Genomic DNA, 72,089 nt, shown 5'->3' with positions numbered 1-72,089 from the left:
CTGATGAAAGAATATTAAGAATATGAAGCATTCATTCAACAACCATTTAGAAAGCACTTTGAGGGAAATGATTATAATAACCAATTATGGAGGAGATCCAGGCTTTTTCCCTGTCTTATTTCCTTCTTCAAAGCCCAGCCTTTGAAGCTCATTACTGACCTCTACCAAAAATTTACCCTACCCAGACCATCAATCATGAATTCCTGCCCACTATGTTCCACTCAAGCAAGTTTGTGTGGAGGTAGATTCTTTGTCTAGATTGCCCAAAGGTGGGGGTGATCTGGGTGCAGAGGTGGTCTCTTTGTCCAAGAGGGACATGATGTCACTCTCCGAGTCCTTCACTGGAATGAGCCCACTTCTCTTTGCAAAGTCTACCTCCCATTAATTGTTATCCAATCAGAGTTGATCACCACCCCCAGGAACACTTACTTTTAAAGGGTATATGAGCTGTGAGCCCATCGCCCTGAGGACCTTTGGCATTCAAGAGTGTCACTGACCTTTTTATTAATAATCTGCTAACATTATCAATAAAATGATTAATTACCTAGAAATCATGTCTCTTGAGCTTCTTAAATGTCACAATTTACTATTGCCAAAAACTGTGCAATGTACTAGACATACAGAGATTTTTTAAAAAGTAGTCCTTACCCTCATAGAGCTGGCATTCTGGGGTGGGGGAGGACAATGTGTACATGCACAAATAAACACAATGTATATGCAAAGTAATTTAGGTGAAAGTAGGGTTCTGGCAACTGGGAAAAATCAGCAAAGGCCTTTTCTAGAAAGTAGCATCTGAACAGATCTTTGAATGAAGTTAGGGTTTCCGAGAGGTGAAGATAAGAAGAAAATGCATCCCAAGAATGAAGAACAGACTATGCAAAGTCATGGAGATGAAAAATGGAAAGTCCTATGAACGGAGCACAAGGGAGAAAGTAAGACTGGATCCTAGAGTACATCCAGAGGAATGTTATGTAATGGGCCTGGAAAGACAGACTCAATGAAGACTGTGAAGGTCCTTAAATACCAAACAAAGAAATTTAGGTTTTATTCAAGAAGAAACAGTAAGATACTACTAGAATTTCCTTGAGCAGGGAGTAATGTGGTCAGATCTACTTCAAAACAGTGAGACCTCCTATATACATGTCCCCTTGTCTACACCTCCTTTCATGACTTCAGTGCCCCAAGCAAGCATCTTGTAAACAATACTCTTTTTGTCATTTTTATCAACAATTTTTTGGCCAACTTATTGGCTAGTGCTCCCACTTACACTGTTTAAGATGCAACCAGGCCCTTATGGGACCCTAGTTAGTTCCCTATTTTTGTTGCCCAGAGAAAAGGGAAAACTAGAATTGGTTTCCCATCTGGACAAAACACCAAGACCCTAAGGATATGAACAAATAGTCTCAAAAGAAGAACTGAAAACTATTGACAACTAAATGAAAGAACGATACAAATCACTAATAATAAAAGGAAAACACCTCATATGCAGCAAACTGCCAAAGTTGACAAAATATGGGAATAGCTAATTTTGGAGGGATTGTAAAAAGATGGGCACAATGACTCATTGATGGCAGAGCTCTAAACTGATTCAATCATTCTGCAAAGGAATTTCAATCTATGGGAAGAAAGGGACTTAAATATTCATAACCCAGAGGTTCCACTGCTAAGCATGAACCCCAAGGAGGTCAATAACAAAAAGAAAAGCCTCGTATATGCTAAAATAATTATAACAGTATTTTGTAGTAGCAAAGAACTAAAAATAAAATAGATAGCCATCAATTGGAGACTGGCTAAATAGTCATACATGACTGTAATGGAATATTACTGTGCTGCAAGAAATAATGACCATGACGAACACAAAGAAGCATGGGAATGGTTATATGAACTGATATAAAGTAAAATATGGACAATAAAGTAAACAATATACACAGTGATTACAACAGTATAAAATGAAAGAACAGCAAGGGTAAAACAGTAAAAACTGAATGTTGTAAGATCTCTCTCTCTCTCACACACATACACACACACACACACACACACACACACACACACACACACCTAGGCTATAAGCTTCTTGAAGGCTGGAACTACCTCTTCCCAAAACCTTGTAATGTCCCCAGAGATTGACACATACTCAAATAAAGTGGCATTTGTATGAAGGGCTTTGCAAACCTTAAAGCACCATATAAGTGCTAGTTATTACTGCTGTTGGCATTACTCTATACATAACAAATACTTAGTAAACATTCGCTGAATTAAAATGAATTGAAAGGGATTCTAATGTATGTCTTTGTACTTCATCCCTATCACTCTGATGACATACATTGTCCCATACAGCAGTTATTTGTGTTCATGTCTCATCTCTCCTACTAGACTATAAGATTTTGAGGACAAGGGCAATTTTCTATACTTGTAATATTAATTAAGGTGGGACCTTTTTACTGTCTTCTCTTTTAGCACTTATTTAATCAAGTGCCCTTGATGAGTCCAGTCTTTGTTTCTTTGATTAAATCAGGAGTCTTTGATGAGCTCCTTGCCTCAAGGGAAAGCCTAGGTTTAAGATGCATGTTTGTGACACTTTTAGGTCATGTGGGTGAGTCGCATGTTGTTGACGTACTTTGACCCTGAACAGAATATATAAACAGAATATATAAACTGGCATCTTCCCTTGAGGCTCTCAGTCACTGGAAGAGTGGTGCGGGACTCTGGGCAGCTGCTTTAAGAGCCCCCAGCTTGTAAACCCAGATGTTTAAGCTTTCATGGTAGCTATTTATTATGATCTGGTCTGTCTATGTTGTGTATGCTTGTAATTTATTTGTATTTGCTCTGAAGTTCAGGGTGCTAGCTTTTCCCCCTGAACTAAGTGAATGATATTCGTATGTTGGATTAAAGTGATCTTGTTAACCCCTTAACATTACTCTCCTTAGTAAAGCAGATCAAAGAACCTGTGTGAGTGGCCTTCTGTGTGCTGGTTGTTGGTGGTTTTACACAGTCACAGTAGCTGCTAGCAAAATCGTTACTGCAATACTATATCCTCAAAGTACCTTGGATGATGCTTTGCATATAACAGATACTTTTTTTAAAAAAATCTTTATTGAAAGAATGAGGAGAAACTGAGGCACAGAAGTGATAACTGACTTGTCTCAGTTAATAGGAGGAAAAAATTCCTAATGATTAGAACTGTTCCAACACTGAATAAGCTGCCTTGGGAAGTAGCCCTGTAACCCTCATAAGGTCAATGTCTTTGTTTCCTCTATCAATTATTTCCAATTTTTATTGTCTATATCATGTCTGTACATAATTGTTTTCACGTTGTCTCCCTCGTTAGACTGTGAGGTCCTTGAGAAAGGAAGGCCTTTTGCCTTTCTCGCTTACCCAGAGCTTAGCACAGTGCCTGGCACATAGTAGATGCTTAATAAGTGATTATTGGCCAACAGACTGGCTGATTCAGCAAAGAATATAAGATCACTTCCCAGGTTTGTCACGGAGATGACTCTTGTTTCAGGTATGGGTTGTATTAGAAGGCCTATAAGGCCCCTTCCAATTCTCAGACACTGTAGATGGAGTGGTAGAAGGATCAGAAAACTTAAGTGCAACTTCCACTTCTAATGATTACTAGCTGTGTGAACTTGGACAAGTTATTTAAGACCCCTGGGTCTCAGTTTTATCATCTATAAAATGGGGGGGGGGGGGGAGGGTGGATTCAGTGGTTACTTTTAGCTTTAGATCTTTGCTCCAGCAAATGGTTAACTACTATTTTAAAAGAAATATTTCTTTTCCTTCCCTCTCAAAAGCTATACTCTAGTGATCCTATATAATAATTTCTAGCCTCCCATTTCCACCCAAGAATAACCCCAGCGCCTTCCATTTTGCTGAAGTAAATTGAGAGGTCACAACCTGTGGCTTTGGCACAGAAACCATAATCCTGTCTCTCCATCAGAGCAGGGTTGGAACGATGAAAATGTGGGCTAATCCTCCACACCTTCCCCCTCCCTCAACACCACACACAATCAGAAAAGGAAATGCAAAGGTTGGCCATGGCAAGCCACTGTGAGGCTCATTTACAAACAGTGCCTGATGTCTAAAAGACCTCTGTCACAGTCAGAAGTCAGAGCCACTCACTTGCAGCGATCAATCTGTGCTGACAGCTAATCTAGCAAGAGCCATTTGTCTAATCATAGCCAATATTAACCCTGTTTACCGGGGTGTTACAAAGTGATTGGAGATCAAAAATACTGATCAATTATTAATATGCTGCTTCTTTAAAAAATAAAACAAGAAAAACACAGCAGCAGCACCAGCAACATTTTGGCTCCATGTATTCCAGGTGATTTTTCTCCTTCACATTTTTTAGTGTAATTAAGGAGCAAGCCATGTTGGAAAGATTTATTTAAAAACTTAAGTCAGAACCTTGGCTTGCTGCTTCCCTGAGGGAACAAATCATAGGATTTAAAACTAAGAGGGTCCTTGGAGAACATCTAGTCCAAAGCTTCTTAACTTTTTCTGTGTCACAGACCCCTTTGGTAGTCTGGGGAAGCAAAGGGACCCCTTCTCAGAATAAGGCTTTTAAATGCATAAAACAAAATACAAAAGACTACAAAGGAACCAATTATATTCAAATACAGTCATCAAAATATTTTTTAAAAGGGTGCAGATTCTAAACTCTTCATTTGTCAGATGAGGAAACTGATGCCCAGAGTGGGAAAGCAATTTGTTCAAGATCATACTTGTAGTAAATATCAGAGGCAGGATATGAACCTAGGTCATGTAACTATAGAGCCAGAGCTCTTTCCACTGCACCAGAGTAGCCTCAGAGATGCTGAGGAGTCATGACCCAAAGACTTTGGAATGCCCCTACAATCCCTGAAATGTCCCCCTGCCATCCCCCTTAAAGAAGGTCTGAGGCAAAGAAGCTGAAGACAACACCCTAGCAAAATCCAAGGCCCTCCAGGAAAGTCAATTTCTAGGGCCAATCACTCATACCAAGGCTGGAGTTGACCTGCAAGATCTCTACCACCCTCTTAAATAACTCCACTTTACAGTGAGATGCCAGATGACCCAGCTGAGCTCAGCTCTTTCTCCACATCTAATGCTGGTGCTGCCTTAGAATTTTCCCTGCCTAATACCTAACTTGTCCATCTGGCCTTGATAACTCCCCTTCCCTTACTATTGTTCTAGGGACCTGGTCTTCACTTGGATTTCTAAACAAGTAATCAATCAGGAAACATCTATTGATCATCTGTTATGTGCTAAGCATTGTGCTAGGATTTGGGGACACAAAAACAAAAAAAAAACAACTACTGGCCTCAAGGAGCTAGTAATCTATAGATTGAAGCAGATAGATAAGTAGATAGATACATAGATAGATGGTAGATGGAAAGAGATAATAGATAAAATGTAAATAGATGATAAATCTTATAGACAAATGAGAGGTAGAAATGATAGACAGAGAGACACAGATAGGTAGGTAGATAGTTTATGATTGAAAAGGTTAGAGAGATACAGTTTCTGAGTAATTCAGTCATTTTATTAATAAGGTCAGAAGGTTATTAATAAAAGGATGGTAATTTGGCTATCTCTCTCAGACCAAAGGCATTCATGGCAGCAGACTCACAGTTTATATACCCTTCAAAAGAGTAGGTCGTCAATGAGGGGCTGACCTTTGGATGAAGATATGATCACTACTGTCTCCACCCAAGCATGAGTAGCACACCATGGGCTTCCCTACCTTAGATTAAATTCCTGGTCTGATCAAGATTGAGGAGAGTTTATGCAATCTCATTGTCAGTAATGTCTTTCAAGAGACATTAAAATCAGGACCTTGAAAGAAAGGGAGAGCTCTGAATCTCCCCAAGATATTGGTTATTAATAATCATTTTTCTCAATAAATAGATACAGAACCTATGATTTTATTAAAAAGGAAATTATATGTGTGTGTGTATATCTATATGTGTTGACATAGATTTAGAAATAGGCATATAGCTATGAATATAAATAGATATAGTTGTGTAGTCACAGATACAGATATAGACTAGATGTAGATAAAAATAAAGATATAGATATATAAGTAAATACAAATGCAAAATAAATAAAAGGTAATGGGGGGAAGACACTAGCACCAAGGATGTTCAGAAATGGCATGTGCCCATTTGTTCTTGTCACCGAAACTTTTCATTTTAATCTGCAATTCAGTATCACGAAATTGCCAAGCATCCAATAGCCAGCCACCCCCTCTCCTGTCCTCTGGCCCCTTCCACATTCCCAGGCATGTATATTCCAATGAGCAGCACCCCCTGCAACTGCCCCCTTCCCCATCTTTTCAGGTTTAAAGTGATTCCAGGAAGTACTTATCTTAGAAGAACCAAGATGTTAAATTCAACTCCAAGCTGCTACCCAACTATCTCCACTATACTCCAGTACCACAAGACCACCCCAGTTCTGTCTTTTAAAAATATGGTATCTAAACTACTGCAATAGCCTCTGATCTGACTTCCCTGCCTCTAAATTCTTTGCCCTTCCAAATCCTCCTATATTGCCAATAGAGTAATCATAAGATAGAGCTCTGATAACAGCATTCGAGCTCAAAAACCTTCAATGATTCCCCATTACCTACAAAATAAGGTCCTAAGTCTCTAACCTAATATTTAGAATGGAATTTCAATCCATATTTCTAGCCTTTCCTCACCTCATTCTGCAATTAAATCTCTATGCTTTGGCCAATTTGTGGTATTTGATATTCTTGGAACAAGGATCACATTTCCCACCTCCGAGATATTGCTCATGCAGTTCTCTCCATCTGCAATGCTTTTTTCTTGTATCTCTTCCCCTGTCCCAGTCTTTACATATCAAAATCCTACACATCCTTCAATGTCAATTATCCTTCAATTACAAGCTCAAATGTCATTTGCATTCTGGCCCATGGAACCTTTTAGGAAAAAGTGAAAGATTTGTGTCATCCTCATTTAGTTATGCACTTAACGTTTATCTAGGAAAAGACTATCATGGAACAAGGCAATGTTCATTTCGTGAAGCCTTGCCTGATCACCCCAGCTAAAAGTAATGCTCCTATGTAGCACTTATTTTACATTATTCACATGATACTTAATGTTTGTAATTTGTCCTATTCTTCTATTCAATTGAGGTTTTTAACCGTTTTTGTGTCACAGACCCCCTTGACAGGCTGGGGAAGCCTAGGGAACCCTTCTCAGAATAATTCATTTAAATGCATAAAATAAAATACAAAGGATTTCAAAGGAAACCAATTATAATGAAATGTAGTTATCAAAATATTATTTAAAACAAGTTCTTGGACACAGGTTAAAGATTTGTGTACTAGATTATAACCTCTTCACTAGATTATAATCTCCTAAAGGGCAAGAACCACACTTTGTTTAGCTCTGTATTTGCCAAAATATTTGGATGATATCTTAGGATATTATGTACTTGGGGAAAGAAGGGGAGGGGAGGGGAGAAGAAGGGAAGGAAAGAGAGGGAAGGGGAATTGAGGAGAGGAAAGAAAAGGGAAGGAGGAGAGAGGGAGGAGACAGGAAGGGAGGAAAGGTGCGATGGAAGCATTTTCCTAAGGCTGGGGCCCATGGAGATTGGGTTAGTTTCTCTTTAAAAGTGTTTAAACTGTGACAAGAACTAGCAGAAAAACTGAAAAGTAGACTGACAGAAATTAGGCTTAGGCCAACATTTTATACCATATTAAAGAACATAACACTCAAAAATTTAAAAAGAAACAGATGATATATCTTTCAGAGCCACGCATAGTAGATAAATTCTTAGCCAAACAAGGGATAGATGCAATTAAAAAAGATCACTTTTATTACACAAAATTACAAAGCCTTTGCACAAACAAACAAAAAATAATTTATCTAGACAAAAAGAGATGTGGTCTGCTGGGAGGAAAATCTTTGTATACAGTATCTCTGTTAGGGGTTTGGTATCCAAGATATATTGACAACTAAGAGAAAAGTCTAAGACCAAAAATCATTCCCCAATAGACAACTGGTCAAAGAATATAAACAAACACGTCTCAAAAGAATTGCAAGCTATTAATTATGTGAACGAATGTTCCAAATCACTAATAATGAGACATGCAAATCAAAACAGTCTTGGGGTTTCAGTTCATACCAAGTGTATGAAAAGATGAAAAAAGATGGGAACAGTCAATTTGGATTGTAAAGAAAAACAACTTGGAAAGGCGCAATATTCTTCTAAGAGAGAAGTGATGAATACAAGATGATGTCGAATTATATGTGTGTGCATGTATATATATGTATATATATGTATATGTATGTAGGGGCATGGCTGATGCAAGAATTTATTTTCCTTGGTGATATACATATACACATACATATATGCTCACATATATATGTACACATTATGTATATACACACATATATGTGTGTGTCTTTGCTACAAAGGTTTTGGTTTTCTTTACTTTTTTTTTCCAATGAGGGGTGGGTGGGAAGGAGAGAAAATAAATACTTGTAAATTGAAAAAAATAATTTTTTTAAAATTGCCAATGTTAGAGGGATGATGGGAAAATAGGCACACTGATGCTTTGCAGGTAGAGCTGAAAATTAGTACAACTGTTCTGGAAAGCAATTTGGAATCATTTTTTTTAAAACGGCTAAAATATTCATACCCTTCAAACAAGAAGTTGCAATGGTAGGCTTATACCCTAAAGAAGTTATTGATTAAAAAAAACTCTATATACACCAAAATATTTAAAACAGCACTTTTGTGGCAGTAAAGAATGAGAAACAAAGTGTGTCCTCACCAACTGGAGAATAGCAAAAACAATCAAGATACACTAAATGCAATGAAATTACTATGCCATAAGAGATGATGAAAACAACGAATGTAGAGAAGCGTGGAAAGACTTACATGAACTGATTAAAGTGAAGTAAGCAGAGCCAGAAAATAACATAGACGAAGACTACAACAATGCAAATAGGAAGAGCAACAACAAAAAACATTGAAAATGAATGTTCTGAAATTAGGAAGAACACTCTTGGCCCCAAAGAAGAGATATGAGAAGACATGTCCTCCCACTCCTTTGGGAGGTTGGAGGGGCAAGAAGGAGTCCAAGGGTATAAAATGTTGCCTATATTGTCGGAATTTTTTAATATATTGATTGGTTCTGCTCTCTTTTTCTTTTAAAAAATTATTTGTTATAAATGATGGTTGGGAGTGGGGGCAAGTATTGGGGAAAATCTAAGCAACATGAAGATAAAAGATATCACTAAAAATTTATTTTTAAAAAATTATTGGAATTGTCTTCAAAATTTAATTGACTAAGGGATTAAGAATGGTGCTGTTGATATAACTCTATGAATATTTTTAATGGATGGTATGAGTAGTTCCAGTTACCCTGCCAACCCCAGGCTGCTTTGAGCTACAACAAAGGCCAGACTAAGGCATGACCAACGCCAGAGGATCAACACTAGGAAGCTTCGTTGAGCTGAATTAACTTGATTCTCAGTGAATATCCTTTCTCTGCTCAGAAGGTTTTAATCCTGCCTTAGTCACTTACTTGCTGCGTGAACCTAAACAAATCATTTCTCCTCTCTCAGCCTCAGTTTCCTCATCTGTAAAGGGGGGATGATAACTGTATCTACCTCACAGGGTTGTTGTGAGGATCAAATAAGAAAACATGAGCACCTTGCTAACCTTAAAGCATTATATAAATGCTAGCTATTATTATCATTATTAGTATCATATATAAAACTCCTCTTACTAACTGTTTGATGACCACCAAGTATTAGTTTCACAATCTCAAACATGAACCACTAGCCTGGCCTGGTTGCTACAGAATGAAAGAGAAGAAGGAATATGGGAAAGGAAAGAGGAAGGTAAAAGGGCATGTAAATATTCTGATGGCTCCAAAATTTCCTTTGGAAGTACTAAAATGAGGAAGTAAAAAGAATAGAATCCAGCTCTCTGTGAGAAGGGCCATCTGAGCTGGGCTTACTCAATTAAGAAAGCCAATCAAGACCAACACAAATTAGGGCAAGCCAAGTAAACCCAGCTATGACTGTGGTATCTCAGCACATTTGATTAAGGCTGCAGGAATCTGCCCACTCGAATTTAGATTTTAATGAATGTCCAAAACTTGCTGACATAGGTCTTACAGAGAAAACAAAGTGGAAGCCCACAGGTCAGATCTGTCTCTCATGATGAGCTAATGTCATATGCTATTAAGAGTTTCAGGCATAGCGTTCTTACACTGTTGTCATTGCTTGGAGAGGTACAAAGTGTGAAAAAGGAGACAACACCTAAGATTCCTACCTAACCACTAATTGCACGGGCAGAAAAGCCCCCTGATCTTGTTCAATCATCACATACCTATGTAACCTAAGTTACTGTCATAACAGCCGGGTCCTTCCAGCTCCCTGCAACCTCAACAGACTATGCCGTGGATACTGACGATTCCCCTTGTCAGTTTCTCACAGCTCAATCCAATAAGCACTTATTAAATACCTACTATGTGCCTCCTATTAAGTACCTACTAAGTTCCTTACCCTATGACAGAAGCTGGGAATACAGAGGCAAAATCGGGTCTCAAAAAGATAAAAAACAGATTCTGCTGGAGGTAGGGAGGTGAGACACATGGAAACATAAGTGTGTAAAAGATCATTGAAAAGAGAAAGCCTGAACAACTAGGAAATTAGTTAACTCTTCCAACCCCAGGCTGCTTTGAGCTACAACAAAGGCTCAGCATCCCACACCAGTGCTTCCCACTTCCAAAGCCTTAGTTCCAACTATTCTTTCACTTAGGAATGAGACATTCTTTCCATGATAACTCTCAGATATTTACACATGTACAATTCCCTTGTCCCTTCCCTTTCCAATTAGGTACTTAATACAGCTCGGATCCTTTTGCCACCACATAATAATTTACACAGAACACTTAATTAGCTTCTTAGATAAAAATAACATGTAATTTGTTTGGTAATTATATGTTTCTGAAACTGCTGAAAGCAACTCATTACAGGAATTTGGTGCACTTAGAATAGATTACCTTAATTCTATTTTCTGTTTATCCAATTATATCTGTCGGTCTTAATTGTATTGTAAATTGTGTCGAGCTAGAAGGTGACTATAAAACCCTCATTCCTTTGAATTTCATGGGTGATTCACATCTGTGATATATCCCTTCTAGGCACAGAATCAGTGTGGTGAAAACCAGGATTGAGGATATTATGGCGAACCATGTTGGAAAGCAAGGTGACCAAGCCAGTGAGGAAGATTTTAGGTATGAAGCCTCCTCCAGTTCAGGACATGGTCCATGGTCCAACAATCTAAGCCAAAGAAGCAATCCTGCAAAATCTATAGTCCTTTAAAATCTCTCTATAATTCCAGTCAAACTATCTTCTAGGGGAAAAAATAGATTATATAACCTTCTAGTAAATCCTCCCTTTGCCGTGTAAACTACGACCAGTATCATTCTCTCAAACAAGTATTTGTTGAGGAAAGGGGTGCAAGACCACAGAATTTATGAAGTAGAAGATGTGGTCCCCTCCCTCAAGGGCCTTACAAACTTGAGGGGATAAAACTAGGAAGCATGAAGGAGAACAATGGAGTCACTGTGTGATACGAACATGAGCAAAAGGACTTCACTCACAGAAATAAATCAGAAATTATTAACTAAAATAACTAAAGAAAGCTCCACATAAAAAAGAAAAGGTAAAGCCTAAGCCATGCAAAGAAAGGTGAGGTATTGTATAATCAAAGAAGAATATGGATGGTGTTCTAGGAGAGATTAGCTGCATAGGCAAAGGTCTGGAGGCAGGAATGATTCAGAAATGAAGAAGGGAAGGTCTTGATCAAGCAAGAAGGTTCACCTTAGGGAACAGGAGGAAAATAAATTTAAAGTGGTAAATGAAAGCTAAAGAAGGCCTGAAAAATAGGCAGAACTATTTGGATTTGATTCAACAGGCAACAGGAAGCCACTGTTTATTCTTACAGGGTGGAGTATCATCGAAAAGGAGTTTTATGAGTTTTTTTGTTTTCAGATTGGGATTTTGGGTTTGTTTGTTTTGGTCTGTGTTTTCTTTTATAATATGGCTAATATGTAAATATGTTTTGTTTGACTTCACATGTATAATCCACATCAAACTGCTTGCGTTCTCAAGGAAGGCAGAAGGGAGGGAAGGAGGGAGAGAATATAGAACTCAATTTTTTTTAAATGTTAAAAAAATTACATGTAATTGAGAAAAATAAAATTAAAAAATAAGAGTACATTAGATGGGAAAAAAAAGAAAAGTTTTTGGAAAACTGTCCTGGCAGCAGGGTGCACAGGTACCCAAATAACTTAATCAGAAGAGTATTGGATTTCTAAATTGAGGAGCTCTGGTTCAAATCACTTTTCTGATGGATGCCATTTTTGAAGGTAAAAAGGGAAATGAATTAGGAGACAGCAGACCTTGATTCTATTTCAAGCTCTTCCACCAAATAACTGCATGGTGTTAGGGAGTCACTTTTCCTTCCTAAGCCTTAGCTGTGTAACCCAGATCTCCAGCCAAGCCTGGAATATTTTGCACTAAACTGTCCTGATTGTGGAGAGAATTCTGAAGCAACACGGAATATCTGCATGAACGATGGGGTTTAAATGAGAACTTGGAAGAGGAAAGAGACATTCTTCCTCCCATCTCTGAGAGAGATGCTCTGGACGTAGCCTCTCTTTGGGACCAGTTCCAGGGAGAAGGAAGCGAAAGATTCTCTTGTAGACATGTAGATGAAACTGGTTCCTCAAAATGTACCTGATTTCAAGCTTGTCTACCTAGTAACTTCGGAGAATTTCCTCTTGGATGAACTTGCTGTCTCTCCCTTTGTTGAATGACATCTTATCTTATTCCCATCCAGAGAGTTTTTCATTCTTGTGTATTTACTAATATTTGCTAACATGTAGAACATCTCTAATTTCTGTTTGCCATCTGCTTGGATGAATGGATTTACTCACTTTTTATTATTTGTGATGTGGTCTTGTGTAACCAGAGTATGATGGGAAGCTGGTGGTTGAAATTTAGAGTACCCTCCCTCCTTAAGAGATAGTGTCCAGGAAAATGTCTTTTTGGTTCGAAACAATTGTATCCTAGACTAAGAAGGAAGGAAGCAAGTATTTGGGGCAACTAGGTGGTGCATGGAATAGAGCGACAAGCTGCATTCAGGAAGCCCTGAGTTCAAAAGTGTCCTCAGACACTTACTAGCTGTGTGACCTTGTGCAAGTCACTTAACCCAGTTTGCCTCAGTTTCCTCTTCTGTAAAATGACTGGAGAAGGGAAATGGTATCTAGTATCTTTGCTAAGAAAACCCCAAATGGGGTTGTGAAGAGTCAGACATACCTGAACAACAAAAACAAGCAAGTATTTAAGCATTTAAAAATATTCTTTGCAATAACCCTGGTAAGTAGGTATTAAGGCTATCAGACTTTTCCCTGTTCTTCCCTTTTGGGATGCTAAGACTATCAAGTCTCCCTTTTGTTTGAATGGGTGGGAAACCTTTTTGCTGTCTTTGTTTTGGAATATTTCTCTGCTATTTCTCAGCATTAAGACAATCAGGAGTCATTGACTTGTATATGATGTGATTCTGTGGATGGGAAACTTTCACACACTCAGCCTGGGTGAGGTCAGAGTTCTGACAGGGCTCTGAACAGGATATAATTGAGGGGAGCTTGGCGGTTGACTTTTGGGGCACACTCATGGAAGGAGTGTTGAGACTCTGGGCAAGCTGTAACTGCCTCCAGGCTTTGCTAACCCAGACCCATTGGTTCTTCTCTGGTAACTATGTATTGTGATTTGAATCAGACAAGGTCTGTCTGTTGATGCTTGTAATTTGTCTGTATTTGCTCTGAAGTTCAGGTTGCTGGCTTTTTCTCCTGAACTAAGCGATTACTATTTGTATGTTGGATTAAAATGAGATTGTTAACCCCTCAAAGTTACTTTCCTTAGTAAAGCATATCAAAAGAACCTGTTAGCAGCTTTCTGTGTGCTGGTTGTTGTTGGTTTTACCCAGCCACAGCAGCTGCTAACAAGATTGTTGCTACAGTAGGTTCTATTACTATCTTCATTTTACGCATAAAAAAAAAAACTGAGACAGACAAAGATTAAGTGTCTTGCTCAGGGTCACAGCTAGTAAGTGTCTGAGGCTGGATTTGAACTCAAGTCTTCCTTTACTCCTGGCCCAGAGCTCTATCCGCTTCACTCACCTACCCAAATATTCAGGAGAGGCAGATAGATATAATTCTAGTCCAATATCCCTCTCTATAGAGAACATAGCCGGCAACCTCATGACCCCTCCTCCTGTCTCCCTCAAGGCAGGAAATATATCCACCTTCGGAGAGAGATGAGCAAGATTCTAGAGATACCTATCAATGCTTCCTTATGAACTGTCAGCCCGTAAATTTAGACATTTCATTTGGATATACATAACCTACAGAACACATCTTACAGCTATGAAATGAAGGCAATGGATTAGATGACTTGAGGGGCAACATGATGTAGTAGACAGAACACCAAATTTGAGGTTAGAAAACTTAGATCCAAATGCCCATTTCTGCTACTTAGTGACTTTGGGGCAGGACCCTTTCTGGGCCTCAGTTTCTTCATTTGTAAAATGAGTGAGTTTCAACTAGATGACTTCTAAGAGGCCTTTCTACTCTATGTAGACTAGAGCCTGTGTGTGTGTGTGTGTGTGTGTGTGTGTGTGTGGTGTGTAGACACTGCACTACATAGCAGACTTTCTTGTGGATGAGACATCCATTCAAAACCAAAGGAATATAAATGCTGATGGTTCAGGCCCAGGCTTTTGCTGACTTAGCACCATGTCTATAGTGATCTTCAACTTGTCATTCAAACCCAAGGAAAAAAACCACAGTGTAGCCAGATGAGCCAACCAGGGCCCAGCCCACTGAGAAATCCTCTCTCCTTCAGTGTCTGCTGAGGAAGTCTGGATGAGGGGATGGCAACATGGGACGTTCCTACTCTGACATAGGCTTTCTCAGTTTTAGATCACTGCCAGCGAATCAAGAAAACTAGCATTTCCAAATATAGATTCATAGATTGGTAGAGCTGAAAGGGACCTTCGAGATTATCTAGTCTAACGTCATCTGTCATTTTCCAGAAGGAATTAAGCTTAAAAAATGTCAAATGATTTTACTGAGGTCACACAGCTGGGACTTGAATCTTGGTTTCCTAATGCCTGGTCCAGAGTTCTACATCATAGCACCACAAAATTAATGGTAAGATCGGCTATAATTAGATCTATCTACCTCAGTCTGGGCAAATTGTAATTTGCTTCATTTGGTATTGATCACTGTTCCTCAGACACCAGAGTAACATCCTTGGAAAGAAAAAGCAGAAGCCCTTTCATAAATTATCTATCCTACCTTCCCTTCCCCCACCCCAAACCCCTTGCACTAGGACTAAGATCTGGTTATGTGCCTTATGCTGTATCTTTATGAGAGGCCCCACAGCATCCAACCTAAAGTAAGTCCAGACTGAGAGACTTTTTGGTAGCAAAAATCTCTTGAAAGTGCCACAAATTTTTTCAAGCATTTCTGGATCTGCTTGGGCAACATATGCATAATTTTCATTAAAACCATGTAATTTTAGATGTTTAAAGAATGTCAGATATAATGTGAATGCCTTACTCCTGCATTTTATAAATCATAGAGCTAGAATCACAAAATTACAAATTCGAAAAGTTGAAAAAGACCTCAGAAGCCATCTAGTCCAAAATACAGCTAAATAAGAATCCCCTCTAAGGCATATGGGAAAAGTGGTCATCCAGCCCTGGTGGGAATATCTCCAGAGGTGGCGATATTCCCACCAGGGCTGGATGACCACTTTTCCCATATGAATGTATATGTATACATACATATAAATACATACATACATATAAATATATATGAGTATGTATGTATATGCACGTGTGCATATGTATCTATGCGTGTGTATATGAATATGTATGTATATATGTATAAATGTATGAATGTATATATGTGTTGTTGTCCAGTCTTTTTAGTCATATCTGATTCTCTGGGACCCCATTTGGCATTTTCTTAGCAAAGATACTGGAGTAGTTCGTCATTTCCTTCTCTGGCTCATTTTACAAATGAGGAAACCAAGGCAAACAAGGTTAAGTGACTTGGCCAGAGTCATACACATAGTCAGTGTCTGAGGCCAGATGAGTTCTCCTGAATCCAGACCTGGCATTCTATTCACTGTACTACCTAGCTGCCCTGTCTATCCATCTATCCATCTCTCTATCTATCCATCTATCTCTCTATCCATCCATCTCTCTATCTATCCATCTATCTCTCTATCGATCCATCTCTCTATCTACCCGTCTATCTGTCTATCTGTCTGTCTGTCTGTCTGTCTGTCCATCTGTATGTATGTGTGTCTATATGCATACATAAACAAGTTATATGTAATTTTATATATAATGTTTTAATATATTTTATATATTTAATAAAAATAAAATATTTATATATGTACACATATGATATTTTATATATGAATTTAGTTTGTATAAATTTATAATACACAATATAAATTATATATACATACATACACACACATAAATATATATGTACACACACAACTTGATAGTTGTATTTCAACATAATTGGCTTCTTTTGTAATACAACATATTTTACTTTATGCACTTGAAAACATTATTCTGAGAAGGGCTCTATAGGCTTCCCCAGATTGCAAAGATGTTAAACCTCTGTTTGAAGATGTAAGACCACCTTTATTCTGATCGACTTTTGCCTTACTAAATTTAGGCCATCTTTTTATCCCATTCAGATTCTAAAGAGTCAGCATGGTGCAGAGCACTGGATTTGAAATTAAGAACCCGGAGATCGGACCCCAGCTATGCCACTATGTCCCATTTGTGATCCTAGATTATTTACTTGATCCTTCTGACCTTCAGATTCCTAATCTTTAAAACAATGGATTTGAATTAGATGAGTTCCAGGGTCTAGAGATCTAGACTCAGAAGGGACCTCAGAGGCCAGCTAGTTGAACCCTCTCATCTAACAGATGGGGATAGTCATATCTAGCTCATGGAGAATTTAGAAATGGAACTCAATTAAATGATTCATTTGTGAAAGGCATTGTCCTGTCGTGGAGAAATCAAAGACTGGTACAACAGTTTCTTCTATTAAAGAATTTACCATCTAATGGTAAAAAAAAATTTAAAAAGGCATATACGCTATTGACTATAATCCCCTCAAGTGGATTGCATTGACTTCCAAATAAAATGTAATCTCCTGGTCCTGGCATTCAAGGCCACTCCACTAACCTGCTTTTCCAGCCTTATCTCGCAAAATTCCCTTCACATTCTACTCTCAGACAAACTCAACTACTTCTTTGTGTCCAGCAGTCCAAAGACTTAGGAAAAGCCATCTGGAAGAGGAGAAATGGACTCAGTGACATTTGAGGATCTCTGTTAGCCCTAAAACTACAAGGCAGAAGAGGGAGACAACCCAAAGTCAAAGCTCCTTCCAACTGTCCTTTTAGATAAAGCAGAACATATGAATTCTTTTATCATAAGGTAAAAGACCTCATGGAGTATTGATGAAGATCTGACCTTAAAGCCAGGAAGACCTAGGTTCCATATAGGCCTTGTACACATACTGGCCATGTGACTTGTGGTCAAAACATCTAACTCCTCTTCCCCAGGCAGTTCTCTGGCATTATTAATTGAAAGTATATAAATTTAAAAATGGAAAAGAAATTGCGAATCTGTGTTGGTAGAAGGTATCTTCACCAGAAACTCCTTATAATGATGATTTCACAGGTCTAGTCAAACATAAGCACATGCACACATATACACATCAGAGGTCTGAAGAGATAGGGGAGATAATATTTATCCTTAGGTAAAGGAAGGATTGGTTTGGCCAACCCCATATGAGGTTTACTCTGGACAAACAAATTTTCCGTTCCTCACTCCTTCTCCAGCCCCTACTCTTGATCGCATGATCTAATACTGACTCTCTTGTGTACTTTTTCCAGGCTCCTAACAACCAGTAGAAGCTCTAGTTCTTCACTCTTTCTGTCCCTTTCCCTTTATTCTGTCTGGTGTTTATTTCTCCCACATGTTTATTTCTCCCACAGGAAAACTAGGTCAATTCAAGTGAATGAGAAAGAAAAATTAAATGAAAGTAAACAACATTGTCCCTTACATAAAGTGATTTCTTTTTTCATTTGTTTGTGCTAGTTTATTTATTTTTAGTTTTTAACATTCACTTCTGTAAGTTTTAAATTTTCTCCACCTCCATTCCTTCCCCCTCCCCAAGATGGCCTGCAATCCAATATAGGTAAGGTGATTTTTTTTAAAGTTTGTTTTCAGCTAAAGGCTATAATGAAAGAAGTAAGTACATCAGTACTTGGATTCTCTTTCACTGACTTTTTTGACTTTAAATTATCCTCTACATAGTTGACAAATCAGTATTCCTAAAGCATAAGTTTGACCGTTATTTCTCCCCTACTCAAGATCCTGCAGTGGCTCCCTATTGCCTTTAGGATGCAAGCACATCAGAAGTATAAAACCCTTCACAAGCTCACTGCAGTCTGCCTTTCCAGGCTTATTTTGAATTACTCCCCTTCATACACTCTACTGTCTAGACAAATAGCTCTATGTCCCTTGCACAAGATTTTCAGTCTTTTGGTATATTCTACAGGCACCAAATGCCTAAAATGCTCTACCTCTTCATCTCTGGGTTCCTACAAGGCTCAGCTTGAGTGCTGCCTTGTACATGAAGCTGATCCTGATCCCTCCAGTTGGTAGTGCCCTGTAACTAGTGAAATGACATTGTGTTTACTTTGGGTTTTTTGGGTTTACTATTTTGGGCTCATACTGTCCCACACCTCTGCTTCACCATACAATAAAAGCTCCTTGAAGGCCAGAACTGTTTTATTTTTCCTCTATTTTTTTAACTATGTGCCAATGCCTGGCACATAGTAAGCACTTAGCAAATTCTCACTGAATAAATAAACGGCTACATCAGTTCAGACTCAAAACCATCATTTCTTCTGAACGCTGGCTATGTCTCAATTTCTTTTTAATGCTTCTGTAGGCATACATTTAAGTTGACCCTATAAACTTCCATTATTCCCATATTAAAATATAAGCTTCTTACATTCAGGTTTCCATAGTGCTTTATGCAATGAAGAGCTTCAAAGAGGCTGGAAACAAGAGAACTGTGGAAGTGAGCGAACTTTAAATCTTTCATTTCAGATTGGTCAGCAACTCAATGGGGAGGGGAGGGAAAAGCAAATAAAAAGTTTCCTAGACTTTTGAGTCTCTTCTTGTCCCTATAAATATTCTCTAATCCTTAGCCACTCTGTAACAATAAGAAATAAAAAGGTCTAACTATCTCGAAAGAATTTCTGAGGAGTCAGTGCTTCCCCCTTCCTTCTATTTCTCCCATTAGATCAGATTCAGTCAGGCAGCCAACAGCCAAGTCTTCACAGTCACAATGTACAAAAATGGCATGGAAACCTTGTACCTCATCAAGGCATGGAGATGACTGAGCCCTTGAAAGCTACGCAGTGGGGCTTAAGCCCTGTGTTAGTACTGCTAGTACTAACTTGGTCTGATCAGCCACAGTCAGACACACTGTACCTTAACTCCAACACAGTGATGTCATTTTGGTCCTCTTTGATAATCAAGGATGGCAACCAAGTACTGTTAGTAGAGAAGCTAATACCACCATGACTAGAGGAAGCAGTTTAGTGTAGTGGCCAGCTCCATCAACCCTATGACAAAGTGCAGGGGTGGCATTATCTTAGATTTTTAGGAAGGGGGAAAAGGATGTTACTGGTTGCTAATAGATAACCAGACTGGCCAACTTTTGTGCATTTAACTAGGTAGGAATGTTCACCAGGTATCCAGAGACAAAAAATGCTTACTATTAATTAAGCATATACCAGGTACAAGCTAAACACTGGGGATACAACCGACAAAAAGAAAGATAATCTCTGCCCTCAGGGAGTTTATAATCTAATGGAGAAGAGAATACACAAAACAATGCAGTAAAGTGGGGGTGGGGGAAAGGACAACTGGGGTATTGGACATCTCTGGGAAGTTGAAGCTTCAGCATAACAGCTAATGCAAAGTAAAGTGGGTTGAGAGTCCATTTATTGTCTTCTATAAAGGAAAGCATTGGGAGGAATTTGATTCTCCACTTTCTAGCTTATCAGTCAGAGTGAAGAGGATGTGGGAGGTAGTGTAAATAAGGGCTTGAGCTAGCAGCATGGTGGTGAGATTTGAAATAATGAGCTTATCCTAGGAGGGGCATTTTGTTCCCTGGAATTCAAACCAAGCAGATGAGCAGATCCAAAGTAGAGTGGGTAGAAGTTAGGTACAGGTAAACCTTTATAGAACAAGGGGTTCTTAACTTAGGGTCAATGAACTTTTTTTTTAAAAAAAAAATATTTTATAGCTGTATTTCAATATAATCAGGTACTATAGTAGCACCAGACCTGGAGTCAGGAAGATCTGAGTTCAAATTCAGCCTCTGACACTTACTAGATGTGTGACCCTCTTAACTTCTATCTGCCTCTGTTTCTTCACCTATAAAGTGAGGATAATAGTACTTACTTTCCCAGGGTTTTTGTGAAGATAAAATGAGATAATGTTTGTTAAGTGCTTGGTCAATCTTAAAACACCAGCCCTCATGAGTACCAGCTATTACTATTGCCCTATGTATTTTATTTTATGCATCTGAAAATATCCTAAGAAGGGGTCCAAAGGCTTCTTGGGGCTGCTGAAATGGCTTGTGACACACACACAAAATTAAGAACCCCTGTTTTCAGGTATAGAGAAAGGCACAACTGCATCATTATGGTTTCCTAAGTAGATGTTTCTTGGACATGGATATGTCACCTTGTCTCTTTTCCAATATACTAAATGGCAGAAAGCAGGAAGGTAGCACTTTGTGTCTTATGTAAGTTATATACCATGCCCTGTGGTGCAAAATTTTGTAGTGACAAAATTTCCAGTAAGGGTTGATGCAATAATTTGGCCCTTTGAAGGGGGCCTGAGCTGCCTTTCAAAACTCCAGCTTATCTAATGTGTGTTTGAGAATCTAGAGAGGAATGGGTTTTGTTGGTGGTGGTGCTGTTTTATAAACATATTGGAAGTCATCCCTCCTTCTACTATCATCCTGGGGGTGGGGAGAGGGCATGGTACTCATAACTTACAGGTTGAGAGAGAAAGGGAAGGATGTGCATGTTATAACCCCCAGGGTATTATCTTTGCCAAAATAACCTACGTGTGTTACAGTGGCTGCCTCTCTTTCATCTCTAGCTTGAGCAGCCACGCTCCCACCAGAATCTTCCCCACTGTTGCCACCCACCTTTAAAGGGCAGCAGGAGCTTCTCTTCTTTAGCCATTGTGAACTATCATTTTAGATGCAGCCTTAGACTTCCTCACACAGATAGTGTGCTTGACCTGGAGTCAGGAAAACTTGTGCTCAAACTGTATCCCAGACACTTAGTGGCTATGTGACAATGGACAAATCATATTACCTGCTTCAGCTTTGGTTTTCCTCCTCTGTAAAATGGGGGTAGTAATGGCACCACGCCTTACAGAATTGTTGCGAAGGTCAAATGAAAGAATATATGTAGAGCACTTTGGTAACCTTCAAACTCTATATAAATATTAGCTATTGTTATTTATTAGCAATATTGCTATTATTTGTGATGGGGAAATTAGATTATGGATCAGGGGTGGGGAACCTGCAGTCTTGAGCTCACATGTGGCCCTCTAGGTCCTCAAGTTCAGCCCTTTAACTGAATCCAAACTTCATAGAACAAATCCCGTTAATAAAAGGATTTGTTCTGTAAAACTTGGACTCAGTCAAAAGGCCACACCGAAGGACCTACAAGACCACATATGGCCTCAAGACCACATGTTCCCTGCTGTGGATGGTCTGGAACAGACAGTTCATTTGATGAAGGAAGGGATACCCCTGGTGGGGAACTGTCAAAAGCTCAAGGCAGAACTCCTGACTCAGTTTCTTTTCCTTGAAAATAAAAGGATGTAACTGCAGCTACGCTGGGATTCTGGCACAGAAAAGCATTAATTTTTAGCTTTAAATTTTAAATTGTTCATTACTACAAGTCCAGCCAACCAAGAACAATCTTGGGCTGGGAAGGGGTGGTATTTCAGGGCCTAAATGGTCCTGATAGAGATATTTCCAGGCCTAAATGAGACTTAAAGGACTGTTTCACTGGGCATCCTAAACTTACAGATTTGACTGGCATGATTGTGCACTTGAATAAATGCCAAATGGGCAAGAAAAGAAGGCAGGTTCAAGATTCAATAGAATTTATAGGGCCACTGGGGTAATGGGGAAATCCTGAACCTGTGATACTTGGGACTAGTGAGAGAGTATGATGATCCCTGAAAAAAATGACAGTACAAAGTTCACTATCACCTGTGCTTCCAAAGTGGCGCCTGCGGTCATATGGCCTAAGTGCCGCTGCCTTCAGTGTAGGGACTATCAAAGGAGTTTCTGAGACTGGACAAGGAGGGATTATCAGGAGATGTTAGTCTCCTAAAGTGTTCAACGTGAGCTCGCCGTTTCCAAGACTTCCAGTGTAGGGCTCCTGACATGACATAGTGATACAGATAGCAGTCAACTGGAAGGAAGAGGCTGCCAAGAGTAAAGGGTAATGTCCTTGTTGCGTATCAATGGCTTCTCTCTTTATTGTGCTTGGCTGAATGCTTTCTTGGGCCTATGGCCAATGAGGAGAATATGAATTCAAGCACTAACTGATCCTAGTACCTCAAAAAATTGTACTGGCTGCACCTCAGCGGAGAGCTGGTGTGTGTCTTGTCCCGAGGTGAATGGTCACAGATGGAGAATCACAGGGTCACTGATTTGGAGATAGAATGATGATTTAGCCCAAACCCCTCCATCTTTGAGAGGAATAAACTGAGACCCAGAGAAGTCAAATAATATCACACAGGTAGTAAGTAACAGATGTGGGATTCAAATTTGAGTTTCTAGTATACCATGCTACTTCCTTGTGTTTGTTTGTTTGGTTTTTATTTTTAGATTTTTTATTTTTAGTTTACAACACTCAGTTCCACAAGTTTTTGAGTTCCAAATTTTCTTCCCCTCCCTCCCCTGCCCCCTCCCCCCCAAGATGGCACAGAATCCAATATATGTTCTACATATACCTTCTCATTAAAGTTATTTACACAATAGTCAAGTTGTAAAGAAGAATTATGACCAATGGAATGAATCATGAGAAAGAAGAAACAAAACCAAAAAAAAAAAAGAGAGGAAAAAAGAGAGAGCAAATAGTTTGCCTCAATCTGCATTCAGGCTCCATAATTTTTTCCCTGGATGTATGTAGCTCTTTCCATCATGAGTCCTCTGGAGCTGTCTTTGATGAAGGAAAGGATATTGCTGAGAAGAGCCGAGTCTATCAAAGTTAGTCATCACAGAAACAATATGTCTGTGGTTGTGTACAATGTTCTCCTGGATCTGCTCCCCTCACTCAGCATTATATTATATAGGTCTTTCCAGGTTGTTATGAAGTCCATATCTTCCCCATTTCTTATAGCACAATAGTATCCCATTACATTCATATACCACTTGTTTAGCCATTCCCCAATTGATGCACATTCCCTTGATTTCCAGTTCTTTGCTACCACAAAAAGAGCTGCTATAAATATTTTTGTACATACAGGTCCCTTTCCCACTTGTGTGATCTCTTTGGGATACAGCCCTAGAAGTGTTATCACTGGGTCAAAGGGTTTGTACATTTTAATAACCCTTTGGGCATAGTTCCAAATTGCTCTCCAGAAAGCCTAGATCCATTCACAACTCCACCAACAGTGTAACAGTGTTCCAATTTTCCCACATCCTCTCCAGCATTTATCATTTTCCTGTTTTGTCATGTTAGCCAATCTGACAGGAGAGACATGGTACCTAAGAGTTGTTTTGATTTGCATTTCTGTAATCAATAGTGATTTAGAGCACTTTTTCATATACCTACAGATATCTTTAATTTCTTCCTCTGAAAACTGCCTGTTCATATCCTTTGACCATTTATCAACCAGGGAATGACTTGTATTCCTATAAATTTGGCTCAGTTCCCTGTATATTTTAGAAATGAGGCCTTTATCAGAGACACTGGTTGTAAAGATTTTCTCCCAATTTTCTGCTTCCCTCCTAATCTTTGTTGCATTGGCTGTGTTTATACAAAAATTTTTCAACTTAACATAATCAAAATTATCCATTTTTGCATTTTGTATTGCTCTCTATCTCTTGTTGAGTCATGAATTCTTCTCTTTCCCATAAATCTGACAGGCAAACTATTCCATGCTCTCCCAAATTGCTTATAGTATCAACCTTTATATCTAAATCATGAACCCATTTTGACTTTATTTTGGTATACGGTGTAAGATATTGGTCTATACCCAGTTTCTGCCATACCATTTTCCAATTTTCCCAGCAGTTTTTGTGAAATAGTGAATTCTTAGCCCAGAAGCTGGCCTCTTTGGGTTTATCAAAGAGTAGATTGCTATAGTCGTTTACTACTGCATCTTGTGTACCTAACCTATTCCACTGATCAACTACTCTGTTTCTTAGCCAGTACCAAGTAGTTTTGATGACTGCTGCTTTATAGTACAGTTTAATATCTGGCGTGGCTAGGCCACCTTCCCTAGCATTTCTTTTCATTAATTCCCTAGATATTCTGGACATTTTGTTCTTCCAGATGAATTTTGTTATTATTTTATCTAGCTCTGTAAAATAATTTTTGGTAGTTCAATTGGTATGGCATTGAATAAATAAATTAATTTAGGTAAAATTGTCATTTTTATTATATTAGCTCAGCCTAACTTAAGCAACTGATGTTTTTCATTTATTTAGATCTAACTTCATTTGTGTGAAAAGTATTTTATAATTATGTTCATATAAGCCCTGGGTTTGTCTTGGCAGGTAAACTCCCAAATATTTTATAGTGTCTACAGTAACTTTAAATGGAATTTCTCTTTCTATCTCTTGCTATTGGGCTTTTTAGTAATATATAGGAATGCCAAGGATTTATGTGGGTTTATTTTATATGCTGCAACTTTACTAAAGTTTTTTTATTATTATTTCAAGTAGTTTTTTACTTGATTCTCTAGGATTCTCTAAGTAAATCATCATATCATCTGCGAAGAGTGATAGCTTAGTTTCTTCTTTGCCAATTCTAATTCCTTTGATTTCTTTTTCTTCTCTCATTGCTGAAGCTAAGATTCATGCTACTTCCTTTTAGAGGACTTCTGGGAGAAGAGATGATGTGGCAAAAGACCATTCCACTGACCTAGCGGACAGGGTAGGTAAAGGAGGGGGGCAAGAAGGGGTGGCAGAAAAGGTCATCTGTCAGGTAAGTTTCAGAGATAATCAATAGGGTCTCCACATGAGAACCATTTGATATAGAATGTCTCAGACAACAGAATCCTCTCTTTGATTGAAGATTAGATGAATGAATTTTCCCTAAACTTGTCTTACAGGGAAGAAGATTCACCGAATCTCAGAATCCCTCTCAAAATAATAGCCAGAATCATGAGTCAAGGTCATGCAGGGATGAAGTATGAACAACAGTTTCCTCCCAAGGAATACCCCCAAAGACAGGAAACAACCATCATCATGGCAGAAACTACTTGAGAACACTATTGAAGAACTATGCAAGGGCACTGGAAAAGTGTATGAATATCTACTTTTTTTTAATCCTCAGAACAGTATTCCCCAATTAACTGAAAAAATGGAATTTGAAAAAAATGTGTAGCAAAAATTCTAATAATCAACAATTAGATGCAAAACTCAAAGAGTTAAGGTAATACAATGAACAAAAACAGCTCAAAGAACAAAATATACAATTCAACATCAGCAAAACCTTGACTATACAGGCTTGAGAAGTAAAGAAATCAGAAGAGAGAGAGAATCCTTGAAGAAGGAGAATATTGAAAATTTCTGGTCTGAAATTTGTTGTTTTATATGGTCACAAGATGTCCAAAAAATGAAAACGCAAATTAGATAAAATGAAAAACAGAAAAGTTGTATACCATTAGCATAATGAAGGACAGAATAGTTATATCAAAGGAGATCACTGAACCTCTAGTTTCTGTGCAAAAATGGAAAGGAGTAAGAATAGATAAGAACCATAATTATTGACTCATAATTATTTGCCATCTGGTTTGTTAATAGGTATAATTTTTGGAATAAATATTAAGTGGAGATTTCCTGTGACTTCAATAATACACTCATAGCAGTGCATTATTAGCAAAGCACTTCCTAAATTTCACCTTGGATGAAATCTAATGGCACCTTTCTTAAAAGAAGATATTACATATTTACTAATAAATGATGTAAACATCAATAACCCTCAAAACATAAGACAATTATGTGTTTGCATGTTTTATCATATTCATAGCGTGTATCACTTTTAAAAAAATCTACAAGGACTTACAACAAAACAGCCTTTTGACTGAGGAGTAAATAGGGTATATAAATAAGTCCTAGAAGCATAAGGAGCAATTTATTATGATTTCAGTAATTACTGCAAAAGTCACTCAAAAGCATTGTAACATTTGTACTGCCTTTATTAATTATTACAAAATCTTTTGCTCAATTATGCACTCATAGCTTATTCATGTATGGCAAATCTATAAAATAGATTCGGGTAAAGTGACAACACTAGAGTATTTGATGTTGACTTGGAAAATTATTTACTGTTTACAATACCCTACCCATACAATAATTTTAAGAACAAATTATATAAAATTTGGCATTTTTTAGAGAGATGGTTTAGACCAAATATGGTTCTGCCGATGCTTATCTGCATTATCATCACTCCTTAATAGAACTCAAATTAAAGTGACACTTTAAAGTAATCACTTGATTTATGTGGATAACATTAATCTATATGGTGCCACCAAAAATTACATGAAGTAACTCTTTCATCTAGTGTAAGATTTCTCCAATAATATAAAATGATATTTGGACTCAATAAGTGTAAAATTCCTAATATATCTTAAAAATAAAAAAGAAGGTTCAAGCCTTCCAGGTTGAATCAATAGATCAAATTAGACCAATGAAGATTTTATTTATAAATAGCTTTTTCTCCCCCAGACAAGACACATTGAACATAAAGCTATCAAGGAAAAAGCAGTGGTTTGATATGTTAAGAGACAAACTGGCATTCTAAAATCAAAGCTTAATTGGAAGAGCACTTTTAAAGCAATTAACACTCATAAAATACCATTCTAAATGTATAATTTTGGAACTTTAAAGTAGTCTATGACAGATTTGGAAATTGTCCTAGCAAAATTCTTTGTAATATTAATGAAATGCAAGGCCTATAACCGTAAGGTAGCTATAGAATGATTAACACTTCCTCACCAAAAAAAAAAAAAAGAGGAAGAGGATTGATAAGCTCATTGATGATAAGCAGTCTAAAAATCTACAGAAATACATCAGGGCCAAACAAATATCCCTTTATTGAACAATATTCAAAGTTAATAATGGTCATTTACCAATGGATTTGTTAAAAGCAACCAAAACCAGATTACTTTCAGATGGAATCTATGAAACAGCTATGATCCAACAACTGAATCAAAAAGCCCTCCATAGACAACATCCACATGAATTCAGCCAACAATATGTGAACAAAGAAGCATCAAAGAAATAGCTGGGTCTTGGGGACTCACAGAAACAAAGGTATTTATGATGCAAATTCAGGATGAATTCATTATCAAAAGAAATGATAGAAGCGTGGGGATTCTTGAGAAGCCCAGATTTTAAGGAAAATGTAAAGAAATGGCAGAAACTCCATGACAAAAGTCAAGTCAAGTCAGGTCAGCAAACACTTAAGGATCTACTAATGTAACAGGCTCTGTGCTAAGCAATGGGGAAGGAGAGAGAGAAAGAAAGAAAGAAAGAAAGAAAGAAAGAAAGAAAGAAATAAAGAAAGAAAGAAAGAAAGAAAGAAAGAAAGAAAGAAAGAAAGAAAGGAAGGAAGGAAGGAAGGAAGGAAGGAAGGAAGGAAGGAAGGAAGGAAGGAAGAGAAAGAAAGAAGAAAGAGAGAAAGAGAAAGAAAGCAAGAAAGGAAGGAAGGAAGGATTCCTGCTCTCAAGTTGGTGACAGTCTAATTGAGGAGACAAATCTGCAACATGCAAACTATGTAGAAACAAAATATAAATGGTATAAACTGGAGATAATCTAGGTGGGGGTGGGAGTATGATGGGATGGGAGGTACTAGCACAGAGTCAGAAGATGGAGTGTCTTGTCTGAGGAACAGCAAGAAAGCCAGTGTCACAGGATTGTAGAGTACATGGAGGAGAGTAAGATATAAGAAGATTAGAAAGGTAGAACAGGGCCAAGTTATGAAGACTTTTAAAGACAAAGTATTTTATATTAGATCCTAGAGATGATAAGAAGTCACTAGAATTTATTGAATAGGAGGGTGACATGGTCAGATGTGCATTTTAAGAAAATGCAAGATGGCCTGGAGGGGACTGATGCTTGAAATAGGAAGATCGACCAGGTTACTGCAATAGTCTGGGCATGAGATGATTAAGGCCTGCATCAGAGTGGCGTCAGCCTCAAAAGAGGGAAGGGGGGGTATGTTAAAGAGATGTTACAAAAGTAAGATCAAGAGGATTTGGCAACAGAATGGATATGGGGGACAGATTGAGAAAGAATGAGGAGTGGAGGACAATACACGGGTTGTGAAGCTAGGAGAGGATGGTGCTTCCCTCAAAAGTAGCAATGAAGTTAGGAAAAGAAGAGGGTTTGGGAAAGAATGTAATTAAGTTTGAGATATGTTGAGTTTGAGGTGACTACAGAACACCCAGCTTGAGATGTCCAAAAGGTGGTTGGATACTCAAGATTAGAAGTCTGGAGGATAGGGCTTAATAAAATAGATTTGAGAATCATCTGCATAGAAATGATGACTGAATCTATAGGAGCTGATGAGATCACCGAGTAAGATAGAATGGAGGGAGAAAAGAAGAGGGCCTGGGATGGAGCCTTGGGAAACACCTGTGGTTAATGGGCATGACTGAGTTGAACATCTAGAAAAGGAAACTGAGAAAGAATGGTCAAACAGGTAGAAAGAGACCAAGGAAAGAGCAATGTCATGAAAACCTAGATAGAAGATAATATGAAAGAGAAGAGAATGACCAAGTGTCAAAGGCTGCAGAGAGGTCAAGAAAGATGAGGATTAAGAACAGGCTAATTTGGCAATTAAGAGACCATTGGTAATTTTAGGGAAAGTGAATGTTGAGGTTGAGTTGAATGATGAGGCAGGAAGCTAGATTATAGAGTTAAGAAGAGAGTGAAAAAAAAGGAAGTTAAAACGCTGGTTCTACATAGCCTTCTCAAGGAGTTTAGCCATGAAAGGAAGGAGAGGTTATAGGACAATAGCTCTTGGCGATAGATCAAGTAAGCATTTTGAGAATGAGTTAAATGTGGTCGTGTTAGTAGGCAGTAGGGAAGCAGTCAATAGGCAGGGAAAGTTTGAAGATTACAGACAGATTAAGAATGATAAAGGGGACAAACTGCTGGAAAAGACTGGAAAGAATGAGATCACTTGTGCATATAGAAGGGCTAGCCTTGGCAATGAGAAGGTCATCCTCTTAATGTGAGACAGGAGTGATGGGAGAGATAGCATATAAATTATGAGTGAATAATGATACACTGGTAAATGTTTAATAACTAGCTGTCTCAAAAAATCCTTATATGCATGACATACTTTTTAGTCTAATCTGCAAAAGTAATCTTTTCTTCATGGTTCTCTTAAGTCTAGACAAACAAATCAAGTCCTGATTTGTAGTGTTTGCTAATTAACAAAGTGTAAATGACCACACTGAAAATTTAACAACTGGCTCTCTCAAGACCATTAAGGACTGACTCCAGAACATCCTTGAAAGGAAAGAAGGGAGACCTTTTTATGAATGATCTTAATTTTTTTCAGTTAAATATGAGGCAAGGTATGCCTTGCCATTCTGTTGAAAAGCTTCCAGGTAATCTAACCTGAAAGCTATACCACCGCCTTCCTCACTCCCTGGTATTGGAGATTTCATAAGAAAGTGTCCAGTTGAAAGAGTGGACTCTGGGTCAAGGTTACATCTTGTGATCTAGCCTGCTGTTTTCTGACACTTTTTTTATTCATGTCTTCTGTTAGTGTCTTCATGTCTATTAGTCTTCTGTTCAGTGTCTCTACTTTTTGGCCATGCTTACTCTACTAAACAAAAAATTGTTTAAAACTGTGAGAGTTGGGGAGAGCCCTGGAGAAAGGGTACAGGGAGTATCCCATCTCTGTGGAACTTATGAAGGGTGCTGCTTGTTTACACTTGCTTAATAAACACTATTGGATATTTACACAGGAAAAAAAAATATGAGGCAGGGTTCTCAGCTGAAAGGGTAAGGGATCTCCATTTCCTACCATGGGATATTTAAGGAAGGATGGAAAAATTTCACACATATAGACATTATGATGGTCAGAATCATGCATCAAAATTTCATTATCTTTCACAGACTGACAGTTAACAATGCCCCATACAACAAATACAACCTTGAAATAATCCTTGAGAATTCAACCAATAAACTGTACTTGAATCGGAGAATTATCTCAGACCAACTGGTTGTCCACAGTGCCTGGATATAAAATTCACCCATAAATTCTTAAGAGCATTTTAATATATTTTGCCATACTAAATCCACAAGCTGCATGGAACAAAATCTTTCAAAATATAGTAAATATTGTGAAGGTAGAAATGACAAAATTTAACAACACGTTGTGTATGTGGAGTCGAGAATGACAATAAAATCGTGAGCATGGGTGACTGTGAGGAGGTGATATCCTTGAGAGTAACTGAAAAGTTGCAGAAAAGGAAATGATTTAGGAGGAAATGAGTTCTACATTGAACATGTGGAGCTTGAGATGCCTATGGGGCATGCAATTCTAGACAGACAAAAGAGCTGGTGACAGAGGACTGGGGCTCAGGATGGGGATTAGAGAGTGAGCAGGAATGAGTAGGGGAAAATCTGCTGGAGAATAGAGAGGGGGTGAAATCAAGGGGGCATAAACAAGGGTTGCCTTGGCAAGGGGAAGGGCCATTTGTTCATATGAGACCAGGATGAAGGAGGTGATTTTAAAGGAAGCTGCCTGCTTGATGTGGGGATAAGGAAGGGGGGAGAAGAGATTCAGGGATGGGGAACCTTAGGCCTCAAGGCCACATGTGGCCTTCTAAGTCCTGGGCACGGACTTTTAACTGATTCAAAGTTTTACAGAGAAAATCCTTTCGTTAAGGGGATTTGTTCTGTGAAGTTTGGATTCAGTCAAAGGGCTGAACTTGAGAACCTAGAAGGCTCCATGTGGCCTCGAGGCTGCAGCTTCCCCACCTCTGAAATAGGTCTTGATGAACCACATAAAATTTTTCAGTGCAGAATAAAGTGGCATCCTCAGCTTACAAGGTGAAGGAAGAGTACCATAGTAGGCTTGAGGGAAAATTTAAAAATTTTAATAACAGCTACTGTGAGTGAGATATCAAATAGATTAGGAAGGTGTGAAAGGATTTCATTGATGCAATGAGAGTCCAGTTAAGATCATGTAGCATAAATTTGTATCAGCCTCTATCAGCATGGTTCCATGAATTTTCTCTAGTCCTGTTTAACAACATGTAAATCAGGAGGAATAATTGAAGGATGGTGTTGGTAAAATGTGATCCACAACAGAACAAGGGGAAAGAGGTTTTAATATAAAGCTGAATTGAGTAATCAAGACAAGAATAACTGTGAGTGATAAAAATCAAAGGAATCACTATCTCTTTGTATGTCTAAACTGGAAAAGTAGGTCTTGGGAAGTAAGTAGATTGAGCAACTGGAAAGTTAGAGAAGTTGAATAATGATCAATATGTGGACAATGAAGAATAAGGGCAAAGGTTGTGTTCGAGAGTGAGAATGTGATCCAGCCACTGAATTGATTGAGGAAGGGAGGCTTAGAACAAAAGGACTCAATACCTGTCCTGGCTATTAGCACTTTCACTGTCAGTAGGGTAAAGCAAATTACTAATACTCAGAGATATCATCTACGAGCCTGAAAGAACATTCCCCAAACTAGAAGTGCTCTGGGGATGATTTTTTTCAGCAATCACAATCCTGCCCACTTGAAGTCAAGGACTTTCATTCCAATAAATTTGACTCTTTATACGTAAGTTCTGGGTCTGGGTTGTTTCATTTTCTGATATGACCATTAACTTAGCATAAAAGGGACCATTTAGAGAGCATTTGCTGCTAAGTGGTGGAGAGGACTAATAAACTCTCCCAAACCCCAACTGCATTTTCTTACCAGGAGTTCTTAACACAAATCAAATCACAGTGTCAGACTAAAAATAATAACAATACTTTAAAGGATATAGCATATTTGCTCTATCAAAATGGAGGCAACCATTAGCCTCTACAAGTGACAGGACAAGAAAGGAAGCTGCTTCCTCTTGGTTTATATCTTGTTCCTCTCACAACTCAAGGTTCCAGCTCCATCTTGGGCCCCACATCAGCTCCACCTAAACTATCAGATATCATGAATAAAAGGAAAAACCATAAAGCAAATCTCCTTGTTCATTACGTCTGGTCAGCAATATAACAAAATATAAATAAATAAACTATTAAATTGTCACTTCATATTAAAGGGAGTGTGATCTCAAGTGGAACTAATAGATGAAGAATGGTGCAAAAAGAAAGTATGTTTGACAGATGCAATATGGATCTGGCTTATTGCTTCTACCCTTGCTATAGCAGCAGGCATGCCTATTCTGCAGGTTGGCTATGATTGTTTTAACCGGGCTCGTGTGTTCCATTACTATTCCTTGTGCTATTAAATTTAAATCACGTGGAGAGTAAAGTGAGTAGAACGTGGGGAACAATTTATACAATAATAACAATGCTGTAAAGAAAAACAGCTTCGAAAGATTTAAGAACTATGTTCAATGCGATAACCCAACCCAATCCCAGAGGACCAATGATGAAGAATACTCCCCAATTCCCGAGAGAAGTGATGGGTTCAAGCGCAGAATAAGCCATACATTTTGGACACAGCAAATGTGAGGATTTGCTTTGTTTGACAATGAATATTTGTTACAAAAGTTTTATTCTTTTTTTTTTCTTTTTCAACTGGGGGGTAGGGTTGGGGGGAAAAAGAAAGATTACCAATAAGGTTGCCAAAAGAAAGAGAAAAAGAAAAAGAGGCTCATTAAAGGATTTAAACAAATGCACCCAAGAAAATAAAAGGTAGCCCAGAAGATAACACCAACAGGCAGGAAAGCTTTGAAAGTTATGTGTTGAATTTATTTCATACCTAAAAGGAAAATCAAGCTCCATGTGATAAAGATTCACAGTTTCTTGTACAGTCTCTTTTTCTTTTTTGACTATGTATATAGTCAAAATTCCAGAATGATGGTTATAGTGGTTAATTCCAGAATTCTTTTATAAGGGAAAAGTGTGAAAATTATAATTCCTTTCTTGTTAAGAATGACGATATGATTAGAGTTCTTACCTTAAGGATCCAGAGACCACCAAGGGATGGTGTGCACGAACTCGGATGGGGTAAAAACTGTATCTTTATTTTCACTAATCTTTGGGTTTTGGTTTTTTTTTTAGTAATTCAATATATTTTATTTTATGCATTTAAAAGCTCTATTCTTAGAAAGGGTCTACAGGCTGACTGAACTACGAAATCAGTCCGTGACACAGAAATAGCTGATCTAGATAGATTAGTCCAACTCTCCTCATCTTATAGATGAGAAAATAAAGGCCAAGAGGATTACAATGATTAGTCCAAGATCATGCGAGTGAGGGATAGGGTCAGAATTAGGCCCTTGGGCAAGTCGCTTAACCCTAATTGCCCTGCCTTCCCCCCTCCAAAAAAACTTTTTAAAAAAAGAACTAGAACCAGAACTCTCTCTTACAACACTGTCCAGTGTTATTTCCACTCTACCACTCTGACATTCATCCATAGCTTCAAGTTCATTCCTCTATAACCAACTGAACTAGCAGCCAAAAACAGACAAGTCAACAGATTAGTTTAAGAAATGAAAGTTAATTTCAATAGAGTTCAGATTTCCTCACAAATGAGTGTTAAACAGTATTGATTATTGAATGCCTTTCCCTCCTTCTTCACTTACCCTAAATCTTTTGCTTTCTTATCTCTCCTACTTCAGAGTCTTGGGGAGGCTGTGCTTACTAGAGAGGTTGAGAATTATGAAGATATATTAACTAGATGTTCAGACACCTCCCTGCAGGACCATGTGTGAACCATATGAATCATCCTCCTCAAAAAGTATTTATTAAGTCTTTCTTGCACGTGGAATTCTGTTCCTTATACAATCTGCTACAATCCTCTTGTACAATCTGTTATGACATTTCTGGATGCAGCTGCCTTCCAGTCATCTGGACAAGAACTAAACTGAACAGAAGTGAAATAATACCCTCACATACAAAAGCCTTCTTGGTCCTGATACTTAATCATATCACTTGAAACCAGCCCCCAAAAGGAGAAACAGAACTACATAGAAGTGAACCCACAGACTGACACCTATTTATTTATAGCTTCAAAATGATTGTCAACTGAAAAAAATAAAATTGAATATTAAAAATGAAAAGACCTAAAAGTAATTTGTAGAACAAGCAAACAAAAAAACATGTGGTCGTAGCTACAACTCAGGACACAAAACAATTTTCAGCTTTTCTTTCAGAATGTGTAATAAGAAGCTCTGGTTGAAAATAAATCCTAACGAATTTCAAATAATTAAGTGGTGCCCCGGTCATCATGTTTCCACATGGAAGTAAGAGGAAAAGACAGAGAGGGAAAAAGAGGGAAGGAGGGGGAGGAAGAACACTTTTGACCATAATAGCTTACACTTATATCCCACTTTACATCTATTATCCCACTCAATCCTCACAATAACATTAGGAGGTAGGCAGTGAAAGTCCTATTATTCCATTTTATATTTGAGAAAACTCAGACCTGGGGAGGTTCATGACACTCAAGGTTGCAGTTTGTATATGTTGGAACCAGGGCTGAAACTTAGCACATAGGCTGATAGATGTAGAGGTAGGATGGAACCTTGGAGGTTATGTTGTTCACACACACACACACACACGCACGCACGCACGCACGCACGCATGCACGCACACACGCACACACTCCTTATTTTTATAGAAAACTGAGGCCCAGAAAAAAATGCCCAAAATCCAATAGGCAATAAGTGACAGAGCTGGGATTTTAACCTGGGTCATCTGACTTCAAATTCAGTCTACCCTCTACCTCCCCTAACCACTATATAATAATGCTCCTTAAATCCAAATTCCCAGGCATCTTTCTACCATACCATACAACCTCTGTTCTGGGAAATGAAAGAAACTCTAAGATGGACACGCCCATAGCCAGTTGGAAAGGCCATTTCCCATCAGAGGACTAAAAAAAGCAAAAGGTTTTGTTTACAAGCAAACCAATGTGCATGAGCCTACTAAGTCACTTCCAATACTGCCTTTGGGAAAGGTGCTTCTTTGGATGTTGAGCATCTTTAGAATAGTGTTAGTCTATTCCTGTTCTGCAATTCATCACATTCAAAGCTCTGACACAGAGTCTCACGTAGGTTCGTTCACTCAGTTTATAGAAAAGTCTTGGTGAATACCAGGTCACTAGACCCAAATGGCTCTGGAGAAGAAAGTGAGGCTGGTGACTTGCACAGCCCTCCCTCACTCAAATCAAAGTCAACTGCAAGTCGTGTCATCATTTCTCTGACATCATGATCTTCTTTGAAAATGAAGGACAAACATACAAAAAGAAGCCCAATAGAGTCAGTGAGATCCTGCCCACCATTCACAGAATATTTGACTTAGAAGATTGTGCAGTGTCCATGACAGTATCCTGTACTTAACATAGAAGCTATGCCATTTATTAAAAGAGTGATCTGGGTAACCATGAGCAAGTGACTTAATTCCTCTCTGCCTCTTTAAAAAATACTATTTCTAGTCTCTGTATACAAGCATAGGAATATTGCACAGAAAGCATTGCATAAACCATAGAGAGTCATATTAAGTATCAGCTATTATTATTAGGACATAGACAGAATAATAATGCAAGGGAAACAGGGGGAAAGGACAGGGGCCATTCTCGAGAGGGGAAGTTGGCAACCATCTCTATGTTTTTCACATTTGCTAGAGAAATGTATATTATTAGGTTTTGTTTTTTAGTCACTTTCCAGTCGTGTCCCTCTCTTCAGGGGCCCATTTGGGGTTTTCTTGGCAAAGATACTGGAGTGGTTTTGCCATTTCTTTCTCCAGCTCTTTTTATAGTTGAGGAAACTGAGGCAAACAGGATTAAGTGATTTGCCTGAGGTCACACAACTAGCGTCTGGGGCTGGATTCGAACTGAAGAAGAAGAGTCTTCCTGACTCTAGGTCCAACACTGTCCGCTATGCCACCTAGCTGCCCTGTATATTATTAGGACACAGCCTGAATGATAGCCTCAAAGAAACCTCAAAATACTATTATATTCTCTCATAGATTTTTTTGAGCCAGAAAGATCCTTAGAAACCATCAGGTCCCACTCTTTAATATTATGCATGAGGAAACTGGAATGTGGGCAGTTATATGATTTTCACTGATGATAATTACACTAGTCGTAAGTGGCAGAGTAAAAATTTTAACTCAGGTCCTTTGATTTCAAATGCAGCAGTCTTTCCATATTGCTTCCATGCCCCTAGGCATTTAGCTCTCCACATTTGTCTGATGAGCCTATAAAGAGGATGCTCTATAACTCTTATGTATGACTAACTTAATTTCTCTTCTCCCCTTTCCTCTATGTGTTGTCTTCTCCCATTAGAATGTAAGCTCCTCAAGGGCAGAGACTGTCTTTCTTTTTGCTTGCATTTGTATTCCCAACACTTAGTACCATGCCTAGCATAGAGTAAGCATTTAATACAGCTGTTACCTCCTACCTGTGCAATATCTCTTCCCATGACATGATGCAAATCCTGAATTTGCTTCTTCCTAGAGAAACAAGTGCTTTGAAGCCATTTGGTCTATAAATTATCACAATAGTAGACCCGAGGATTACCACCAAATAAATCTATTCCACATTTCCTAGTGAATCCTAAAATCCAAATCCTACCCAAATCACTTTGTTATAAAATAGTCAGCATTTTCAACCATTCTTTAAAAAATACTGAGACAGACCCAATGGCTGTGCTATACCTAATGACTAAGAATGAATACACATCTAACTGCCTACCAGATATCAAAATATATTTTTTAATTCAAATTGAGAGGCAGCATGCCTTAGAGGATGGAGCCAGACTCAGATTCAGGAAGGCCTGGGTTCAAGTTCTGTCTCTGGCACATAGTGGCTATGTAATGCCAGGTATCATTTAACTTTTAAGTTCCCTGAAAAATTCCCCAAGACTATAAGGTGCCAATCAACTGTTGATTTGCATAGATAAAAGAAGAATGCTTGCCAGGAGTAATCTGCCCTGAAGAAATCACAGGTCTGGAACACCAAATAAGTAAATTGTACATTATCTAAATCAAGAGTTTTGCAAAATGGGAAATATTATAACTGCTTTAAGGAATTCACCACATCTGGAATATAAAAACACAACTGCATCAAGATGAAAATATATTATACAACTCACCAAAACGTATTTTGGCTAAAAAAAAACCTTAGGTTTCTTTATTCATCTCTTCCAAGAATAATTCAGAAATATTCATCTGCCAGTCTCAAAAGTCTCTTGTTAGAAAACATGCAAATCACTGGAGTCTGGACCAGATATTTGCACATCCTAAGCATGGCTGCCAACTGTTTTGAGGAATAACTGTAACATGCAGTTTGACTTGTCACAAACTAAATACCTACATAGAGAACTTTCTGACATTAAATGTGTTGGGGGGTGGGGGCAAAAAATAAATTTCATTGTGCTTTGTTACATTTTCCCTCCTCCTGGCTTGAACCCTGCTCTATGTTAGGTGCTGAAAAGCTACCTACTTGGATACTCTTAGTCCTGACTTAGCTCTTTCATATTGCTACAAGGCAAGAATACATTTATAGGTTTTTGTATGTTTTTGTTTGTTTCTTATGGTATGGAAGCTTCTTAATAATCTGGTTCACATCCATTTGAGCCTCTCAGTGAAACAAATCCTTACCCCTACAAGTTTCAAATGACTTAGCTGGAATATCTGGGGGGCTTCTTGTTTGTTTGTTTTTACCCTGGGTCTGTTCAGCTATAGGCACTGACTGGTTTCAAATACAACCGCTCTTGCTGGCTGAGATTTTCCTAATTTGGGGAAGACAAGGCAGATGATGAGGTTTTCAGCTATTTTGTAGCAATAAAACATAAAAAGAGCAGAGAACAGTATTTTGATGTCAAATAGTGCTGTCCAGAGAAACATTCACAAAGCTATCAAAACATCACTCAAACCTGACAATAACTATGAGCGAGGGAAGGAGGGAGAAGACTGAAGTCTTAATCTCTGCTTTTATTATTCTTTATTTTAACTCTTCCACTCCGCCTGTCACCACACCAATTACGGGGAAACTCTTTATAAATGAGGTGTCTACAGCTCTACATCTAAAATAGACAGTATTATGGACTGCAAAGGTCATTAGAGTGGGAGGCAGGAACCCCAGATGTTAGTTCCAATCCTGGAGCTAGTTAGTTTTATGATCTGGGATGTGTCACTTCCTATTTCTAGGTTTTGGTTCACTAATCTATTAAAAGATAGCATCACAAAAAAATGAAAAAAAAAACTTTAAAAGGGGCAGCTAGGTGGTACAATGGATAGAGCACCAGCCCTGGAGTCAGGAGAACCTAAGCTCAAATCAGGCCTCAGACACTTGACACGTACTAGCTGTATGACCCTGGGCAGTTCACTTAACCCCAATTGCCTTGCCTTCCCCCCCCAAAAAAGATAGCAGTTGGGGTAACTATAAAGAAAGTGAGGGGCAGGGGGAGATCATAAATCTAGAAAGTACCATTGAGAATAACACTTTTGTTTTACAGATGAGAAAACTACACAGAGGTTAAGTGACTTACCCAAGGTCTTATAAATAGTCATCACTGGGCAGTGAGAGATGGGATTTAAACCTAGGTCCTCTCACTCCCAAGCCAATGTTCTTTCCTCTGAATCATTATTTCTTATGAGTAGTTAGTTTATCTGTCCCTTCCAATTCTTCAATTTTCTTTTTATTTTAAGTCATTGCTGTCAGTCTTCAGGTGTTCTTAACCTTGAGGTCCATGAACTTGCTCTTTTTATATTTTGATAACCATATTTCAATAATTCAATTCTCGGTATCTCATCATATATAATTAAAAACATTACTCTGAGGAATGCATAAACTTTACCAGGCTACCCAAGGGAACCGTGATAGAAGAAGAAGAAGAAGAAGAAGAAGAAGAAGAAGAAGAAGAAGAAGAAGAAGAAGAAGAAGAAGAAGAAGAAGAAGAAGAAGAAGAAGAAGAGGAAGAAGAAGAAAAAGAAGAAGAAGAAGAAGAGCAAGAGCAAGAGCAAGAACAAGAACAAGAAGAGGAAGAGGAAGAAGAATCACTATAGAACTGAAAGAGAGAAGTTTGGCTTCCAGTAGAATGTGAGCTCCTTGAAGGTCAAGGCAGCCACTATAATTGTTGCAAAATTGTTCCAAAATCCTCAATTTGCCTTCCTTTCTCCAGGAGAAATAAATATTCCAAAAGTATTTGGTATGCCAGTTATGACAACAGGAGTTGATCCAAAGATTACCACCATCGAACTCTCTTTACCATCTCTCAGCATATCCTAGAGTTCCCCCAAATCATTTTATGCTGAGAAATGCTGATATCTAAAGTGTATTTATGCAGGTACAATGCTTGAACAATACCTGGTGACTGTTGTTTTGTCTTTGTATCTCCAGTGTTTACTTAGTCCAATGCCTTTAATGTGGTAAGTACTCATTAAATGTTTATCAAAACTATATTCTTTGGGGTCAGCACTTGGCATAAAAAAAACAACTTTTCAATGTCAGTAACTTTCATAAGTCTGTCTATATGCTTAAATAGTAGGGAAGGAAATTTGCAAAATAAACACTAGAAAATGAACCAGTATAATTCATTAAAATCTTTAATTTTCAATGATAGTAACAGCTCACATTTCTATAGTGAGCTATTACTATCATTGATAATTAAAGCACGCTTGACAGAGTGCTTGTGACATAACTAGTACAAGGTATTGTAAGCATTATATCTATTTTACAGATGAAGAAACTGAGGCTCAGAGAGAATAAGTGATGTGTTTCCAGATCATCCATACAGACAGTAAGGAGCAGAATGAGGGGCTACAAGCCAGACATTCAGACTCCAAATTCAGTATTCTTTCCAATACGCTAACATGTCTCTTCAGTATATCAGCCACACATTAATTTCACACAGCAAAGGATGCCTTTTCACATTTAGAGGGGTCAACTAATGTTACTTGAACATTATTAATAGGAATTGCACATGTAAGTCTATTTCCATTGGAAGAATCAGACTCGTGCTAACCCACCACCTCCCTAACCCTCTCTCCAACTGGAATTTCTTAATATTATACCTTACTCCACAATGCTACCTGTTCTACCCCAAAAACAATACACCTCACTGTCAATTTTAATTTTAGCTTAATCTTTCTAGCCTACTATCTTCATATCCCCTTTAGGAATCTTTTATTTGGAAAACTCTTGGAATCTTATGGAAGGATATCTTGATTAAAGCATACAGAAAATTAGCTTAGCTGGGTGTGGTGGCTCTAGAGTATAATCCATGCTGCTAGAGGAGGCTGAGGCTGGTGGGTTGCTTAAGCAGGCATCCTTAGCTGCACTAGGTCTAAGCTGATCAGGTTAAGTCTGGCACCAATGTGGTAAGCCCTGGGAAATGCGGGACCACCAGGCCTAAGGAGGGGTGAGTTGGGTCAGGTCAGAATGGACCAGGTCAAAGTTCCCATGCTGATCAGCAGCAGGTGGGATTGGGCTCAAGAATGGATACAGCAATTCTACCTTGGGTGAAACAGGGAGATTCAGTTGAAGGAAGGAAGGAAGGAAGGAAGGAAGGAAGGAAGGAGACAGAGGGGAGGGAGGAAGAAACCAACATAAAACCAATTCTTTGCCCTTTTCTTTGTGTTCATTTGGGGAAGAGGAATAATAGAGCAGTTCCCACCAAAATCAGGATTTTAAACAAAAATTTTTAAATAAAATTCAGTAAGGAACTACTTATAAATCAGCATTGGGAACATACTACCAAAGTGAAATGCAGAGAAACAAGAGACACTTTAATCAGTAATAATTACTGTTTACATGGTGTGGCTCAAACACCATTTCAAGAACCTCAGCAGTTATTCTAAACATTGTTCTCAGTAGATATGCTTCCAGCTAGAAATAGCTCCATGAGTAAATATGCCAGCTGACCTACATATATATGTATATAAATATACATACACACACACGTGTGTGTGTGTTTGTGTATGTGTGTGCTACTTTTCAAATATTGTCTGCCCTTCAAGATGATGCAAGTCTACTGAGAATTTGAGGTGATGAGTCAGGGATCATAAATTTCCTCCTCTATGCCAAGAAAATTTATACTGGATTACTCACAATGGTGAAAGTGAGGATGTTAGTTTTCAGCCAAATCCCAAAGACTTAAAACACTCAGGGCTTGGTGTCATAGGAAGATCTTGTGGTTTAAAAAAAGAAGAAAGAAATGAACTGAGAATCCTAGAATGCCAGTTTTGAAAGGGACCTTTGAGATTATTTTGTCCAACCTCATAGATGATTTCTTTACAGCATCCCAGCCCAGACAGACATCGAGACATTGCTTGAGTATTTCCAGTGACAAGAATTTAGCATCTAAGATCAATCAACAAGCAATTATTAAGCTCCTCCCATGCTAGGTACTATGATACTGGTATTGAAGATAGAAAAATAAAACTGCTCTTGCCCTCAGGAAGCTTTCATTCTGTCAGGGTGAATATATTCACATATATACAACAAACATAAGGAAACCCATTCCCTTTCAAAAATCTCCAGTTATTTCTAAAAGTTATTTAAATTGACCCCCCAAAAAAATCCTGCTTCTTTATAATTTCTACTTATTTTCCTTAGTTCTGCTCTCCAAAACAGAAAAGTCTAATTAATCTCTCTTCCAAATGATAGCCCTTCAAATATTTGCAGGCATTTTTTGTATCATCTCTATATCTTCTCTAGTCTAGATTTAACCCTTGTAGTCCCCATAAAGTGTCCTCATGTGATACATTATCCAATATTCTGTACTGGAATGTGTGTTTTTCAACATTTCCATTGCCTTTCTCTAGATATATTCCAATTAAAATGAATTATAACTTAACACAATACTGGAGTTGTAGACAAGGGCACTAATGTTTTGGGTTTTTTGGGTTGTTTTGTTCATTTTTGGTTTTGTTATGTTTTGTTTTGTTTTTGCCCCACTACATCACAATATTTACTCAGAGTAATCTTGCAAATATAATTCCCATCCTGTGACTTCATGACTAATTAAAAAAACAAAAACCTAAACAAAAAGATATATGTCTTTGCTTGTTAAATTTATCTTGTGGTTTTGACTCATACTTCCAGTCAATTAAGAACCTTTTCTATCTTGGTTCCACCAAGGAAGAAATTAAATGCATTGTTTAAACCTGCCAAATGTCAAAAGTCTCTCAAATCTGAAACATCGTACTTGAACTCCTTGGTTTTGTAATATTGAGCATCAGGAGATGAAAATTCTAATTTCAAATTTGTCATGGACAATCTGCATGACCATCTTATAGGGCTCAGTTTTCTCATCTGCAAAATGGGTAGGGGGAGTAGGTCTTCATGCTTTACCAACCTACCTTGCAGGCAGGTGTTGTGAAGGCTAAAATGAGATAACATATGGAAAAGAGTTCTAAAAATTGCCCAGCACTTATCTGTCTACCTCCCTTTGCACATCCAACCAGTTACCAAGAGATTGTACCTTCACAATACCTCTTATTTCTATCCCCTTCTCTCTGTTTTCATCGCTACACTTTAGTAAAGGCCCTAATTATTCTACTCCTAGATTTCTATAATACCTAATAGTTTTTCTCCTTCCACTATTCTCAATTTATCTTTCATACCACAACTAAAATAATCCTTATGAATAGATCTAATCATGGCAGCACAGTGGATGGAGCACTGGGCTTGGAATCAGGAAGACTCATCTTCCTCAGTCCAAATCTGGCTCAGAGACTTACTAGCTGTGTGACCCTGGGCAAGTCATTTAACCCTGTTTGCCTAGTTTCCTTGTCTGCAAAATGAACTGGAGATGAAAATGGCAAACCACTCCAGTATATTTGTTAAGAAAATCTCAAAAAGGGGTCATGGAGAGTGGGACACAACTGAAAACAACAGAACAACAAAAGTCATGTTACTCCTCACCTCAATGATCTTCAATGCCTCCCTATTGCCTACTGAATAAAGTTCAAGTTCTTCTGCTAGGCATTTGAGGCACAATTGTACCTTTTCTTTATCTCATATTACTTTCATCCAGGGAAGCTAGGTACCGCAGTGGCTAGAACACTGGGCCAGGAAGACTTAAGTTCAAATTCAGCCTCAGATACTTATTAATTGTGTGACCCTGGGTAAGCCACTTAACCTTGTTTGCCTCAGTTTCCACATCTGTAAAATGAGCTGGAGAAGGAAATGGCAAACCACTCTAGTATCTCTGCCAAGAAAATTCCAAATGGGGTCATGAAGAGTTGGACACAACTTAATAACAAACAACTTGCAATCATGTGCTATATTCTGTCACCATAGATAGAACAACACTAAGCCTGGAATCAGGAAGACTTGAGCCCAAATCCAGCCTCAGACACTTATTAGCTCTGTGACCCTGGGAGAGTCCCAATCGGTTTGCTTCTGTTTCTTCAACTGTAAAATCGGAATAATAATAGCACCTTCCTCACAGAGTTGCTTGTTGCAAGGATCAAATGAGGTAACATTTGTAAAAGGAGATGGATAGACAGTAGAGAGAGAGAGAGAAAGAGAGAGAGAGAGAGAGAGAGAGAGAGTTAGATGGATGGAGAGAGAGAGAGAGATGTGGATGGATGGATGGATAGATGGATGGATGGATGGATGGATGGATGGATGGATGGACGGACGGACGGACGGACAGACAGACAGACAGACAGATAGATAGATAGACGGATGGATGGATGGATGGATGGATGGATGGATGGATGGATGGATGGATGGACGGACAGACAGACAGACAGACAGACAGACAGATAGATAGATAGATAGATAGATAGATAGATAGACAGACCGATGGATAGATAGACAGATAAAAGCACTTAGCACAACCCTTGGTACAGAGAGGCCCTATATAAATGTTTCTTCCCTCCCCTCTCCCCAGACTACCTTCTTTTGTCTAGTGGAATGCCCCTATTCTCTGTTGCCTCAACATGAAATGCATTCTCAGACTTTCATAGCTTTGCTTACATACTGTCCTATAATTGGAATGTCTTTCTCCACCCCTTCTACTCAGCATTTAGCAGATCATACAGTCTTTCAAGGTCAACTCAAAAGGTAATATCCTCCATGAAGCCTTCCTTGATCACCCAGATTGATGAGTTGGGGTTTTCCCCAATGGTTTCACATAATACTTTGTTTTACACCTCTCTAATATAATTATCTGCTAATATTTTATATTTTTGTTACAGTCATTTTTTTATATTTATTATTATGTAGTATGGTGTGAGGAATAGAAAGCTAGCCTCTGAGTCTTGTATGTGACACACACAGGTAAGTTGCTTAATCTCTTAGTGCCCCAGGAAATCCTCTACGTTGAAGAGCACTCACTCTTCATCAGAAGTTCCTCACATTCATGAAAACATAGATGCATTTTTAATTGCCCTGTTTGGCTATAAGCTTGAAGTCAAGGACATGTTTCCTTTTAACATCTAACCCCACAATAGTCAATAAATATCTGATAAATAAATATCTAACAAACCCCACAATAGTCAATAAATATTATAAAGTTAAGGTATCATAGGGAGCTGGACCTGGAATTAGGAAGACCTGAGTTCAAATCCTGCTTCAGACACTAGCTGTGTGAGACTGAGCAGGTCACTTAACCTTTTCCAGCCTCAGTTTCCTCATCTGCAAAATGAGAATAATACCCCCAACCTCCTATGGCTGTTATAAGGATAAAATGAGATAATATTTGTAAAACACTTTGCAAACTTTTAAAGTGCTACATAAATGCTAGTTATTAATTAATTCAAAGCCTAAAAATAATTTTTCCCCTTCAATTCCAATTCAAGCCAATCCCCTCCTTTAACAGCTGCTTTAAAAGATAAAGGAAGAGTACTCTAATTCCTAAGAAACTAAAGTTTTCTGTTTATCCCAAGTAATATATTTGAATCTATGGCTTTGCAGGCTATTTTGTTTTGGGGAAATATTGCAAATTTCAACCAATGAAATCACAATATTATTCTTAGAGTCATGGGATTTTTGAACTAGAAGGAGTTTAGATGCCATCTAGTCCAACTCTCTCATTTTGAATATGAGAAACTGAGCCCCACGGGAATGAAATGACGTGGCTAGAGTCAGAGGGATGATTAGTAGCAGATCCAGGAATAGCACTCAGACCTCCCAAATCTCAAGCCAGGTTTCCTTGCCCTCCCCCCACCCACTAAACCATGGAATCTTTGGTAATAATAGGCATATTAGAGAACCATTTTTATGGAGGTCCACTGATTGTTTTCCTTGTACGATCCTTTTTTTTCCATTACAGAGGCAAAAATCAAGGTGCACTTAAAACAAGCAAAGACCCTCTTGAAAATTCTTTCTTTCTCTCCAAAAGCTTAAAGACACTTAAAGATAGAGGTCTACCCTGCTGGTGGTCCTGACTCCAGCAATAATTCCATTGGTGTGTTTGTGAAAGAGAATGTGTTGTTACAGTGGATAGGAAAATGTATGTAAAGAGTCAGGAGAGAATGGGAAAGAAATTCTGTCTAGGCATCTCCAAAACCAACCAGCCAATTGATGACCAGGGTATAAAGGATCTCCCAGCTCTTGATAAGAATTCCCAGAGTAAGTGATTGATTTAATTGGTGGCTGTTGGCCTGACTGAGGTCACAAGGGAAGGCTATGATGCCATCCTGTCTTCCTCTCAGAAAAGCTTGAAGATAGAGACCTAGCCAGCCAGTGGTCCCTGCTCCAGCAATAACTCTGTTAATGTCTTTCTGGAAGAGAATGCGTTGTTCCAGCTAATAAAAAATGTATGTAAAGTGTCAAATTTTCATATGGGACCATGGAGTGTGTGCTGGGTTTGGAGTCAGGAGGACTTGGATTCAAATCCTGTCTCTGACACTTATTAGCTTTGTGAGCCGCAGCAAGACATTTCATATCTCTCAGACTCAGGAGTCTTATCTGTAAGAAGGGAATGACAATGATAATAAAAATACCTACCTCATACAGTTGTTGTGAGGTTCAAATGAGATACCATATGCAAAACACTTTGAAAACCTTTAAGTATTCAGTAAATGCTACTTATTATTGTCATTATCATTATGTGAGAGGTAGCATAGCTTAGTGGGTTATGAGCTGAGTTCAAGTCCTAAATCTATAAATTACTGGCTATGTGACCCTGGGCAAGTTTCTCATCCTTTTGGTGAATCCAGACAGCTTACTAAGGCTGTTAGTTAGCAACCAGTTGTGAGATAGATGATAGATACATAGGTATACATAGGTATACATACACATATACATATATAGACATATACACATATATAGATATATGCACATATAGATAGATATAGATATAGGTACAGATATAGATATAGGTATAGGTGTAGATATAGGTATAGATATGGGTATAGATATAGGTATAGATATGGATATAGGTATAGGTGTAGATATAGGTATAGATATGGGTATAGATATGGACATAGATATGGATATAGGTGTAGATATAGGTATAGATATAGATATAGGTATAGGTATAGATATAGATACAGATACAGATACAGGTACAGGCACAGGTACAGGTACAGATACAGATACAGATATAGATATAGATATAGATATAGATATAGATATAGATATAGATATAGATATAGATATAGGTATAGGTATAGGTATAGGTATAGGTATAGGTATAGGTATAGGTATAGGTATAGGTATAGGTATAGATATAGGCATATAGATACAGATACAGATACAGATACAGATAGAGATACAGATACAGATACAGATACAGATACAGATACAGATACAGATACAGATACAGATATAGATATAGATATAGATATAATTTCCCCCAATTACATGTTAAAACAATTCTTAACATTTTTTAAGTTTTGAGTTCCAAACTCTATTCTTCCTTCCAACAAATTGCTGATCTGCACTGATGGAGGGAGTTTCAACACCAGGAGTTCACTATACCAATGCAATCATTGATCTAGACCAAAACTAAAAGTGCTATGTAAAGGGCAATTATATTTCTGTCATTATAATCCTAACCATTCTAGCCTGATAGCTCTGGCATGTGGCAAGAACATACTGTTGTTTTCATAGTACCCTAACCCCAACCCTGACTTTAAAATTTACAAAAGATCTCTAGAAATAAAAATTCATAATAATGCCAAAATCTCACTTAGTAAAGAACTAACAATTGTGATTTGTGCTAGGTGGTATAGTGGATAGAGTACCAGGCCTGAAGCCAGGAAAACTCATCATCCTAAATTCAAATCCTGCCTCAGACACTCACTAGCCGTATGATCCTGGTCAAGTCATTTAAACTGTTCATTTCAGTTTCCTCATCTGTAAAATGGGCTGGAGAAGGAACTGGCAAAGCACTCCAGGGTCTTGGCCAAGAAAACCCCAAATGGGGTCATGAAGAGTCAGACACGACTGTACAACAACAAAAATACACTGCTATTTGGTCAGGCTATTTACAGAATACCTACTGCATGTAAGCCTGGTATCTTGATGGCTGGATTTTAAGATCCTCACTTTTCTTCAGAAGCATTTTCCCAAAGTTAGGCTGGCCCTGCCCAGTGGAAAGAGGATTGATTCTGAAACTGGAATCAAGGGACTCCTACTGTTAAGCTTTATTACCTTTGTGAACTTGAGCAAGTCCTTTACTCTCTATGGGCCTCAGTTTCCAGATCTGTAAAGTGAGAGAGTTGGGCTAGATCTGAGGTCTTTCAGCTTCAAATCTTTAGATCCTATGATCCTATAATGTACCTTAGTAGTAAATTCACAGAACAGCCCTTTGAAGATGGTCAATTACATCTCCCCTAGACAGAAGGAAAAATTAAGTACAAATATATTAAATTAGTCAAAATTTATGGAGCAACTACTACCTGCAGAATTCATGGTACTCTGTGACATGTGACATAGTTATAACCAAGACAGACCATTAATGACCCTTAATGGATTTCCTGGCATCTGAACATACACAACCCACTTTGCCCACAGGCTTTGCTCCCTCCCTGAGAGTGGTATTGAGCATGCAGTGAAATGACTGACCCCTACATGTCTTTGTTATGGGCCATTTCACAACCATTATCAAATTAATTAAGGCTCTTCCTGCTGAGACAGGACAACCTAAGCTAAGCTCCAAAAAATTGCTTCTATGACTAGCAACACCCTCTTTGTTCCTAAACTGATTACCAGAAAGATTACCCTTTGATAAAAGCAGCAATTAACAATTTACCAATATCCACCCAAATAGTCTTTTAACCTCATCATCATTACCACCACACGGTAGTGTTCACAAGAGCAAGAATCAGGCTTATCTGAATTTCTTTCTTCCTTATGCCAGTCAACCTGATTGTCCATCCTTTCTCTTTTTCTTCCATGACCTCTCATACTATCTCTTTTTCTGTTATTTAGCCAGGTCTCTAATTCTAGTTACAGCACAACCAACTTACCTCAACTTTTTCTTTGGTTTCCCTTCCCCAACCTCTCTTCCTCCACTAATCCACCAAAGACCTTTTCCCTTTCATTCTATGCCTTGATATTTCACACCAAGCCTTCTCCCCTTTTTGAAATCCAGGTTTTTAATTTTCAACCTCAAAAACTCCACTACAGAAGAACATTTAATTATTGGGATCTCCTCTCTCCCCCAAACACCTTTCCCATACTGGTCTGGACATAGTTGGTGACTAATAAGCATTGGTTGATTGGAATTGTTTGAGTATATGAGCTTTGTTATGTTTTTGGTATTTTTTCCCCTCAAAAGAGCAAGAGACCAGGGGGCACACATGTGGAACATACAGTTAGGTTCCAATTAGTATGAACAATGAATTCCCTGAAGAAGTTGCATATATTGTATTCTCACATTATTTGAAGTAGTCACATGTATTTGTCTTCTCACATTATTTGAAGTTATAAACATGCAAAATACAGTCAATGGTTACAATCCAATGGAAATATAAAATGCAAATTCAAAGAATATGACAACTTCATGGTATTTGTTATTTCCACTAATCAGGACCTAACTGCATATATGTCCATTTTAACCATTAATTAAGTTATCTTCTGCTCTTATAAACCAGTACATTTTGACATAGCTACTTTAGAAGTGAAAATAATTATTCTAGACATAATTCTGGGCTTTACCAGATAAGCCTAGCCTAAGGTGAAGATAGCTTTTCTCAGTATAGAAAGATCTAAATTTGGGACATGGTGTATAACTTAGACAGTCACTATTCTTTTATTCTGTCAGCAACCAAAGAAGTGAGTTTATAAATGATATATTTTATAAAATTGGTTTTGTAGCCAACTTCCCAATGTTCCATCTTCACAGACAGCATATGGAATTTGAGTATTCCTCTATCTTCTAAGTGAAAGAATTGGTACTTTTCAAGTCATTTAGATGAAAATGTAGTAAAAAAAAAAAAGTTAATATCCATAAGACCTCCTTCATGTTTAGACAATCCTAGGTTTCTTCCTACTTGGAACTACTTCATGAAAGTCGTCAAATGCTCACCACCTGTTTTCTACCCCTACTTTTTTTTGTCATCTCAATACCTCCTAAATATTCTCGTCTCCCCATCATTCCACCAAGCTCAACCATACCTCAGTCCTTTCAAGGTCAACTGTCAAACATTTCCATCCTCTTGGACTGCAATCATTTACTTTACTAACCCTCTCTCAGTCTTCTCCTGAATATCTCCCCAGTGGAGGCTTTTGTTAATTCTATTCTGTTTCTCTTAGATTTCCATTATCTTTCTATAGACATTGTCTGGGATTGTCTTCTTTCTACGTTCTTTCAAGGAAGATCGCATCTGCTGTTTTCAACAAAGATATGCATTGCTGCGCCTCTATGTCCTACACTTCAGAAAAGGGTAGAACAAAATTGGAGGCCCCATAAGTCATGAAGACAATACTCAAATGTCCTCTGGAGGTAGCCCACCCCGTATTATAAACAAATATTTAATAGGTTATTGTGCAGTGCATTAAAAAACAGTACTCTGGTGGCCTAGAAGAATTAATATAGTCCCCAGAGGTATTGTAGGCAGTTGCTGAGGCAAAGAGAGAGTATGGCTTGATGTCTATGAAAGTGCCTCTTTCAAAAGAAAAGTACTATTTAAATCTCAAAGGGTTATTTTATTACATCTCTTCCTATCTAAGGAAGGAAAAGATCACTGTTGGTAACAATTAATCTTTCATTGTCCTGTCTCATGTTCCACAAGTTCTCTGATCCCAATGGAGCGGTACATGAATTCGGGTATCTCAGGTACTTCATTCTTCTAATTTCTGTCGCTCATTCTGATGCTCTGTCCTTTTTTCCCCTAGGACCTCTCAGATCAGTTTCCTTCCTCTGTCTGCATTAAGCGAGTCCCCAACCTTGGTTATACCATAATCATTTTGCTCCAGCATTCCCTCGGCTCTTCCTTCATCCTCCTTTCCCTCACCAGTCCACCACAAAGCTTTTTCTTTACAAATAGATACCTTGACATTTCACATCAATCCTGCCCCTCTTTCGCCAGTCCAATGGGTTCTTCATCTTCAACCTCAGATTTTATTGTGGACGTTACATTCTTTCAGCACCTAGTAGTCAGTTTGGGGACTACAGTATGCATTTTCCATACACACTGCATACAAAAGTCACCCCAATCTTTAGTTTTTCAGAAAATACCCTCTCCCTAATTTCCAGTCCCAATGCTTTCAATTCAGATCTCTCCTCAAGAGTTACCTTTCTAGTGAAACTGTAGTAAGACAAATATTCCCACCAACTTCTTGAAAGGAAAAAAAAAGTTATGGGGGGGGGTGCCTGGGGGATGAAATCAAAGTCAACTCTTGTGCCCTTTCCCTGTCCCCTGAGAGGGAGAAACTGGAGGACAGACCTAGCTGGTTTGACCCATGTGCAGCCATCAATATCCCGTGGTAGAGTTACCCAATGTCCACTCACCCTGAGAGATAAATGAGAGACAACACTTGTCTTTATCTCATCCTGAGCCTCTCCAGCTATATCCCCAGAGTTCTCCACCCACTCTTCCTCCCCTTATCGAACTCCTCAGGTGTGGGGAGCCATCCCACCCCATGGAGTCCTCTTTATTATCCCCGGTCCTCTCACCCCCTATTACCTTATCAGCCATGATCATGGAGGCACCACCATGTATCCCCAGGATAGGGATGAAGGTCTGGGAGGAGATAAAATCCAAAATCTGTGCGATGGCTTCCTGGTCCGTGTCATCCCCAAACACTAGCCCATGGATTCGGGCTCCAGACATGAGGTCGCAGACATGGGTGATGAGACTCTTGGGGTCTGTAAGGTTGACCAGCATGGCCACCACATTCACGTCGAGCGCTAGCTCACCTGCCAGCTCCCGGCCCCACAGGCTACGGATGTCCCGCTCTGTCACATCGTGGCTCCGGCCCAGAAGCACCGCGATGTTCAACGCCGGGGGACCCTTCTCCGCGCGAGCTCGTGCCGGGCTCCGCCACACCAGCAGAGCCGGCAGCACCAGCAACGCCCAGTAGCCCAGTCTGCCCATGGTCGCCAGCTACGATCCCTGCAGGAGAGGGCGCACGCAGAGTGAGGACCCCCAGCTCAAGGAAAGCTACATGCCCAGACTGCCACAAACTTTGCTCTCCACAAACCAGGGCAGGACAAGATCCTGTCGTTCCCCTACCCAGAAGGGAGATCTCTGGGAATAAAACTCAGCTTCAAAGCTCAATCTGGTCCTACTTGTAGAGTGAACTATCCCTTCCCCAACACACACACACACACACACACACACACACACACACACACACTTTGCACTCTTCGTCTGGGATGAGGGCACGCCTTGCTTTGCTGTAGGGGAGAGTAAGCTATAGACTCTTCTCCCACCACCACACCACCCCTTCGATGCAGCGCATACGAGACCCGCGTGAGAAGCAGCTACTGGAGCAAAGATTCCCCTCCCTCTGCAAGAGAGGAGACAAGTCCCCAGTGAACGAGGTGTGAAAGAGCAAGGAGCTGTCCAGAATTAGAAGAATGCCTTGATAAGAGACCTTGGAACCTGCTGGACCAATATCCCTCAGGGACTCCGCGATAGAGCAGAGCTTATTCCTCTCCAAAAGCCTTCTCTGGTCCCTGTCTGTTCTGGAGGCGTTGATGGGCAGAGAGAACAATTGCAGGGCAGCATGGCAAGGGGTGGAGGGGAGGAAGAGGAGAGAGGAAGCTTACACCAGGTTTGATCCTACTGCAAAGTCTTCTTACCATACATGGGTGCGGGTCGGTCCATGGGGCAGATGCTAAGATACGTGGGGAAGCAATCGATCCCAGCCATATTCGCTCAGATTCACACACACACTCAGAGCCATGCAATTTGGCGCACAGCCGCATTCACCTGTATGCATCCGCATACACGTCCCATGCTGACAGGTGATCGGGCACCACAAACAAACATAGCTCCCCCCAAGCACACAGCTCACTATTCAGGTGCACACACAAGTTCTACACGTAAATGTAGTGCACATAGGGGCTCGCGCGTGCATGCACACGGGGAAACACGTGTACACACACGTGTGTGCACACGCCCATGAACACGCACACACCCATGCGTACACAGCCACGCGTCCCCTCACCAGGGCTGCGGAGCCCTGTGAAGTTCATCTTTAACTCTATACAGTCTCTTGCTTCTGGCGAGTCTCTGCGTCCCCACGCGGAGGATAGGCGCAGAGAGCAAGGCAGCAGCGCCCCCTGGCGGCCACTTATCCCTCTTTCCGCGGTTCTCTTCTACTCCCTCTCCCCACCTTTTTTTTCCTCTCTCCCCCAACCCTGCGGTCCCCAGCTCCCCCGCCGGGACGTACCAGGATCGCCGGAGAAGGTCGAAGCTGCGGTGGGGCGCGCTGCGCAGTCGAGCATTTCGGCCGCCTCAGCAGCAGCCGAGGTTAGGGGGCTCTCCCATCCTGCCACCCCAGCGCGCTCCCCTGGTCGTCCGGCGCTGCCCGCATAGCCCCCACTGAAGGCGGCTATCCCAGCCGGAGGTTTTGCAGTAGGGCTCTGCCGAGGTAGGAGAGAGAAAAGGAAAAGATAAATCCAACCTCGGGGCTGTGCGTAAAATGTACAAACACATGCATACGAAAAGCTTGACCTTAACGAGGAGCCAAGCTCGGCTCCCATTGATATAACCAAATGTGGCTCAGACGCTACCACCCGGCAGTGTTGACAGAACACTGGAGAAGTCCTACTCTGTGCTGAGCCCGGGGGCTGAGGGGAATGGAGTTTCCCAGTTCCCACCCCCTATTCCTTCCGAAAAAGCGAATTCGGCTTTCAATGCAACCCTCCCCTCACCAGTCTCCAGTAACTAGGAGTTGTGCGTCGGGGAGCCACCAAGCTCAAGCAGAAGGGGAAGAAGAATAAGGGTTGAGGATGGGGGAGACCTTTCTAATAAAAGGAAGAGTAAGGATTGGGAAAGAAGAGAACAGAAAAGCACTCCAGCAGTCCCACTGTCCAAGAAAACAGAGGCTCTCCTTCTCTGTATGCTTAATATCCCACATAGTGAATCCCTTTCCGTCAGTCCAGGGGTCCTTCTCTTCCTATCTCCCCACTTCCCCCCCCCACCCCATGGGGGAAAAAATTTAGTTCTGGATCTAAGTGCAAGCAGAGGTCCCTAGGTCCGTGCGCCCCTGCTCCGCTTCTCTTAGCAATACTCACCGCAGACACCCTCCACATAGTTCCCAAAGGCAGCTCTTCCAAGTCATCTCCGGGGCTGAAAAACGCGGCCCCGCGGCTCCAGTTTTTAGTGCTCTCCGGCCCCCATAAGCCAGCCGAGACCCCCCCACCCCCGGGTCCCTGTCTTCTTTCCCTTCTCTTCCCAGTGGCTACTCGTCCTTCTTAGAGTCTGTGACCGAGGATTCCACGCTCTGCTTCTCTCTGGACAAGAGCAACGATGAGTGCTCGGCTATTCCAACACCACAGAGCTCCCTCTCCGCAGCCTAGCCTTTCGGGGCGCGCGCACCCGTGTGTGCGTGCGTGTGGGGCGGGGGGAGGAGATGGCAGGGGATCCCCGCGTTCTCTGTCAGAGGGCAGAGCCAAATGAGGAGGAGAGAAGAGTGGGAGAATCAGGAGAGGCTGCTCTCAGCTTCCCTGCAGTCCAGCTCCACGCTCCGTTCCCAGCTCCCGATTCTCTGCCTCCAGCCCAGAATTAGAAGGGCGCGCCCGACTCGCTGCAATGTTTTCCAGCAATGGCAAAAAGGGGTCCCTGGACGTGCTCCGCACAGCCCTGGGAGGGGGCGGGCTCCCGCTCCCGCTCCTGCTGCTGCTTCTGCTCCCGCCACTGCCGTCGCCTAGGAGGAAGAAGGGGGCAGGTGCGCCCCCACGCCAACTTGAGGGACTTATTCAGAGCTGGTTTCTTGGAGGGATGCAGAAACCCAGCTCAAGCCTGAGACTTTGGCAGAGGGGAAGAGTACCTCTTCTCCCCCGACCCCAGCTTTCCCCTCCGATACACACACACACGAGCGCGCGCGCACACACACACACACACACAGAGTATGCCACCTTCTCTTACGAGAATATATAAGACCTGGCCCCCACCCCAAAAGAAGGGAAGCCTTAGAGTCTGGTGACTAGGGTCTCTGAACCTTTGGCCCCAGGACCACCATAAGGAAGAGCTCAGGAAAGTCCAGTCACAATCAGATCTAGTGCTGTCCGTGGTGCTGAAGCAACATTTCCTCTAGGTCCTCCACAAGGGTTCCTCCTGTTTTATGATGCGGCTGAAGAGGAATCAATTATTTAGAGCTCTAGGCAGCCAGTTCCTCCCCAGTGTCTGGTGCTCGTTGGAGCATTCGTCCCTTTCTACGTACTCTCTCACACATACATACATATACATACATGATCCTCTACACCGTTTTACAAAACCAGCTGTCTGTCCCCCACCCCACCCCACCTCCGCTTCCCTATCATCACCACAACCACCACCATCTCCTACAGTACCTGAGCTCACCCCCCTGCAGGGGGCGGGAGCTGGAGGGCAGGAGTGAGGCGGGCTGAAGAGGATAGTACCGCCCACTTTCAGACTGTATTAGGAGGACAGGGAGAAAGGGTGAGAAGATTAGCGGAGGTGTTTTGTAAACCACACCAACTCGTAGCTGCCCCCGAATTTTCTCTTTTTGAGCTTCTAAAACATCTTCTGGGAGCAAAAGAAGCTAAGGAGCCTGAAGTTTGCAGACATGGTTGACAGATACACTAAATCGCAAAAATGCAGAGACCGGAAACGTGGCTATTAAACTTGCTGTGAAAATTTCCAACTTTGAGATTTGGAGCCTATATTCGAACTAAGCCATCTCTGCCCGTCCCACCCAATGCCTAACCCTCTTTTTGTCTGGACAAATAAATGCACATATAGGAAAATAAATAGCTAATTTTATTTTATCTTAAACTTCAAGCCAAGCAATTTCTGAGGAAACGACTGAAGGATTTGGAGGAAAGTAATGGCCCTCCATCTCTGCATTTCAATTCAACAAATGTTTATTGCCCAGTAACTATTGCTTAGGTCCCAAACCATTCAGAAATAAAAGGGGGAAATTCCAGGTAAAGGAAAAAGGAAGAAACCGATTCAATCATTTCCCTTAAACAGCGTACAGTCTGGTATGGGAGATGAGACACGTATACATAAAACTATTACAAATTAGAATATGAAAAGTAGGCACTGTGGAAATTAATAAGAGATCCCAAGTGAGAACTCATTTCCCTACTTGTGCTTGTTGAAACAAGGAGATGTCTGCTATGGCCTCATCTTGGCATGTAGCTCCTAGCTCTTCAAAGGCCATGCTGGTAGAGTAGAAGTTTTGGCATATACCAGAGCAAGCTGCAAAGCCTTCCAGTAGAGTCTAGGTGATGGACAGTGTGTCTGCCTTCCCGGACCAGCTGAGCTCAAATTGGAGAATCTCAAGAACAGAAGCTGGTCCCCACGTGATGAGGAAACTTAGCTTCTCTTCTCTTAAATAATTACAGTGATGGTGCTTGTATGAATAAAAATTGCCCAAATAACGATATGTTTCTGGATCATTAAGCTCACAACTGAGTATGGCCATTGGACTGGATCATATTTGGGAAGTTATGCAATCCTTTCAATTATATCAAACTGATCATTCGCCACAAAATAGTCTCTTTAACACCAATATTTCCCCAATGGTCCTTTATAACTACTATTACAGGGTATTATAGTTTGGGAAATCTTAAAATTACAAATGACACAGAGACCATGAAAAGATGCTCAATGGGTAGAACTGGGTTCTAAAGTGTTATGAATGATGATGTGGTGCTTAAATGATGGAATCAAATTGTCAAGGGCATACTGACCACAAAAGGAGAGGGGAACAATCTAAGAGTCAATAAAGGGACAGCCTGAGGGGTCTCCTGATTCTCCCAAGACATTAAAAGGACAAGAGAAAAGCTTCCAATAGGTTTCATAGATCTATAGAAAAATTGTGAGAAAACATGGACAAGAATTTCCCAGAATCAAAAGAAGTGGAAAAACTGGGATGTGCACCAGTAGGGGGAGTTCCCACATGGATGAAGTTATTCTACCACTAAAGTAACATGATTATACATTGAATTCTAGTCACCAAAGTGCTACTGTAATGCCTTATCATGATATGTAGGAGACTCTATTTTCAAAGGCTCTGGGAGGTTAGTACAAGTTGTGGCAGGCCCTAGTAAGAAGTAAAGGCTTCAAGTACAGGTTGAATTGTGGACTATATGTCTTTCATTCAAAGACCAACCATACCTAAATGTTAAGAGGTTCATGACTAAGTTGATCACTAGATGACCAATGATTTTGGCAACTTATTATTATTGTCCGCTAAAAGGTTGAGAGGGTCTGATGGGCATCATTGTGGAGAGTAGTCTCGCAGAGAATCAGTGAATCATAGAATTTGGACTTAGAAGGAAACTTAAATCAGGAATCTTTTGACATATGTTGAATGAATAAATGAATGAATTCCTTAAGCCTTTTATACAAAAGAAAGAAAAGAGCAAGTAAGGAAATAAGGGGGATTCTAGTAACCACAAGGACTGGAATGAGCTTTCTTTAAGAGGTGGCACTTGTGCAGATCTTTGAAGAAAGCTAGTATTTTTGTGAGGAAAATGTAAAAAGGAAGTTCATTTTGAGGATGGGGCACAGCTTGTGCAAAGGAATGCATACAGGAAATGGAATAGTGTGTACTGGAACCAACAAGAAGAACAGATTGTTGAGTGTGTGAAGGAGGGTAACATACCATAAGCCCGGAAAGGTAGGCTGGAGCCAGATTGTGAAGGGCTTTAAAAGTCAAATGGAGGAGAATGTATTTTGTTCTAGAGGTAAGAGGAGCATTCTCAAAGCTTCCTAAACTATGACATGGTCAGACCTGTGCTTTAGGAATAACACTTAGGCAACTATGGAGGATGAGTTGTAGGTGAGAAGGTCTGGAAGCAAGAAGAGCAAGGGTCATAAGATCATGGAATCACACATCTAGCTCTGGAAGGGACCTCAAAAACTATCTGGAAGAAACTGAAGTCCAAGGAAGTAAAATGACTTGACCAAAGTCACATAGACAGTAAGAAAATTTTCTGCCTCTAAAAGCATCACTCTTTTCATAGTAATTTAGTAAATATGAGACACAATTTCTAACATTTGCATTATGCTTTAAGGTTTTTAAAGAGATTTGTTACATATGTTATCTCATTTTATTTTCACAACAATCCTGTGAGATAGGTGTTATTCTTTTTATTAATCTCCATTTTACAGATGAGACAACTGAGGCTGAGGGTTTAATTGACTTGCCCAAGGTCACATAGCTAGGACATGAGAATTCACCAACATCCTATCCACTATATCACCTAGAGTGGGGACTATGTAAAAGGAAAGGAGACAGACTTATGCAAAATAGATTGTGGAGTGAGAATCCATATGACTTGGGACTGATTAGGTATGAAGGGTTAGTTAGGATAAGATAAAAATTAAGACAAGGGTTGCAAATTTATGGGTAACCAAAAGGATAGTTCCTTCAATAGCAATAGGGAAATTCAGAAGAAGAAAAGTTTTGAGACGAAAAAATAACAAGTTTTTGTTTTGGATATATCAAATCCATTTGGGGATGCCCGGTATGCAGTTTTTGATGTGAGATTGGAGTTCAAGGGAGAGATTTGCACTGGATATACAGATCTATGAGCAATTTGCGTAGATATGATTCTTGAACCCATAGGAGCTGATGAGATCCAGCCTAATACTTTGGTAGTATGACTCATTTTTATTTTGTATTGTAATTCTTATGTACATCTCACATCCCCTAATAGATTGCAAGCCCCTTGAGGGAAGATACTATCTTATTTGTCTTCATACTTTGTTCAGTGTTAGGGAGAACAGTGTACTGGATAGAGAGCTGGCAATGAAGTCAGAAAGATCTGACTTCTGGTCCTTCCTCTGATCCTTACTGGGCTATGTGACCCTGGGCAAGAAACTTAAGTTCTCAGTATTCTAGACAACTCTCCAAGTCTAAAACTGTAAGTTGCAGAAAAGATAACTGCCTTCATTGGTACAGGAAGTTTCCTCATGTGAGAGTTCCCCATATCAGGGAAATCTGACCCAGTCCCAGTCCTATCTGATATCTAGCACATGCCTTACACATGGTATATACTAAATAAATGTGTTTGGATGAATATATGAATGAATTAGAAGTTGCAGTTGGAAAAAAGAAAACATTTCATGGTGACTGTGCTGACAAAGATGTGGCTTAGGGAGTTACTGAATCAACTGTTATTCAGCCAATTTGGACCATTTGCCTACCAATCAATTACTTTGCCAAGTAGGTCAATTAAAGTAACTGGAATAATTTGTTGATTGGTCTGAATGAACAAATTGAATCAACCATACTCATTCTAACTGATGACTCTGATTGGTTGTAAAAATTTCCAAAGAAATAGCAAAAAGCTGGAAACAAAGAAGGTCCCCATTGACTGGGAAATGATTAAACAAATTGTGATTAAACAAAATACGGCTGTAATGGAATACTATTTTACATCCTAAGAAATGATGACTATAAGGAATCAGAAAAACATAGGAAGGCATGAGAATTTAGAAGGGAATGTAGACATAGAAACATAGATTCAGAACTGGAAGAATCTTAGCAGTCAATGAGCCTAATTTCCACTGACTACTTACCCTTATCCTCTCTAAGCCTCAGTTTCCTTGGAGAGGATAAGGGTAAGTAGTCAGTGGTAGAGCTGGGATTAAGCCTCTGACTCAAAATCCCATGATGTTTTAATTGATTCAGTGTGGTAAAAAGAACCATGATAACAATATAAGTAATGACTGCAATGATATAAACAAACACAACACTAAATGATAGCCAAGCTAAGATTTGTTACAATGACCACTCAAAATAGGTGATAAAACTCTTCACTTGGTAGAGAACTTGTGGACTAAAGGAGCAGAATGTTGCATTCACTGCCAGCTGACGTTCTTTAGTTAATCTGTTTTCTTGAACTGCTTTACTTTGCTATAAGGGAGGATTCAATGGGGAGACAGAAGGAGTGTGTGTGTGTGTGTGTGTGTGTGTGTCTGTGTGTGTAATAGTGGTGGCAGCTATGTAAGGCAGTGCCTAGAGCCTGGAGTCAGGAAGACCTGAGTTCAAATCCAGCCTCAGATACTTACTAGCTGTGCGACTCTGGGCAACTCATTTAACTCTGTTTGCCCCAGTTTCCTCATCTGTAAAATGAGATACAGAAGGAAATGGCAAACCAATCAAGATTCTTTGTCAAGAAAACACCAAATGGGGTCATGAAGTGTTGGACACGATTGAAACAACTTAACAACAACAACACAGTATATGCGTATATATGTATTACTCATAAGATAAATATATACACATATGTACACATATAACTGTGCATGCATGCACACATATACACATATGGTTATGACTGTGGTGTAAATAAAAGCTACCAGAAAATCAAAAAGTAAAATTTAAAGTATGAAAGAAAAATATTCCAAAACACTTAATTTGGTTGAGATGTCTAGAAATAGAATATCATCTAATTAATATCTTCAAGCTAAAGATATAAATATATGTGTGTGATTCTGTTTGTACCCATGTTTTTGTCAAACAGTCAATAGCATAGAATATTAGAAGTGGAAAGAATTATGTAGAGGCAACAAAAATCAGAAATTTTTTTCCAGATGGAAATATTCATATATTGAGAAAATATTATTCTACCAAATTAAATCAGTAGGAATATGGTATGTCCTGAGATCATAGGATCATAGAGATACAGTTGGAAAGAACCTCTTAGGTCATCTAGTCCAGTGAATATTTTATAGGTGAGGAAACTGAAACCAAAAGAGTCACTTGTTCAATTTCACACTAAGAGTAAGTGACAAAGCTTGTATTCAAATCCAACCCCCTTGACTTGACAACTAGGTGGTGCAGTGCTGGGCTTAGAGTCAAGGACACTTGAGTTCAAATTCAGACTCAAATAGTTGCTAACTGTGTGACCCTAGGGTCTTGGAGGACCAGATCACATGCAGACGGTGCTACCTTTGTTATTCTCTTAGAGTGTGAATTGTGCCCCAAAGTGTTAGAATCTCAAAGATGCCAACTGGCTGGGTTTGCAGGGAATATTAATCTGAAGACCAAAATCAAATGGCTATCAGGATCAGATAGGCATTTAAATCCCTAAAGTATTTTCCTTGCTCTTGGAGATGGATTTCTTACATTCTAGCCAATTCCAGGCTAGAAATCTGAACTGTAGAATTTCCTCTATACCTCCTCACTTGTGTTGTGGTTTCATGGTGTGTTGTGGAGGCACCATCTCAAAGAATTCAGAGTCAGACCACTTGTAATCCAAGCACAGACCTTTATTGAGGATTGATGCTCCTCAGAAGCAGGGTAGGTTCCAAGAGAAACCAGCAACTTCAGAGAAAGCAAGATGGATTTTTATAGGGTAAAGTTGCAATTATATAAAAGAAATTATGAATATTGAAAGGCAGGAGGGGTTTGTCAAGAGATTAGGTAATAGGGGAGGGGTGCCTTCTATGGTTCAGTGGTCAAACATTCTGGTCTGCTGCTTTCTGATTGGCTAGCTGTTGTGGTCCTGTCCAGTCAAGATGGACAGTTAGATATTGTGGTCCTGTCTTGGGCTAAATGGATGATGTAATTGTGGTTAAATGCAAGGATATACCTTGAATTGGATCAGGGGACAGTGGCTAGCTAGGAGTATTGACTGTATTGAGTCTGGGGGCCTGTGGCATGGCTAAAGCCAGATTGTGTGGTTAAATTGGGACATGCCTACTGTTCAGTGGTGCCCAAAGAAGTTAGAATATTGGGGCTTGGGGAAACTTTATTAGGATTCTATTACTTGGACCTTCAGTGTTAATGACTTCGGTTGAGTAGCATGACTCCATTCTCTCAAACTCTAACTTTATTTCAATATCTTAACTCCAGTTTCCTGTGCTCCTGACCTTTGTTCTTATTTCCTATGTCTACTGTCCATCAGATCCAAAATTCCTTATTTCCAACTCCAGCCTGTTCCCCACCTCCCCCTACCAATTCTTGTTTCCTCCCTAATGTTATAGAAAAAGTACTAGTCAGTTGCACATGTATAAACTATACAGGACTGCTTAATGTCTCAGGGAGGGGGCAGCGGACAGAGGGAGGGAGGGATAGAATTTGGAACTTAAAACATTTTTCTTAATGGTTAAAAAATGTTTTAACATGTAATGGAGGGAAAAAATAAAATATTTTTTAAAAGTACTAGTCAGGATGCATGGATTGTGAAACTGACTTTGCCACTAATTATCTGAGTGATGAAGATTCCAGGGGACTGATAATGAAGCATATTGCCTACTGAAATTTGTTTTGCTTGACTATGGATATTTATTACTGGGGTTTTGTTTTACTTTGTGTTTTTTTTTTCAATTGAGGGAAGGTAACACGGGGGAGGGGCTAAGAAAGGGTAACCAAAAAGAAGTAAAGAAAAATAAATAGCATTCTTTAAGCTTTCTTTAATGTACAGAAGAGAATAGAAAGCCAGAAAGAATCATAGGCAAGGAGGACAGATTTCAAAGCTATATTTTGAAAATCAAGTTGTACACAATGGATTCACAATTTCATGTTCCACTGCACATATGGAAATGCCCATTTTATTTGGTGTTAGTTAAATTCAAAATATAAACAACAAAGATGACAAATTATCTGACTGACCCTGGACTATTTTTAGGTGCTAGAGATACAAGTTCAAAAGTGAGACAGTCCTAGCCTTAAAATATCATTCATTCTACTGGCTACTTCCCTACTTTGAGACTGTTTTCTCTTCTATAGAGGGAAAAGGCTGAACTGAACAATGTCTAAGATCCATTTCACCTCTAAAACTCTATGAATCTCTGATATGATTGATGTCCTTGGCATAAACTGACCTCTGATTAACCCTGCCATGAAGTATAAGTAGGAAAGACTAGAGCATCTGCTTTTGACACATGGAGCTGGAGGTAAATAACCCTTTCATACTTAAAAAGTGCTAATAAAAGGTGAAGACCTTACTTAAGGACACCAAAAACTGATTTTTAAAATGAAAATGCAAACAGAATCCAACTCATTGATTTACTAAGTGTTTTTCCTTGCTTCTGTTATTAAGTTGTTTTGTCTTTTACTATAACCTACATTACTGCATTCAGTTGAAAAGATACCATGCAGAACTTGTCCATCAACATGAATATCTGGGACAATGAATGGACAATGAATTGGGTCAAGATTTAAATGGGAAGAAGAAAATAAAATGGATTGTCTTCAGAAAATTACAAAGATCCTTGAAAGTTCCAATGTTTCTCTTCAAATAAAAATCAAACTCTTTATTATGGTTTTGAGATATGGAAGAAAACAGTCTCCAAAGAAATGAAACTGAGTACCCCACAGAGGACAATGGAGAGGTTCTTGAGTGGTATGGCCAGGCTGCAATAGATAACCAATGAGAAACTTCAAGGAGTAGCAGAAAAGGATGTCAACAGGAAAATTATGATAGTAGGCTGTTTGTGTAGTAAAGGCCAGGGATAGTAGGGAAATAACACGTGTTCTTTACTAGTACCCTCATAGTCTCAGGAGAAATGAAGGAAGTCCTATAGGACTTTGGGTGGACCTTCAGTGGTCATCTTTGAGGAAGAAATAGACATGGGATAGACAGGCACAAATCAGTTGTAATCTTCATCATTGCAACATTCATGTCATTGAGACCACTAATAGTGTTTTTGAGTATATGAAGGTATTATGGAGATAATGTTGCTCCCTTAAGTTGTGTAAGATATTAGTTAGGAATTGAGAAGGACACATGGCATAGTGGGAAAGAGACCTGGACTAGTAAGCAAGCCATGGATTCTTGTCCTGCCTGTGCTACTACTTAGCTGTCACAAAAGTCAGATCTACTCTCTGGTCCCCAGTTGTCTCGAGTGTAAATTGAAGGGGTTTAAGTTGATACTCCCTAAAGTTCCCTCAAGCTTTAAAATTTATTCTCCTTCTTAGATTTAGAGCCTACTATACTAGAGTCATGTTGTTTATATATTGTTCGATTTGTTGTGGATACAAACACACATATATCTATGGAGAGCTGATAAGCATGCTCCCATGATCTCTCATGAATCCTGTAGCATTCCCCCAGGTGATAAGTGTCAGGACTCCTGTTAAAATCTGGAAGAAAAATCACGAAGAGAGTATGAGAGAAAATTGACACCTTTTCCACTAAATCCTGGGGAATCCCTAACTTGAAGACTGAAAACAGTCATTCATACCAATAAAACTAACTATATTGAAAATAATGTATACAAGAGGTGATATAAGGTGAAAATATTAAGAGATTCAAAAAGGATTTCGTGCATATTCATGTGTGAGATGCAAATGAACCAGTTTGGCATATCTGGAGATAGAGTATAACAGGGTGGCTACCTTCCTCACATATCTCTCTGAGCACACCTCCCCCTCATCCTGTACCCATGCTGGCAGATTGTGGTTCTTCAGGGGACAGCCATTACAATTATTTTCAGGGTTCTAGAGGAAACTCTGTGGAAGGGATAGTCTTCTACTTTTGTAGTTACTGAGCCCCCACTGGTGTGCTTCCCAGTTATAAATCAACTAGCTAACTCAAGTATCTCCTTTCTTAACTAATTTCTTGAAAATTTTTATTCTGAAATTAAAAAATATCAAATAGGTTGACTATTAACATATACAGAGTAGAACAGAAAAAGAGATTGTGCATAAAACTACAGGTTTTTATTATGTAATCAGCTTGCTTTTCTTTTTAAGCATATAATAAAATCAACCTGTAGCCATAGAACACCAGACCTGGAGTCAGGAAGACCTGAGTTCAATCCAGCCTCAAACACTAGCTAGCTGTGTGAACCTGGGCAAATCATTTAACCCTGTTTGCCTTGGTTTCCTCATCTGTAAAATGAGCTGAAGAAGGAAATGGCAAACCACTCTAGTATCTTTGCCAAGAAAACCTCAAATCAGTTCACAAAGAGTCAGACACAACTGAAAAACAACAACAAAGCAGCTTTCAAAGCTGTCCTGATTGTCTTGCCTTCTTTATGGCCTTCCTTCTGGTCTTTTCCCTCCATTTTTCAAAAAGGTGCCTCAATGACTCTGTTTTTTTTTCCTTTTTTTATACCATATACTTCTCTTACTTTGCCTTTCCACTTTACCACATTTGAAAAGAAAAAAAATGTAAAAAATGTACATAGTTGAGCAAAATAAATTCCCATATTGGTTGTATCCTAGAATGTGTGTGTCATTCTTCTGTGACTCAACTTTTAGCAAAAACATTTACTCAAAAGCAAGAATAAAAAAACCCTAATATTCCACCTACACATGGGTCATACTCTCTCACCAATGCACACTGTTGGTGGGAGAGATTGGGCATATACATAAAGTACCATGGTAGTGAGGCACACATCTAGGGACCAAAACATTGAGATCCTGGGGCAAAGTGACCCTTATCTTTAGGACATTGGCCTTACAAACTTCACTGATGGACATGGTATTTGGAGTTGTTGTATCAGACAAGCATCCTGCTACTCAGCTGGGCTTCTCTGGGTTTGTTTTACACAAATCTATTTTGCTTCAAGGCTGTTTTGCTGGGCTAGGGAGGATGCTAAGTTGGACCAGCATATTGCTGGGTCAGACCATTATGTGACTGTTGGTCCAAGTAGAACCTAAGCTGAGCCAATTCTCTTTTCCATAAGGGTAGTACTATTTTCTCTGTGATCTGAAGAGGTTTCTCCAGTTCTACTGCCTCAGATGGAAACTGAAGGGCTTCAGACTCCCAGGAAGCAGGTAGCAGTGCAGAGATATCCTGCCACTCTTCCACACAGTGCTGAGGTCTTTTCTTTCACCAACTCTTCCTGGGTTAGGGCTGACTGGGTGCCCTCAGTGAAAAACTTCACTCTGTCTTATGGTGGTTAACCAATACATCGCTAAATCCCCACCCCTACTAGTTAAGCCATAACCAGATAACACCCAATAATTACATCTTTATATTTGGTATTAGAATTCCCTATTTTTAAATTCAAAATTCTCTTGTTGTTAGTATGCAAATGAATAGCTGAGAAACAAGCAGTGAGGCTAGTCTTTAAGTGCATTCTCTCTGCAGCCTCTCTTAGTTTCTGTATATAAGTTTCACATTTGCCTTTGCCCTGTTTAATCAGAAAAAAAACATCTGAAAGTCTGAAAATATAACATCCCTATACACAGGATCATGAGTTGATTTAGAAATGAAAGGGACATTTAATATTGTACTAGAGTACAGCCTCATCATTTTGAAGGTGAGGAAATTGAAGACCCAGACCATTAAATAACTTCCACAAGGCCATTTGAGTATCAAATAGGAGAGTTAGGATTTGAACCCAGGGTCTCCATTTCCAAATTCAACACTCATTCCACTGTACCTCTACACCTCCTTATATCTCTAACCTTCTAGGGAAGATATCATGCAGGGTCACTATATCTTCCCACCAAATATTCCAAGTACTGCTGACAAAAATGTAATACCAGGCTAAGCGTACTGAGTGTCAGTTCAGTCTGACAATTTTTAGCTTCCTAAGTGTGGTGGAGAGAGTGTTGAATTTTGACTTAAAAAGACCTAAGTTCAGATCTTGCCTCTGACACTAGTTGTGTGACTGTGGGCAAGTTGAGCCTCAATTTTATTATCTAAAAATATGTAAAACAATATCATATCTATTGGAAAGTGTTGTTCCATGACTCACGTAAGATCATACATTTAAGATGTCTTGAAAACCTTAAAGTACCAGTTATTTTAATCAGCCATTATTGTCGTCTCTTCTCATGTTGTTCTATATTGCTTTTACTGTTAATGTTATTGCCTCTATTCCCAGCTTAACAACAGGTCTCATTATGCCTTTCCCCTAAGTCCTTGCCTTTCCTTTAGATCTTTCATCATGTTTCCTTTGTGAGGAAAAAAAAAAGATGTCCCATCAAGGTTGGTAAGCCCTAACTCAACCCTCTCTTCAAAAAACTATTTTCCCACCAAATTAGCACTTTTATGTACCAACCTCTTCCCTGAAGTTTTAAATCAGGTTGTAGATAGTCCTCAATGGGAGAGCTTTGTGAAACACCACAGCTAGCCAGATCATTAGAGAATGAATTACCCAAGACCATCACTCAACTCTCATTATTCACCCCCACTGATAAAGGAAGGAATCTATCAGGCTTCATCTAAAGGCTTCATCTGCTTCATAAGCATGAGATCAGTAAGCAGATAGCCTTGAGAAATATCTGGACAAGCTGTGGAAGAAGCCATATTTTGTGGTGCCTGAAATGTATTAGTATATATGTTGGATAGGAAATCAACGCGATTTTTTTATTGTGGAGAGATAGTCCTTGAAGAGTAAAACATTCGTAGGTTCACTTCAGGGCTCATCTACTAACCAGAGAGCATCTGGGTGATTGGCTAATTGTTTATTGTCTTGTATGGCTTGGTTTAGGGAAAGGAAGAGAGGGGAGAGAACTCAATGCTCCTAAGGTCTTCTTAATAAATTCATAACATTTTTAAAGTTGCAAGAAACTTAGAACATAGAGATCATCTGTCCTCCAGAAACAAAAGTGTGCATCTCCACCATGGAGTCATCATGGTATGAAGGAAAGATCTCCAGCCTCTAGCTTTGGTGCACAAAAAATCTACCCCCTTTCATTCTTTTAAAAAATTTTGTTATCTGTTTTTCTGACATTGTATTTTCTTTCTAACTGTGCCACTATACTCCAGAGTCTATGTTCCATTGAAATCTTCCACTGTTATTGCTACATCATTACTCCTCATATTTGACCTCTTAATTCCTTCCTATACCAATTTCATTTATAATCTTAGTGAGGTCAGGTCATATACATATATATCTTTTATTGTGATTCTCAACTATTTTGCAGATCGTGTGATATGGACATTCTGTCTTCTAGAGACCTGGTTATGTTTACAGACTTATTCTTTCTTTTGGAAATTTTCCCTCATTTTCATTTACCCTAGAGTGCTTGTTCATTGCATAAGGCCTCATTTTCTTGCTCATTGCTTTGATGTTTCTGTTAGTTTTCTTTCAGCGTTATTTTTTTCTGTAAGGTTTCTTTTCATCTCCACTGTGGTAGGTTTTGGACAGGTCTTTCTATGCTCCCCCGCCACAAAGTTCCAATTGCTTACAAAGCATCCAAGTGAGGCAATAACCCCTAGGAGCAGTAGCAGAGTAAATTTAAACCACTTAAAAGCAAGAAGGCAAAGTTGTAAAGGTAGATTTGGAGGAAAGTACAGTCGTGCATCACCAACCTATGAAGTCCAAGTCATATATCATTGTGCTAACTCTAATTATCTTGTTTGGATGATTGGTTAAGGGGTCCTAGGCTGATGTGGGACCCTGAACCTGAGGGGAGTAGAAATTGGGAGGTGGGAACCTCATTCCCATGCATGTACACAGACAGCTGGACCACAAGTGCTTCATGAGAAATGGGAGGAAATGGCAGTCACAATCAGCTCTCTCCAGGTGTCCTTCAATGCCTATGTGACTATATCCTTCTTCCATAATGTGAAGAAAGGGCGATAGATTGTTGTTAGAGTACACATTCTTGAGGAGTATTTGGGGATCCTTGGGTCTAATTTACTGGGGGGTTGTATTATTTTGTTATTATTACTGTGATTTTATTTTCATATATTCATCACTTTTTGAGATGGTACAAGGGAGTTGAGCTGATTCATGTCCATGAACTCTTGATAAAGTCCTCCAACATTCTCATTAATCAATTTTGGTATCAAGGAGGGAGCACAGAATAGTGGGGAAAGCCCTGGATTATGGGGTTAAGAGAACTGAGATCTAGTCCTAGCTTTGCCTTCCACTGTAGAGTGGCAAGAACACTACATATAGAGTCAAAGGACCTGAATGGGAATCCTGACTTATGGCGTATTTTGAGTGATCTTACTTCAACAAGTCCTAAACTTCTTAAGGCCTCAGATTTTTTTATCTAAGAAATGAAGGGATTAACCTTTCCAGTTCCAAATCTATGAATCTGACCTTATTGCTAGTTGTATCACTTTAGAGGGCCCCTCTGGGCCTCAGCTTCTACATCTACAGCCTTATTCTCCCCAACATCACCACCAATAGAGCATTCCCACGATAACACAGATGATAAACATTGGCAGAGACAGGAACAGAAGAAAAGATAGTAGCACCATCAAACTCACACACCTAGACCTGGATTAACCACAAACTCCCTTCTCTCCAGAAAGAGTATGGGACTGGAAGTCAGGAGACTTGGTTTCCCAGTGGTATAACAGCAAGTGTTTCAGTGCTTAGTACAGTGCCTCCCACATACTAGGTGCCTAATAAATGTTTAATGACTCCCTGCCTCAATGTTTCACAATCAGCTCTCTTAAAAAGGTATGTATGGCACACTTTTAAGTTTAATCTACATCATTAAGATTTTCTCCATCAATGTATTAAGTCTAGAAATCAATAAAACAATAAATCAAGCCCAGATTATATAGCATTTGTTGATTTCCAAGGTATGAATGCTCACACTAAAAATTTAACAATCAGCTACTTAGCCTGTTAGAGCCAGTTCCAGCATCCCCTTGTCCTAGCTCTGCCACCAGCTAGCTCTGTGCATTCGAAGAAGTTAATTAAACTCTTGCAATTCAGTCTCCTCACCTATAAAATGATCAGACTACATGAACCCTAAGGATATCTCTAGCCCTAAAAATTCTGATTCCTTTGTGATTCCCTAAAAAAGTTTTAAGTTCCAAACTCAGCAAGCTCAAAACAAGGGAATTTGGCTAGCCTTCTGAGTGAGGGATCACGCTACCCTGTTCCCCATCCAGAGTGATCAGGCCTTTAAGTGAAACACAGTTTACTGTATGTGAGCCAGGTAAGCCACAGCAAATACAGCTAAGAAAGGCAGCAATACTCCATTGTTCTCAAATATATTAAAATATTTAGTCACAGATGGTTCTGTAATTAGAAAACAACTGGACAAGGGGGATTGGCAGGTTCCCTCCTTTGAACAACTTCACTGAGCCAAGCCTAAAACAATGGCCTTGAACTTCTTCCCACTCAGCCTCCTCAGCCCCTCCCTCCCAAAAAAACCCACACCAACAAAAACCTCCTCCAGCTTTGTATTTAGAAAGTGGTCCAGTACAGAGAGGCAGAGTGAACTAACAGAGAAACAGACTTCAAATCAGAAACGCTTGAGTTTGAATCCTGTCTCAGACACTTACTAGCTGTGTGGCCCTGAATAAGTCCCTTAACCTATCTGAAGCTATTTCCTTATCTGTAAAATGGGATTAAGAAGAGCATCTACTACGCAAGGTTGTTGTGTGTATCTTAAGATAATATAACTATAAGCACTTTGTAAACTTTTAAGTTCTATATAAATGTGTGCTTTTAGCTATTCTAGCCATAGTTCTTGGCTTTGGGATTTTTGAGTCTATGGATTACGTTATCCAGGATTTAGAATATCTGCATCACCCTGTCAGGAGGAAACCTGACCTTACTGTCTTCATGTCACACAGCAGTGACACATCCCATGAGCTCCCCAAGTTCTCTGAGCTCCAGGTTTCCCCTCAAAATATAAGAGAGTCTTACAGGAGAAGTAGGTGGATCACTAGAGATTGCTCTGCCAGTCTAATGTGGCTGCCCTTTGTCCCTCCCTACTTAGAGGTAATAGTTTGTATTGTTAATGTATTTTTTGCTTGATGGGAAGATCTTTCACATCTATTAATAGGCCCATGTAGCCTGCTTAAGTCACATGGAAGCCCAAGTCACATCAGCCTGGGTCATGAGGGTTATGTTGCCCTCTGACCTAGAAGAAGTGTATATATACTCAGAGATTGGCATTTTGATTTAGGGCTCACTCATGAGAAGAGTGTTTGTGTGATATAGTCAGAAGAGACTCACACTAAAAATTTAACAATCAGCTACTTAGCCTGTTAGAGCCAGTTCCAGCATCCCCTTGTCCTAGCTCTGCCACCAACTAGCTCTGTGCATTCGAAGAAGTTAATTAAACTCTTGCAATTCAGTCTCCTCACCTATAAAATGATCAGACTACATGAACCCTAAGGATATCTCTAGCCCTAAAAATTCTGATTCCTTTGTGATTCTTTGAAAACCCAGATGTTAGTGCTTTCTCTCTGATAACTGTGTATGTATTGCTATGGACAAACAGTTAGAAGCCCTGTCTCCTGATTTGTGTTATTTGCTCTGTTTATATAATTTCTGCTTGTAATTTGTTTGTATTTGCTTTAGAAGTTCAGGGTGTTGACTTTTTCCCCTGAACTAAATGAATGATATATATATGTTTGATTAAAGTAAGATTGTTGACCCCTTTAAAGTTGCTTTCTTTTAGAAAAGTAGATCAAAGAACCTGTACTAGCAGCCCTCCCGTGTGCTGGTGTTATTGGTCTTATACCCCCACAGCAGCTGCAAACAACATTGTTGATAAACAGTTCTTGCCTGTCTGTCTTAGAATAGGTACTGTCTTAGAATAGGAGCAATAATTTCCCAAGGATCAAATTCACTTTCAAAGAAAGTAACAAAGTCAGTCCCAACTGAGTTTAGGATCACAGAATCATAGATTTAGAGCTGGAAGGGACCTTAGAAGCCACTGAATCCCCTCATCTTAAGGATGTGGCATTGTGGACAGACAGGTTACCTGACTTACCCAAAGTCACACGGGTGGGTGGCCTTGCATGGACAGGATTCAAACCCAGGTCCTCCAAGATCAAATCCTAAATTCTTTTTCTGTATCACCTGAGGTCCAGAGGTCAGATTCAAATTGCACAATGAACTGTTTTCACTAATCATAAAATATATTTGCATAGCACTTCAAGTTTTGCAAAGCAGCATTGTTATCATTATTCTTTTTTATAGTTAAGGAAATCAGGGCTGAGAGGGAATAAGTAACTTGTCCAGGATTGTACTGTTGGGATTCAAGTCCAGGTATTCCTGAGGGCAGCCACTTGGGGCAAAAGGCCAAGAAAGACTTCTTTTAGAAGGTGGAATTTGAGTT

The 72,089-nt window shown here is 39.4% G+C and overlaps 1 protein-coding gene across 1 annotated transcript; it reads right to left on the bottom strand.

Annotated features, from left to right (window-relative positions):
• Positions 1 to 22,577: 22,577 nt before the first annotated feature.
• LOC118832102 (glutamate receptor ionotropic, NMDA 2A-like) lies at positions 22,578 to 52,078 on the bottom strand. Its single transcript, XM_036739542.1, has 2 exons — positions 51,668 to 52,078; positions 22,578 to 22,766 (listed from the first exon to the last, which is right to left on the bottom strand). The coding sequence occupies exons 1-2, from the start codon at positions 52,076 to 52,078 to the stop codon at positions 22,578 to 22,580; spliced, it is 600 nt and encodes a 199-aa protein (XP_036595437.1).
• Positions 52,079 to 72,089: the final 20,011 nt, after the last annotated feature.

The sequence above is a fragment of the Trichosurus vulpecula genome, chromosome 9 (genome assembly GCF_011100635.1).
Source record: "Trichosurus vulpecula isolate mTriVul1 chromosome 9, mTriVul1.pri, whole genome shotgun sequence".
Classification (NCBI taxonomy): domain Eukaryota; kingdom Metazoa; phylum Chordata; class Mammalia; order Diprotodontia; family Phalangeridae; genus Trichosurus; species Trichosurus vulpecula.
The sequence above is the reverse complement of the archived record's forward strand: the minus strand, read 5'-3'. Positions and strand labels throughout refer to the sequence as shown.

Coding starts and splice junctions, on each gene's coding strand:
- LOC118832102 (XM_036739542.1), bottom strand. CDS start 52,078: ATGGGCAGACTGGGCTACTGGGCGTTGCTGGTGCTGCCGGCTCTGCTG. Junction 22,767..51,667: donor CCATGATCATGGCTGATAAG/GTAATAGGGGGT, acceptor CATTGGCCATAG/GCCCAAGAAAGCATTCAGCC.